At 40.8% G+C, this 72,089-nt stretch overlaps 3 protein-coding genes across 3 annotated transcripts in view; 1 reads left to right on the forward strand and 2 right to left on the reverse strand.

Moving 5' to 3' along the window:
- Positions 1–1,363: 1,363 nt before the first annotated feature.
- Positions 1,364–44,579, forward strand: itgb1a (integrin, beta 1a). The gene is made up of 16 exons (XM_017704347.2): positions 1,364–1,655; positions 22,744–22,810; positions 23,188–23,273; positions 26,539–26,758; positions 26,928–27,098; positions 30,839–31,077; positions 31,648–31,803; positions 31,923–32,018; positions 32,574–32,663; positions 32,797–32,937; positions 33,444–33,646; positions 34,727–34,965; positions 35,949–36,171; positions 36,330–36,556; positions 37,092–37,258; positions 41,502–44,579. The coding sequence occupies exons 2-16, from the start codon at positions 22,744–22,746 to the stop codon at positions 41,565–41,567; spliced, it is 2,391 nt and encodes a 796-aa protein (XP_017559836.1). The 5' UTR covers positions 1,364–1,655; the 3' UTR covers positions 41,568–44,579.
- Positions 44,580–56,572: 11,993 nt separating this feature from the next.
- On the reverse strand, positions 56,573–68,474 carry cdk13 (cyclin-dependent kinase 13). Its single transcript, XM_017704335.2, has 14 exons — positions 66,503–68,474; positions 64,369–64,911; positions 62,372–62,539; positions 62,045–62,184; positions 61,033–61,203; positions 60,303–60,492; positions 60,045–60,101; positions 59,803–59,904; positions 59,613–59,690; positions 59,334–59,450; positions 58,992–59,123; positions 58,698–58,894; positions 57,906–58,424; positions 56,573–57,779 (listed from the first exon to the last, which is right to left on the reverse strand). The coding sequence occupies exons 1-14, from the start codon at positions 67,633–67,635 to the stop codon at positions 57,052–57,054; spliced, it is 4,275 nt and encodes a 1,424-aa protein (XP_017559824.1). The 5' UTR covers positions 67,636–68,474; the 3' UTR covers positions 56,573–57,051.
- A 2,343-nt stretch (positions 68,475–70,817) lies between these two features.
- The window catches only part of ralaa (v-ral simian leukemia viral oncogene homolog Aa (ras related)), a 12,782-nt gene continuing 11,510 nt past the window's right edge, over positions 70,818–72,089 (reverse strand). Inside the window, exon 5 of the mRNA XM_017704322.2 lies at positions 70,818–72,089. This exon is cut by the window's right edge and continues 2,175 nt beyond it. The gene's annotated coding sequence lies outside the window, so the exon portion shown is untranslated.

Here is a 72,089-nt window from a genome sequence, read left to right on the forward strand (position 1 = left end):
GTTAAGTAATATAGTTGCCTTCTCCTGTAAAGTTTTATTATTATTTTTTATTGAGATGACGATTGTGAATTTTAGTTTTTTCAGGTTGGAAAAATGACGTGTTTTTATCAACTTCAGCAGTTTAGTTGAGATAATTACCAAATGAAGTCACCACTCTGTGCTTTGTTATTATGCTTTATTCTCTTAATCTTTATTACTATAGTAAAAGAGTTGATGTTATTATTACCAATGTATTCATTAAAAAAAACATAGTTGCTGTTTCTATTACAGCTTCAATTATAATAAAAAACACTGTGATACTACTGCTATTATTATAATGTGTTTATTACTGTAGTTATGATATCAACATAGGTATTATCAATGTCTCCATTAAAAATAGCTTGTTTCTGATTCTATTACTACTTTTCACATAATAAGGGAAAAGTTTGCACACATAATAAGAGATATAAGGCAACTTATGCAAAATAGGAATTCAATCACTGCTGTAGATCCTATACATGATTATTATATATGTCTTGGGACAGTTTAACCTTTTATGCATTGGTTAACTTTGATGAAGCTCTATAATTTCTAAATAAAATGGTTAGCAAAATTATATTTGTTCCAGAGAAAAACACTTTTAGTGCAATATCAAAAAGACAGTGGGCTGTTTCTGAGAAGAAAGCCTGGATTAGATTTCCAGTCTGAGAGTTCTGTGCAGTGCAATAAGGAAACGACACAGTCTTCAACTCTTTTCCTCATGGTGGTGTCAGTGAGCTTGTGGTCACTGACAGGACCATGAACTCAAAAGTGCAAGACAGTTTGGATGTAAATTTGCAAAGAAACCATAACAGTCGGAAATACAACAGCTGCCTTTTGAAAGAATGCTTTGCCAAAAAGAAAATAACAGTCTTGGGATGATTTGTTTGACCCCTTAAATGGCCAGGGCCCACCAGCAAACCCATTACCTTTCTATAACCTAAGAATAGCTCGTCCAGTTTGCAGTGAAGTCTCTGGGGTTACTGAGTAAGCCTCAGCATGTAATGAGGGGCATTATACAAATCTTCTGGGAGGGTTTTACACTAGATTTCAGAACATTGCTGTGAGGATTTAACTGGTTTCAGCCACAAGAGCTTGAGGTGAAGTCAGATGATGTCTGTAGAAGCGCTTTCTGGACTTTTTCACTTTTTTCTATTATACTGTATATATATATATATATATATATATATATATATATATATATATATATATATATATATATATATATATATATATTTCGGATAAGTGTGAGATGTCCGGTAGAGGACGCTCTCTCTCCCTCCCTCTCTCTCTCTCTCTCTCTCTCTCTCTCTCTCTCTCCCCCTCTCCCTCCCTCTCTCCCCCCCTCTCCCTCACTCACTCACTCACACATTTCTCCTCAGTCCGCTCTGCTGCTAAGCTCTCGTGTGAAGTTGGGGACGGACCTCAGTAAAAGGTGTTTTTCTGGACTATTAAACAGACGGTGGGCAGAAGTAGGATGGAGTGAGCGGCTCTGCTGCGAGGGGTCGGTGAGAGGAGAGGAATCGTCTGGGCAGAGAGCCGCTGGCGAGGCTGGAAGAAAAGAGAAGAGAGGAGAGGAGAAAAGGAGGTCCTCACAGCCACAGACGTTACAAACAGTACAAAGAAGCGCTTTAAAGGTAACGAGTTCCTCTCCTTTTCCGCCGGGAGAGCAGTTTTCTCTCTCTCTCCGTCTGTGTTTGTCTCTCTTTACTGTGGTTGTGAGACGCGTTTTCAGTCCTCTGCCCGAGTAAAGGCCACCTTTCATGGTTCTAGCCGTTTTTTTTCCCAGGGCTGTGGGGGACGCGAATAGCACGTTAGCACGAAAAGTTGCAAGCGTTTATTGCGGTTAAAGTTCTGCTTTTAGCCGAGGGTTTGAATAACGGGCCTTGCCGGGTGGGGATATGAAAAGAAGAGAGAAACCACGTCCAGATTACGAGCTTCAGAGTCTGACTCAGTAAAAATAGTACCTTCGTGCCATTTCAATACATTAGTATTCTCGACAAGCTGCTATAATATGTCACGGGTAACAACTTGGTGTTCTCTATTTAGCCTGTTCCTCTGTTACAACACGGTTTTATATTTAGGTTTGGGTGCTTCACTTTTTCCTCTTGCTTTTCAGGGTGTGTTTTAAACAGGGGAGCACAGAAATGGAAAATCTGGGCTGATGCTGGTGTCCAGTGCTTTTCATGGTGCTGATTCACAAGCAATGGTAAAATGTGGAAATCAGGACTAGATCTATATGGATTAGAATTGGAATGTTTACAGAGGCTAAAAGCGGTAAACTACATCAAATAAGGACATTTGCCCACCGTCGCCCAAATGTTCTACACTCTTTAAAACGAAAAAGTTTTTAAGTCAAGAAAGTGGTTCTAGATAGAACCATGAACACTTCAGGAAGCCTTTGCATGATTTAAGACTTCTTTGCACTGTGAAGGGTTCTTCAGATTGAGGGGGATTGTGTTGAAGATGGTTCTGTGTAGAACCTTTTTGAAAAGGGTTCCATGTAGAAGCAAAAAGGGTTCCACTTTGTTACAAGCCAAAGAACCTTTTCTTGGTACTGTATAGAACGCTTTTTTGCTAAGAATGTACTCTTTTGGAATACAACAGAAATGTGCCATCAAATCTAGGTTAGAGTTATTGGTAACACTTTATTTGGATAGTCCACTTTAGATGCTTTGCAGATGCTTCATTTACTTTCAAATTACATTCAACAAAATATCTACAAAATTGACCATCATTTTCTTTAAACCTGACAAAAATCCTAACCTTAACATCAACCCAGAAGCTAAACCCAACCCTCACATTGGTCCTAACCCTAACCCTGGTCCAAATCCTGAGTTTCCTCAGATAGGTTGTTAACAGTTTGAACATCTGTGGATGATCTATAGAGACCGAATTATTGGTCAAAATCTAATGTCAGTGGCAATTACAGGTTTTTTTCACAACGCATCATACGTATCACGATATCTTGTTTTTCAGAAGTTTAATCAGTTGGGACAGATGACAAAAGAACCAGTGGTGCCACATTTAAATAATACAGTCAAAACCTATGAGTACAGTGACTTAACATTTCACAAACTGCACAGCACTAAATTTAAACAAGTCTAATATGCTCTCCTTATAATGAAACATTAGTGCCAGTGTTCTTTAAATACTGCCAGTGTCTATAATATGCTCCAAAAAGCATGTTGTGAAATAATTGATCACAATACAGTAAAATATTGTCAGACTGTCCACCCTAACGCAGATACATTTTCTCTGCACAGTTATCTGCTGGTACTGATGTAGAGTAAAGGTGTGCTATTGAAGGATGGCTGAAGTTTGTGCATTTGCTGAAGGAGTCTTGTGTTTTGGTCCCTTCTGAGAGCCTTGTTTTCATCTAGACAGGCAAAAGTAGGAAGCACAAAATCAGCATCAACCTGTTTGATGTCCTCTTACCTCAGTGTAAGGACAAGTGCATCAGTGATTTTCAACCCCTTTAACTCCAAAACAAATGTGCTGCACTATGGATCCAGGCTGACCATTAGCAGGCACCCTAGGGCTTTTACCCAGATAGATCTCATTCCCCTGGTAAAGGACTAACTGGTGAAACTGCAGTAATCTCCATGCTGGTCTTGAGTCAAATATATACAGTCATATGCAAAAGTTTAGGCACTTGTGGTCAAATAAGATGTTTTGTTGATTTTCTAAGTGAAAAAAATCAACACGTTCTCTAAAGAGAACACACTTCTGCACATTTTAATACACAGTTCCTGTTCACGTGCTGAATTTAGCATGTATATTTTATGTTTTATTCTGTTTTTAAAATATAAAATTCAGCAAATAAATAGAAATTCTGCACTAAAATTTGTAGAAAAGTGCCATGTTTAAGTGTGTTCTTGTAGAGGGTGTTTTATCTTATTTTACTTAGAAAACCAACTAAATATGTCATATGAGCAGTGGTGCCCAAACTTTTGCACACAAACTGCTTCAAGTAAAACATTTTACAGTGAGCAGACTCTGGGAAAACTTTGTAAGCTCCTGATTACTGTCCATCTTTTTACTGTGTATAAGACAGTTAAGACATTTCAAGCATTTCAACCTTTAAAAAGCCTCTCACCCTCAGCTTCTACATTTAGTTACACAAATTTCCATTTCAGCTTTATGTTTATGCATGAAGAGACACTTAGTGTCACTTGTTACTGTAACAACATGAAGCTTGTTTCTCATGATGCCAGTACACATGCCTCGAACATACGCAAATATTCTGAAAGTCAATTTGATCAGATTCACATACTTACATGGTAATTATTCTTCCATTTAGGCTATTAAAAAAGTGAACACTGCTTAGGAATATAATTCAGTTAGATAACTGTATTTTGATATTTATATCTTTTTTTTATTTATACTGGTCAATCTATTAGTCAGATTGCTGAAGGATTATTAGACTACATGTAAAACTAGCCATTGGAATGGAAAGCCCTCTACATGACATTGGCCCAAGGACTCCAGTGACAGACGTTTAATTGATTAGATCGGGAAAAGCGGCCGTGATCAGGCCCTATTTTAGTCTGGAGAAGGTTGTCTGGCCATCCTGGTCATGTCCTTCATAGCAGCAGAGGGACATTCTTGTAATCTTGTAGTGACAGTAAACACAGAACAGAGAGTGGGGGAGGAGTAGAGGCAATGCCAGCATGGATGGAGAGATGGAGCATCCATCCAACACATCTTTTAATCATAGATATGGGTGTAGCACCTCCGAGATAAGCATAATTACACAGAGTTGTTTGTGCATGTGTTTGTTTTCAGACTTTTTTTTAGGACAAAAATGAAAAATGAAAACAAACAGTGTTGAAGGGGTGCGGTTGTTACTGAACTTTGTAGGTTTTTTCTTAAGCTACATGTTTGCTTGGTTAAACTTTAAAGAGTAGAAGGTTAGAGTTCGGTTTAGTTCATGTATGTTATGTATTGTCACTGTCAGAGCAAAACCTTGTATGTGCAAATACAATATGTCCGGGTAGCTTTTCACGAGAAACAAAAAAAACTACTTTTTAGCACATTAAAGTTCATTTAATGAGATTTTATTGCAAGTAATTTGTGTTATCATTTTTATTAGACCATGTATCATGAAATTGTAATACAGCGTAAAGAACAGCTGGTGTTTTCAAATTTATTTTTCAAATATTATTTTGTTATTTGTAAATGTTATTTGTGTGTGTGTGTGTGTGTGTGTTTGAGTGTTTGACAACTGACTGATTGCAGTCTCTAAAACCAGGGCAGCAGCAGCTGCACAGACTCCTGTCATTTTAATGATGACACCTTACACACATGTGCTGTTTCTGGAGAGTTTGTTTGTGTGTGTGTGTGTGGGTGTGTGTGTGTGTGTGTGTATCCTATTTGTGTTTGTCTATTGTCTGTCACCCAGCTGTGTTTAAAGTTACTGATGTTGAGAGGAGTGTTTCGGTTCTGAAGAAGCATAGCATCAGCATGGGTTTCATCACAATTAAGCACCATGGAAAATTCGCACATCCTTGGCTGATTTTATTGTTGTGTTGTTTTTTTTTTAATGTTATTTTAATGTAAAAAAAAAGGCACATTCGTCAAACTACATTTATTTTTCTCTGTATGGTGATCAACCTGCTAAACTTTAATGGCCTGTATGTAGCCCCATGTTTCACTTCCTCACTCTTCACTTTTGCACTCTCATGGGAAGGAGGAGGAGCTCCTCCAGAATGAAATGATAAAAAATGCCCGGTGTCCGTGTGCTGCTGCGAGAAACCCTGTAAAGCCTGAAATGACAATTTGAAGTCAGAGGTGTCAGGTTGGATTTCACGAGAGCATCTTTAAATCTTAACATCACACACAGAGTCAAAAGGATGTTTAGGTCTTGACTGCAAAATCAGTATCATATTGATGATGACAATAGTGGATAATTTGTCTGTATTACGAAGTGTTTCCATAGCTTTAGGATGAGCTTCTAACAGTAACCTAAGACTGCTCAAACACTCTACTAACCTACAGGAAGAACTGCACAGCTAACATCACATAATATGAGTGAGCGCTGTTTCAGGGTATCGTATGGCTTTTACAGGACTGAAATTGTGCAAATTGGCTGGTAAATATGACTTAATTATAATAATTGATATGTTTCATATAAGCTCTTTGGTGAAAAAAAGAGGGTAAAACATCCAAATGTTGCAGAAAGTGTTTTAATCCACTGCATCAGAATATCTGTTCATGTTTATCATTCTGTTTTAAAACCTTTCGAATGTTTCAGCTGACCCTGGCACCCAACATTTTCTACTTGAAAAAAAATCTTGAAAACATTTTTGTGGGTTTGGTTTGTTTTTCTGCCTTCTTGCTTGAACTGTGGGGAACATTCTTATACTATGCTGTTGTAAACCACATTGTATGGAGTGTCTGAAAATGTCCTCTAAGATGGTCATTGTGTCTTTTTTTCCTAGTAGTTTTGTGTATAAAACAAATCTGAGGATTCTGATCTTTTGGTTGATCTATGAGAACATATCAGAGTACTACAAGCGGGAACAGCGTGTCCAGTTAAACATCCTAATACGCCATAGGTCTGTTATGTGAATATTTTTGGAAGACTTTGATTTGGTAAAATGTTCCAATGTAGGGGTTGGCGATATGGCAAAAATATCATGTCATCAAACTTTGACACCGAAATGTTCACTGTTTTTTGCCACGCAGATACTCTGCACTAATAGTTGCTGCATTTAAAACCAGCCATCAAAAACTCTGCACTAAATACAGTCAAAACTCTGCACTAAATACAGTCAAAACTCTGCACTAAATACAGTCAAAACTCTGCACTAAATACAGTCAAAACGTCAAAACTCTGCACTAAATACAGTCAAAACTCTGCACTAAATACAGTCAAAACTCTGCACTAAATACAGTCAAAACTCTGCACTAAATACAGTCAAAACGTCAAAACTCTGCACTAAATACAGTCAAAACTCTGCACTAAATACAGTCAAAACGTCAAAACTCTGCACTAAATACAGTCAAAACTCTGCACTAAATACAGTCAAAACGTCAAAACTCTGCACTAAATACAGTCAAAACTCTGCACTAAATACAGTCAAAACTCTGCACTAAATACAGTCAAAACTCTGAACTAAATACAGTCAAAACTCTGCGCTAAATACAGTCAAAACTCTGAACTAAATACAGTCAAAACTCTGCACTAAATACAGTCAAAACGTCAAAAACTGCACTAAATACAGTCAAAACTCTGCACTAAATACAGTCAAAACTGCACTAAATACAGTCAAAACTCTGAACTAAATACAGTCAAAACTCTGCGCTAAATACAGTCAAAACTCTGCACTAAATACAGTCAAAAACTCTGCACTAAATACAGTCAAAACTCTGCGCTAAATACAGTCAAAACTCTGCACTAAATACAGTCAAAAACTCTGCACTAAATACAGTCAAAACTCTGCACTAAATACAGTCAAAACTCTGCACTAAATACAGTCAAAACTCTGCGCTAAATACAGTCAAAACTCTGCACTAAATACAGTCAAAACTCTGCGCTAAATACAGTCAAAACTCTGAACTAAATACAGTCAAACAGAATTAACTCTTCTTCTTTAAGCACTGACAGTATCCAGTTATGGTCAGAAAAGCATATTGTTTACGATGATAATGAGAAAATAGTCATATTGCCCATTTCTTGTTCAATGTATTCATATTTTTTGTAGTACTTGCCAGTCTATACAGTATTTACATTCAGAAGCTCTAAGAGATTTTTAATGCTAGAGCTGTATGGAACATGTGACATGATAATGATAACACCTTGTACTAATGTTGTACTGACTCAAACAGTCAATATTCTTTCTTTTTATATTTGAAAAAGGTTTGCATGATAATTAATATATTAGGTGCAGTGTGCGTAAGAGTTTAATACTATAAAGAGAGGTAATTGATTCATTTACGTAGCCGTGTCAGAACTAAATCAGAAAGGACAATTATGTAAACATTTCGTTTATTCCATGTATATATTTTACATTGTTTTGCAGATTCTCTGGTACATAAATGTAATATTAGGAGTCCAGCCCAAGGACCCCCAAAGGTATAGCAGGGTGAATTCCTATGGGTATAGCAGTGATATTTCTGCCTGAATGAGTAATCAAACCTCCGCTCTTTTGTATGTGGGGTGATGGTGTTTTCCAGCATGCATCATTTCAGTGAACTGATCAGCACTAGTGACCTCATGTGCACAAGCTAAAAATGGAGCACTAAATTATTGGTTCTAATTTTCAGCTGTAATTCCAAGATTAGGCTGGGTTGTTACTGGATTAAAAATGCACAGTGCAAGTAATCATCAGTTTTGTATGAAGTAGTTAGTAGTAAGTGGAAGTGTTATCTTGTGCTTTTGCGTACAGGCATGTCATTTGTGGTAGCACCATTGTTACCCTCATGTGCCTCTACACATGTAGCAGAACTTCCCGTTTTTGGCTGGCCAAATACGTTTGTCAGCAAGATTAAGCAGTTCTTCTTGTTGGTCATGTTTAGACTTTCTTACAGTCCCAACTCTAATCCTAACTTCAGACATTCTTGAACAAGCTTTTGCTATTCTAGCAGTTTATGGAAAAGAACCTCAGTCTGTGTTCACAATATGGTCTATGTTCACAAAGGCCAGGAAGACGTCACACACTAAATTAGCTTGAAATGTGTTTGTAATGGCCTGGCATGTGGTCAGTGCAGTGTTGTCGGGTTTCTCTGGTATTTGAAATGACCCTCTCATCTAAATTCCATGCATGAAATGGTCTTTTGAGGATTATAACAATGCAGTGTTTGTTGCTTAAAATGGTCTGCTGGAGTTGGATTTCAGATGAGCCATAAAACATGGCTCATCATTTCGATATGCGGGTGATAACGTACTTAGCATACCTTAAATAGCAGTGTAAATGTTGCCACCCTGTTTTAATGAAGACTTAACGCTCAGCTGAGTGTCCTCTGGCCCAACAGGAGACATCTGAAAGCTATTATAATAGCAGGCAGGTTTGTGCATTACGTCTGCACACAACCGGCTAAAGGGTGTTTTTAAATGTCTCTACACGACCATCAGCAAGATGTTCAGAGCCAAGTTTCCACAAAACCGACCCAGCCCTAAAAGACTAAATTACAAATGCAAGCTTGAGTGAATACAGCCTTCTTTAATTGCCATTTCTCACAGGTCTAGAGAGCGCAGGTTAAGCACTGGGGGTTACATCCTTTCATTGCTGTGTGTTTTATTTACTAGAGCTGTACAATTTACCGTTTGTTAATCCTCATGATAATGATCTTTGTGAAATTAATATAGTAGAAATATGCAGTATGTAAATAAGGCTTCTAATAAATTACAGGTTTTTCATTATATGCTGGATGGATCCTTACTGACCTCAGACATTCAAAATGAGTTTCTTGAAATATTTGAATGAAGAGCTTAAAATATTTGCCAAAACCAATAAGACCCAAATGCTCATATTTGGCTTGGCCTAAAAATATGTGTGAGGTTCAGATTTCACATTCAGGTTATCACAACACAGGATGGACGAAGACACGGGAAATAAACCATGGCATTATAGAAAGTTTATCCAAACTAAAAACACTGAGATAAAAGACTAATACACTGTATCTATTAAACCATATTATTTTTATTTTATGTATGCCTTGTCTAATTTACAGCTGTTATTTCCGTTCTGCAATAAATTGATGCTATCAGGTTTTATTCAGCATTTTGCGCTCTATTCTAGTATTTTGAACTCTGGTCAGTTTTGGGCTCAAAACTTGATGATGTTGGATCAGAATTGGACAAAAATTTCTTGGGCTGCCTTTGGGTTAGGACCAAAATTTCAGGTCCAGTTAAAGCTTTAGTTTCTGTGGCTGGTTCGATGAATCAAGGCCTTTGCGTAATCCAACAGGAATGATTTCTTATACTTGTTTTACATTTGTAAGAAAAGTGATACAGTTTGTCCAGTTACATGTTAGTAATTCAGTATTAGTTGGATACATAGTTTTATTTTATACCAAGAGGACAGTAAAAAGAAGAGTAAGGCCTACGTTCCTATGCTGACAGATGAAGAGGTTCTTCTGCAGTTACTCTTTTAATCTGGTACTTTAATACTTCTCAAGTAATTTTTTAGAGGAATACTTTTAGTATTACTTTAATATCACTTAGTGTTACTCTTAGTTGAGTGTGGCTTTAGTCTATTCTGCCTACCTCTGTTGGCTATCTGTTCAAACTCTTTGAAGGATCAAAGTCAGCTTTAATTTGAGGGTATTCTCGCCCTATCAGGTTAGATTAGAAATTAGAGGACATTTGACCATTTGAACCTCAGCAGAACAACCAGCTTCTTTGATGTGAGCAGTCTAAAGATATGAAGGCCTTCTATTTGACTTAAAGCATTTAGCACACTTGCAAGCAGAGGCCAGGTCAGCCCAGGTTCATTCCTGTCCACCTTCCCTCGGCCGGGTCATAGTTTAAACCCTTCATAAATAATTACAAACCACAAAGTGTTTACAACGTAGTTAGCCAGATTTGCCTGCCATTTTACATCCATGGTTGATATCTATACACCCTGTTTCCTCCCGCAGACTGATTGATCTCTGTCAGGGGAATCTATCTATGCCCCCCCCCCCACACCTCCTCTTATATGAATCGGTACACTAGCGTAATGAAAGGCGTAGATGGACATGTTGAAGTGCCTCGTGATCCCAGATCGTAAATCATGGAGATTGCCCCAGCAGCATATTCAGTAAAAGAGATGGTGCTGATTTGTTCTGGCGGCAATGCTGATCCTTTTACAGCCACCTGGATAGAATCTATTGAACGCTGCCGAATCAAAAGTGTTACACATCTTCTCACCTTAATTGTACAAATAGCCAGCCACTGTGGTTAGATGTATCTGCTTTGTTGATTTTAGCTTGAAAAGGTAGACTATGTCTCATTTTTAATGTTCTGACCCTCAGCAAAAGCTTTTGGCCATGTGCCAGGCTGTGTGCAGCTATCCTCTGTGATGAGGCCAGTTTCCAGCAAAGCCAGTGAAAGAAAGCCAACTCAGCAATCGCACGGCTGGCGAGACCCAGTGAGGATTACACAGCCCTCGCTGAACTTCACATGAGTTCAACTCACATTTTTGTGGAATCGATTTGTTCATGATTAACCCCTTAGAAACCAAGAGGGATTCCTGATGTTTTACTGTATTATTTAAATGCCATCAATTGCATAGTTACAAAAACAATTGCATTTACATTCCACTTACATTTTGTATTGACAGATTCAAGTCTGTACTTTTTGTATTTGTTTTAATGGCTAGAAATGATCAAAACAAGACTGTTTGCAACAACAACCATTTAACAGATTCACATCATAATAAAGTCCTCTAGAGAAGGTGCAATACCACTTTTTCTTTTTGATACTAATTTTAAAACCTTGAGTATTGGCTCACACTGATCTGATTTTTTTTTTCCTTGAAAGCCACTAAGCTAAGTACTTAAACATCTGAATGTCTTGCTGAAACCGCTAAAACATTCTACTACTCTAAACACAGCAAACAGCACCACAGCACACAGTGTGAGGTGCTGTTTCACAACAGATTTGTTGCAGGATTAGATGACATTATTTCTTTTTTGCCCTCTGATATCCAATCTAGCATTTTCTAGTTTATTCAGAGGGTTTCTCTTTTGTCATCTTATCATGTCTGTTCATTTAGATGAAGCCTATTAGAATAAAGTGAAAGGGGAGAGTAAGGGAGGTATTATGTGCCTCATCACTCAATCTAAAATGACTGGGCTTTTCCTGAAGTTGTTATAAATTCTAGACATTGTGATTTTTAGACTTTATTTTATTAGAATGCTGGTATGGTAGGAACTGATATGTAGTTCAAGAGTCAAAAGCGCATTACATACTTTCAAGAATTTTTTTATGATACGTGTTGGTGGAGGTGGGCTTTACCCATATGAAAATATGAGTGCTATATTATGATTAATACCACCTTTATAAGAAATATAAAAATGTGTTTTCAATTACAATTAAACTTTTTTTTTCTTTTCAAAACTCAAGTCCAAAATTGTTCCAAATGTCTGCACAGTATTTTGGAATAAAAGCCTTTGTTTAGAGCTCTCTGAAGTCAATGCCTTTTTTATCATATTAAATATTAGTGTTGAGCCCAGATGCAATATATCGATCCTCACAATAGAATTTACACTTGTCCGATTTTCTCCACTTATTTCAATAAGCGACAAGCTCTAACAGTGTTTAAATGTTCTGGTTCATCTCTGAATTGCTTAATACCAGTTTCATACTGCAGCTGGGGTGTTCATAGCTGTGAATGAAATGCAGATCCTGACATTTCTGGATGGACGTCAACTAGGTGAAATTGTTCCGACATTTTCCTTCATTGTTTGCAAGTGTAGTACATATTGTAAGTGGTCCACTGAGTTATTGATGCTGTCGGAGTTAAATCATAACAGCAAATAAATCAAGGTTTGTCACTTTTAATCACTACAACAGAGGCTGACCATTGGAAACAGCTCAACAGGCTTTAGGTGTTGCTGCTGATTTGGCATCTCTGTGCTCAGAGCTTAGTCTTTACTGCTTATGGAGGTGTGGTAAGAGACTAAGCGACCAAAGCAGAAATAAACAGTATTGATCGCACACTAATTAATGGTTGTGGGCTTAAGTAAAAGTGCAGCTTTAATTGAAGTGTAGTCAATGGTCCTGTAAAAGTTGACGCACACAAAATAGCAGTTTAATGTTTTGGATATTTTCCGAAGAAAGATTGTTGAGAAAGAGAGCATTGTTGAAGTATGTTAAGCTTTAAATGGTGTGCTTTTTCACTGTGTTTGAACCTACAGATAGACTTTCAGAGTACTTATCAGAGTACCACATATGTAAATTAGTCCTCTATATCTGTGGGTCCTCTTAGCTCTTCAGTGCCCAGGTCTTTGTAGTATATGCCTTTTGTCTGTCATAAGCAAATGAGAAACAGATTTGGGAAAGAGCAACAGACAGAGGGAGGACGTGTGGGAGAGTTAAAGAGAGAGGGGGTTGGTGTAGTTTGAGACTCTGTGGGCAGATTGTTCAGCTTGGACCTGGACCTCATTACACGCCTCCCACTTTAACCCCCTGGTTAAAGTGGGTATTATGTCATGGTTGTGTTTGGCCCGTTCTTCAGGGCAGAGGATGAACAGGGTATTTGTGTGAGTGTCCTGATTCCCCTTTCCCAGTCTTAGAATGAGAGAGAGAGAGACAGAGAGAGAGAGGAGTAGAGGAGTTAGCTGTGTGAGTGAGGTTGGTGTTGAAAAGCAGGGTTTTCCATGCTCCAGAATGGAGGGGTGGAATAGGGGTGGGATTTCAGTGTCCTCCTTTGAAGGGCTGCTCTTTCCTGTTTCTCTCATTTTTTCAATTTTAGCCTTTTCTTACTGTACTGTTTTGGGTGTCTTTAGTTTGGGCATGGAGCCTCGTTGCCTTATTCTGTAAGGTTCTGTCCAAGTTTATGTCAATAGAATTGGATGCAGGCCTTCTCTGCTGAGTAAGGCAAACCTTACTTCAACAAAAGCTTTTCTGCATTTTGTTTCAGGGTTCCTGGAGTTCATACACTGAAAAAATGATGCTTTGAATTGACTAAAGTGTGTCACGTGGTTGCACATGAATAAAATGGATTATATGAACACAGTAATTGCCAGAACTGAAGCTTAAAGACTGCAGGACAGACTGTTGAGCTAGTCTTTGTTTACACTGACCTCCTGTTAGTCATTTTATGACACTCCCCTACACAACATAACTCCGCCTCCATCTCAGTCTGCTCAGCTAAGAAAGCATGCCGGTATCCAGTTAGCGACCTATACCACAAGATAAAGGTCTGCACTCCCACGCATTCCTGTTGGACCCATGGGACCCGCCACAGCATCTTGCAGCGCAGACAAATTTTCAGTGTTGTGTGCAGGAGCGGGCGGGTAACTAGCCCACTACAGGCCGAAGCGGGATGAAGCACGCATGAAGAGAAATCCCTCAAATTAATGAATAGCCTAAATAAAGTAGAACAATCACTAAATCATGTATATAAATAATATAAAATGACAACAGTTAAACAACTGAAATGAATGAAATCAAAGAGTTGCGAAGTAACCAATCATGTGAGCAACACACAAATTCTTGTAGCCTACAGATATGGAAGAGCCTTCAGTCCAGTAGCCACAGCTGTTGAGCCAAACAGAATACGAGAAATCAACTGTTCTGTGGTCTAATTCCTGCTTTGTGTTTACAAGAAATGAATTGTGTTTGGTGAAGTTGCTTCACGGTGAGCCACAATGACCTTGGCTACTGTGTCATTTCAGCAGCGAATAATGTATTTGTGAATAGACTATGAGAGATATTGAATGTCCAATCACCCTGACGGAACAGAAGGGAGCAGGCCAAAGCGTTTTAATTGCGTGTGGAAGCAGGACAAACAATTCCAGTTTTCTATGGGAGGGGGGTGAAATCTTGTGGGAGTGGGACTGAAAAAACAGTCCTGCACAGAGCTCTTCTACCAGGTTTTAGTACTGTGGGGAATGAAAACATGTTGTGCTGCCAAAAACTTAAAAAGAAACATGCTAAAGCAAGAAAAAACATTGGAAATGCTTTTTTCAGAGATGGAAGTTCCTTTTTTTCTGGACAGGTATGTAAACATGAAACGAAACGAGTTGAACAGTATGAATGGCCCACTATACATAATGAATCATGTAGATACACTGATCAGACATAACATTATGACCACCTCCTTGCTTATTGTCCATTTTATCAGCTCCACTTACTAAATAGCTGCACTTTATAGTTCTACAATTACAGACTGTAGTCCATCTGTTTCTCTGCATACTTTGTTACCACCTTTTACCCTGTTTTTCAGTGGTCAGGACCCTCATCTTTGGGTGGTGGATCATTCTCAGCACTGCAGTAACACTAACATGGTGGTGGTGTGTTAGTGTGTGTTGTGCTGGTACGAGTGGATCAGACACAGCAGTGCTGCTGGAGTTTTTAAACACTGTGTTCACTCACTGTCCACTCTATTAGACACTCCTACCTTGGTCAGTCCATCTTGTAGATGTAAAGTCAGAGATGAAAGCTAATGTGCTGCTGCACAGTTTGTGTTGGTCATCCTCTAGTCCTTCATCAGTGCTCACAGGACGCTGTTGGCTGGATATATTTGGTCGGTAGACTATTCTCAGTCCAGCAATGACACTGAGGTGAACAGGGTAAAAGGGGGCTAACAAAATATGCAGAGAAACAGATTGACCACTGTTTGTAACTGTAGAACTACAAAGTGCACCTATATAGTAAGTGGAGTTGATAAAATGGACAATGAGCATAGAAACAAGGAGGTGGGTATAATGTTATGTCTGATCATTGTAAATCTGCATCACTCAGAAAGCTTGGTAAAGTATTGCTTTGGACATCATAGAGATGTATGTAATACTAATCAGCTGCATCCAAATCTACAGATAACAGAATTTTTTTTCTGCTGCAGATCTTTGCGGATAGAGTTGAAAAATGTTCAGTTTCACCAGAAATGCTTTGCTCCTCGTGGGCCACATTTCATAAGGAAACCAACCAAAAAAGAGGGCAGGCTAAAGTTGAACTGGACATTGTTTTCACTGAGGTTTGCTAAAAACCATTGAAAATAGATGAGGAGTACCCCTCACTACCATAGCTTTACTTCAGTGTAGAAATACAGTCATGGTTCCGGTGTTTAAGGCACTTGCTAAGGTTGCTAAAATTCACTTGGGGTTACTGGGAGCAACCTTGCCTGGTGGACCTTTTTTCCTGTCTTTCTCTTCCAAAATGATGCACAGTAAGTGTTAGTTTCTTGAGTCTATCCATTTAGTGTGGTGTCTCATGTGGTCTAACCCCCAGCACTTCCCCTAAAGAAAGGTCTCAACACTTCTTCTGCTTTGCAAAACTTGTCACAGACCATTTCCTTGTAGTTTAGAAAGCTTCTTTGCAGAATATGCTCCATCGTCTGAATGCAGCCTATGGCAGTATCCTCAATTAATAACTGTTCTCATCGCTAGAAAGTGAAGTCATGACAGTGCTTGGTAATGCTGGCAGGGCAGACTATAAACAAACTCCACTGGTCAGCATCGACACTATGGGTGCGTTTGTGTTGATGAGTGGGAATGGGATGCAGATCCAAAGAGTAAAAAAGTTGGACTCATGCACCTGTAAAACAAAGCAGTTCTCTTGATGTAACACATTTCCTTGTGTGCAGTAAAATCATGAACCCTTTTTTTCTGTGTAGACTGGCTCTGTTTTATGAATCAATAGTGCTAATGTTGTTGCATGCTAAGATGTTCTGGTAATTGTTCAACCAATAAAGAAGATAAGAAGAAGCTTAACAAACTAAAGTGTCTGTTATGCTCTTCAGTACAATTTTGTGTGACTTTTCCTTTCTTTCGTAAATCCCCCAGTCTCAAAGACTCCATGTGCATCTTGTACCATGCTGTTACGCTGAGAGGTAGCTGGCCATGTTGTTCTCAGAGGAGAATTTCCACCGCATTCCTCTCTCCAGCTGTTAAACTGCACCGAAACAGAAACAGACGTTTCTCTCTCTTTTTTCCTGAAGTTGACTTACTGGTGTTTTAGAGTCATGGTTGAGTCTCGTAGCTTATAGTCCAGGTTTGGCTTTCATTTGAGCTGGTCATGATTAGCTGCTGTTTACTTGGCCTCATTCAGTTGGAAGACGTACTGTACATTTTCTTTCAGGCCCAAATGGGTCATTTGTAGAGCTTGAGCATCACACACAAATGTTTCGAAACAGTTCAGTTAACTTATCGCTTTGCCCTCCTGACCACTTACACAAGTTAGGTCATTTTCCGCTAGTTTTGGAGCAGTGCTGATATGACAGTACGTGATTTACACAGGCTGTGTTCTCAGTATGGGATAGGAATAGCACCAGAGTGATGTCAGAAAGTAACCTCAAAGAGGATATGGCCACACAGGCATGATCTAATCTGGTCCTTCTCCCCGACAGGCTGTCTGCCACTGTGTGTAACAGGCACAGAGCAATACATCAACTTAACACTCAACACAGACCTGCACACAGAATGTGAATCTCCTGCACTTTAGACTTCACTGGTACAAGGACTGATCATTACCTGTAAAAATAAATATGGCCACGTGAAATGAAATATGTTAGAAGGTGAGCTTAGAAACAGCAGGCTTATTATTCAGCACAGATGTTTTATTTATACATATTGCCTTTTATTTAATTATTTAGTTCAAATGTGCACATCAGTTGCACATGAATAAAATACATCAACATACTTTTTGGCAAAAGTAAGTAAAATGAAAGAGAGTAATTGTGTCGATGTAGTATGTTTGTTTCATGTGGAACCAGTGCACACGTTTGAATCAAGTACATACAAATCTGCTTATTTTTTTCCAATGTAAAGTTATGTTACATAGTCATGAAAGTCTGGAATCGAAATCTGGACCAACATGCTGGTTTAAGAGGTCAGCAAACTATATTTTCAGTGTGGTTTTAACCCATAAAATTTGATGTCTATTACATTCATTTTGCCTTACCAGTCAAGTATGATTGCATAGTTACATTTTTAATTACAACACAATTATTTTGATTCTCGTTCTGTATCTCTCATTCTGACAGATTCAAGTCTGCACTTCTTGCTTTTTTTCATTTGTGTCATAGTTGAGAAAAACAAACAAAAATACAAAAAAAAGTTCTTTTCTTTAATAGAACGAGGCTCTACTGGGGGCGTAAAAATACTGTAATGAATATTGTAATAATTTGTATCAAAGTCGGGCTACAACAACTAAACATTATTGATAACACTCATAAAAAAACTGTTAGCAGCACATCACTTATTTTGGTACTTGGCTTGATGACATTTGCTCTTTTCATTTATATCACACTGAAAGAAGGAGATACAGACTGCATGACCCAAAAAATTCTATGAGAACACATTTTTAGTATTTTTCTCGGGGTTGTAGTTTCACATCCACATGAAAACAGAGCTTTAGGTCACTGAGTTTTTTATTTGAACTATTTTCAGTAGTGGAATTAGAGTGGGCGATAGAGCAAAAGTGGAATTCAAGATAATTCAAGAAGTTTTTACCATTCACCATATGTTACGCAATTTTTTTGGGCAAGCTGGAAAAGACAAAAGTACACACATTAAACCTGCAGAGTTTTTATGTGCTTACATTACATTACATTACATTTAGCAGACGCTTTTATCCAAAGCGACTTACAAATAATGTGGTACATAGAACAAACATAGTCAGGCCTTAAAGGAGGCCAAAGGGTAATAGCGGGGGTAGAGAAGGGAACGAGGGCAAGAAGGAGATGAGGTTGGTAGTGGTTAGATAGACGTGCTGACGATATACTGCGATGTACTCAGCATATTGTGACATATTCATCATGATAGTGATATGTGCCATATGGCCTCTTCCTAATTTGAATATGGACTGATCAGAATGAAACATTAATATACATTTGAAAACCTGCAATCAGTCATGTTGTTTTTCATCTTTAGGAGAGAAGTACAGAAAGCCAGCCTTTCCTGAACTGCCATGTACAGTTTGTTTGTGTTGTACAGGAAGGAGTAATGCAGAAATGCTGTCGCTGTGCTCTTGATAGAAGCCCTTTTGAGAAAATATGAACAAGATGAATAAAGTGTTGTTGTCAGAGAGGAGGATGCTGTCTAATCTGCAGGCCATTATGGACAATGGCTCCCACCCACTCTACGACACAGTGATGAGACACAGGAGCTCATTCAGTGCAAGACTCATTCTACCGAAATGACCACAGAGTGCCACAGGAGGTCATTCTTACGTGTGGCCATCAAACTCTATAACTCCTCCCTCAGTGTGTCATTCACAAAGTGTAGTTCATCTGTACAAAACTCAATACTTAACAGTGCTGTTCATATGTGTAATAATAATAATTGCGTACAGTAACTCAGAGGTACAATTTGAACTGCTTTATACTAGATGTTTCATATTTATTATCACAGTCACCGCCACTTTACTGTATTCATAAGGACTTAAATCTCGTGTACATGTTGCTTATCTTTGTTTTAAATTATTAAAGTGTTTATTCTTTTACATAAATGGTTGCAACTGTAACAACTGCAATTTCCCCCTGGGATCAATAAAGGGTTCTGATTCTGATTATAAAGAAATAAATAGTCCTTGCATTTTTCATTTGTATTTTCAAATGTGCTATGAAACATTATTGATGTACTTCATCTGCAGACTTTTATTCTGCAACTAGCTGATTAATCAGAGTCATAATGGAGCAGGGGGCGGCACAGTGGCGTGGTGGGTAGCGCTGTCGCCTTACAGCGAGGAGGGCCTGGGTTCGATTCCCCGGCCGGGCGGCCAGGGTCCTCTCTGTGTGGAGTCTGCATGCTCTCCCCGTGTCTGCATGGGTTTCCACCGGGTTCTCCGGTTTCCTCCGACAGTCCAAAGACATGCAGTCAGGCCAATTGGACATGCTACATTGCCCCTAGGTGTGAGTGTGTGAGTGACTGTCTGTCTGCCCTGCGATGGACTGGCGACCTGTCCAGGGTATATCCTGCCTTCCGCCCGAAGACTGCTGGGATAGGCTCCAGCATCCCCCCGCGACCCTGACGGAGAAGCGGCTTAGAAAATGGATGGATGGATGGATGGATGGATGGATAATGGAGCAGTTAATAAATTATGAAAATAGTCATTTTGCTGCTTTATCTCATATCATATAGTATTGTATCATACCATGTTATACTGTATCATGACTAGTATGGGAGCTTGGCTAGTGTGTTAGATTGGGGCTGACATATTAACCTGAGTCTGGAGCATTAGATCAGGACACTTTAAATCACTTTAGTTTCAAATATAATCATTTTTTCAAGTATGATTGAATGCTCTAGTAAACTGAAAATGAAAACATTAACACATTTTCAGCCACTCCTTGTTACTGCTGTACTTAAAAAATGTATCAAATTGAGACATCAATATATCATCTCAAATCAAACAATGAATTCATGTTGTCGGACGAAAACCTTGTATCTCCATTTATGTCATTTTTCAGTTTTTTACATAATTTGAAAATTCCTATTGCTCTTTACATTGTACATGAATTTCTTGATCAATGGACCAAATGAACCGGCCCAAATCACCTGGGAAAATGTCTGGTTCCATTGACTTACATTAAAAGTAAAGTAGGTTTTTTCCTTCTCCTGTAAAGTTACCATTTTGGAAATACAAGGTTTTCTTCCAACAACAATTATATATTATTTACATTAAATCGAATATAATTATAATATCTCTTCTTCTATGTATAAACATAAATGTATGGTTTTGGTTGGAACGTTAGAATCTACACTTATTTCATAGAGCCACGTTTCTGTTAGTGAAGTACAGTTGTGTTTCCTATAGGTTTGAAGCAAAAGCCTCATTCTGTGGCGGCTGTGTTAAAAACAGTAACTCTCTTGTGTCTGATTACGGTGCGTAATAGGGTGGAATTCCTCTAAAGCTGCCTCACCTCTACTCATTGAGTCTTAATGTGAACCACATGCATTGTGCTGAGTAAAGGAGGCGTGTGTTCTCAGTTTGACCCAGCACAGCCCTCTCACACTCGGGGTTCCTGTGTTGCCAGCCAAGCTCTAGCTGCCATTTTTGCCCTGCCTGTGCTTTCAGACATACCGTGTAATTTTGAGGTACCACAAGCCTACCAGCGTTTAGCCACTGTCCTTTTGTCATTTTAATGTGGTCCTCTCCTCCCATTGTGTGGTGTGCATTTATAGCAGGCATTCATTGCTACATTGGCAGTCGTTTCAGTTGAATGTGTTGTGAAATGTTATGTTGATGGCATGTGAAATGCATCTCTCACGATACAGAACTTGAATGCGAGGTTCAATAGATGTAAATGCTTGATTTCGCTCTCCTACAGTTTTAAGTAATGGTAACATTCAGTTTCATGCAGATATAAAAGGTGAACGAAAAACACAAGACCTAGACTTCTATCCAGGGCTATGCATCATCCTGTGGTGCTGCATCTTAAAACTGATATGATGAGCATGAGCATAATATTCCAAGTGACTTGTAGGCCTGAGTTCTCGCCAAGGAATCGATAATGCTTTACCTGGAAGAAGAGCCGTTTGTGTATTGAACTGTCAGGCAGCCTGAATATCCGAGTCCTCTGAGGGATGGCTGGCAGTTGTATTTTTGTGTTGGGGGAGGGGAATAACAGAGGATATAAACGGTAAACAGATGTCTCTGACCCAAGTGGACCTGAATTATTTATGGCAGTGGGACGTGTTCAGATGTCCTGCTACGTGGGGTTGATTTTGTTGTAATAAATGAAATACTGTGATTTTGAGCTGTAGCTTATAGAGAACATTGAGCAGTGCTTAAATTCACTTATCAGTGTTTCAAAAGTAGAGACTTTGGACGGACACACCTTTTAAAATCCCAAATGTGTTAAATCCTAAGGCTTATTATTCAGTAATAACTTGATCTTGGCCATTTAATGGGCAAAATAGGGCTGTTGTGATTATCTCCTCTTCATGAATTTGCAGTGTTTCTGTGTTAATTGTGCGAAGGTAATGCACACTTCACATTTTGTTACTGGAGAATTTCACCAAAAACAAAACAAAAAAATCTTGCTGTTATTTATTTATTTGTGTATTTATTTATTTTTACATAGTTTGAAAAGACCTGCTCCCCTTAACAATATGTGAATGTTGACTTACTAACTTTTATGATAAGTTAAGAATGTGTTTTCTTTCTCCTGTAAAGTTACCGTCCTGAAGGTAAAACTCCAACAGTGACGATATTTTTATGAAGTCTTTTTAAAAGCTTCATTGAAGAATCTCTGTAAGCCTCTCTAAGGTACTTCAATAGACTGTAAGTTGTGTCTGTTTTTATTGCCTGGCCTTTTAAAAAATACCCATTTACTTGATTGATTTTCAGTAGATGAATTACAAATGTAGTTACTTCCCTACTTTAAACTTCTATGATGTTCAGTAATTGCTATTAATCTGTAAATAATAACAATGTAATTACTGTTCTTAATTTGTCAAATTAATTTGCAAAGAAAAGAAATTCAGCCATTCTTGTGACACCGCTGTGCTAAAGGAAAGTGACTATTTCTGGCAGAGGAAAGAGGAAGCTACTAGGAAACTGCCTGACAACCAGTGACTGCTGGATACTCTTTGGCCCGGAATGCTATGTGAGAAACGGCAGAAGTGAAATTAGCCACTCCGGTTCCTCTGCACCGCAGGGACTCAGAATAGAAAAGCGCTGCTGCTTGGCGGAAGTTTAAGACCTCTGCTTATATCCATACATCACAGGGCTCATAGATGACCTGGAAACAGTCTGTCATTTGGGGTGCCAAAGCTATTTGAGTGCTCTCTCTACGAGCTTGAAGAGTTTCATTCCAAAACGCAGTGTGTTCATTTGTGACAAGTTGACTTGTATTGGAAAACACTTTTTCATTCCTCTAATGAAGCTAATATTAATCATAATATGGCATTAATATTTTGTATGTGTACAGCCCTCTTCCACTAATATAAATCATGGTTTATAATGCATTTTGCCACTAAACCCTACAAATACTGAGCAGGTTATAAATCAGTGCTAGGTATTGTGCATTTTTGCTACTTTAGTGTGAATATTGGAGCTAAGCTTGATGCTTTTTATAATGTTTTATTTTTATAAGGTTTTCTTCTTTGTCTCTCCAATTGCAGATGGAACTTAAACTACTTTTCCTATCAACATTGTTAGGAGTTTTATGCTACAGCAGCGCTCAGCCAGGTAAGATGATCTCTTTCATTTTGCATTTCAACATTAATTTGAAGTTATGAACTCTGGAGAGCTTTTTCCTGAAGTCGTGCTGTCTCATCTAATTCAGCCTAGTTCTGTCAAAATGAGTAAATTGTAATTTAATATAATCATTTCATATCTGCAAAGCGAGTCCATCTTTCAGTGTAATGCTCTGATGTCATTATGCAGAAGTAACTCCACCTAAGATGAATTGGAGCGTAATACGGAATGGAAAACAGTCCATCTCTGGCTCCAATTACTGATGACCATAGAGTTTCAAATGAAATGACGCGAGAGAGGCAGCTCTGATTGCCAACTTGTTTTTTTTGTCTTGCATGATGAGTTTCTGTTGCTTCTCTTGTCCACAGAGGGGAATGAGTGCATCAAGGCTAATGCGGAATCCTGCGGGGACTGCATACAAGTGGGGGCTAAGTGTGGATGGTGCACAGACACAGTGAGTAGAGACAGCCATCAGTTTATTTGAGTCTTTCTGTTTTTGTTATCGTGAAAAAGGAGACAAACAAAAGGTCAGTTGGGAGTAACGTTCAATACACAGGCCACATGTTCAATAATTTGTTCTTTTTATCTTTTGAAACTGGAACTATTGTGATTTTGAGCTACAACACTGTGCAAAAGCAGAGGTGTTATAAATGAGAAAGCTCATAACTCTTGACATATAAAGAAAAAGTCTTACGCTTTAGTGATAAGAGCCGGTCTTGCAGGTTACCCCGAGGGGAACTACATTGTGGTGCTAGCAGGAAAAGCCCCCCTTGTTATGGAATTCTGCATAATCACATTAGCCAGAACAACTTGTAAATCACATTTTTGTGTTATTTGAGCCAAGTGCTACAAATTATTTATGTAGAAGGAGAAGAGGTAGACCTCAGAGAAGGTTTATGGATGTAGTTAAGGTGGACATGGAGATGGTTGGTGTGAAAGTAGAGGAGGCAATGGATAGGGCAAGATGGAGGTTGATGATCCGCTGTGGCGACCCCTAAAGGGAGCAGCCAAAAGAAGAAGAAGAAGCTACAAACTATTTATGAAGTTTTTGTCAGATGTTTTATCAACTGTAAGTAGACGCTTTGTTTTGAATTTTTTGGTCTCTCCCCATTTAGGGAGCGAGGAGTCTGGTCTTGTAATAGCTGGATATAACTTTCTGGCACTGTTGCAAAAACAACCACCAAGTAAACAGACTTTCCTGTACAGACTTTGGCCAAACTCAGAGGCCAGTATTTACTTATTTGATATCTAGTCAGAACAGTCATTACGTTATTTGTTTTTCAGGAATTTTTTGAGACGATTAGATAGAAGATTATCCACTCCCACAATGAAAGGGGAGTCAAAGAAAAACGAGTGGAAAAATCAGGAGTTGAAAAACTGGAGCTCAAAATATGTAGAGAAAAAAGGACTCCGAACAATTGTGCAGGAAGTGTCAGACCACCAAAACTCTCACCATCAGTACAATCAGCTGAGAAAAAAGCTCCACTCTTGCTTCATATTTGTGAAGCTCCACAAATGTTTGTCTGTCTTTCCACTGTGAGAAGACAGCTCAACACTATGAGTATGAAAGGATGTGTGTCTGTCAAGAGCTTACTGATGTCACGATTGGCCCCTCCCAGTCCTGTCCATGTGCTTTTTGTTATTGTGCATTTGTTTTTGTTAAGTCCAGCCCCCTTGTTGTCTGACTCCACCCCTGATTGTTACCACCTATTTTCCACCTGACCATCATTTGCCCTCCTGAATTTAAGCCCTGTGTTTTCCTTAGTCTAGTGCTGGTCTTTGTTTGATGTTTGTTTGATGTTTGAATTGTTTGTAAGCCTGTTCTGATGTGTTGTTTGTATAGATTGGATTTCTGTGTGCTTTGTCATGTCTGTCCCTCCTGCTTTTCGTATTGGCTACCTGAACCTGAATTGTCATGACCATGACCCTGGATTTGCACATAATAAAAGTCGCTTATCTCAGCATATGCGTCTGCCTCCTCGCTCCCCAACGTTACAACCGAGAAAAAGAAATAGACAAAAAAAAGAAAAAACTAAAGTAGAAAATTTGCAAATCAAACAATGAAGCTGCTGGTGTTTTCAGAACACTGGACTGAAAACTGTGTATAAATATATGTCTTCAATTAGTCACATTAATTTGTAGTACATGAAAAAAGCGAAAAAACACATAGAAGTCATTCATGCAGCCTACTTGTGATATTTGTGTTTCCACCACTTGTGTGTTGAATTTGGATTACTGTTTCTTTTTGCCAAATATTAATCACATATCTACACCCTCTCATAAAATCACTCCCATCCTGCTTCAAGCTCTCAGTAAACACACCAAAAAGAATGTAAGAATGTGAATTTCATATGCAGCTCAGGTGCCATATTAGGACATTTTTAATTATGGGGGGAAAAAGTACACAATTGTACCAAAATTGGAGTGAATCAGCCATTTTTGGTGTCTAAATGTTTGCACAGTTGTTAAGCAATCTAAAGTGACTTATGGACGTACAGACAAAGTTCAGGCTTCATAATGGCGCCTACTTCTGTTTTTAGTTATGCAACATGCCTTGATCCATTTTTCTATTTTGTCTATTTATGATTACTTAACACAGCCCCAATGCAGACTAAAGATGGAACTTTCCATGTCTTGACATTTGCACAAATAACAAATATCATAAATGTATCTGCTTTGACTACATTCCTCCATTCTTGAGGTGTTAGGTGCTGTGGAATGTCCCAGCAGCCCTTTCCAGTTCTGTGTGGTTTAGTGTGGGATTGAGAAACCCAAGCGCAGCTACTCCTGTTCCATTAATCTGCAACACTCCATATAAATTCTGCTCAATGCTGTTGAGTCAACTAACCGCTTTACCAGATGTAATGAGTCAGATTCTGACATGAGATATGCAGCAATGCTATTACAAACCTGAGGGCAGATATACTGGTAAAGTACTGCACATGAGGAAGTTCACTGGTTGTGATACTCAAAACATCGCCTATAAATTTGGGCAACATGAACTACACAATAATACTAATAATAATGATAACAATAATAATAACAATAACAATAATAATAACAATAATTGTTATTATTATTATTATTACTAGCAGCTTTTCAAGTTGTCATATACTATTTTTTATATTTTACTTTTTTCTTCATGTTTATGTACCAGAATTGTACCTCTTTTCTCCCTTTAAATCTCCTTTTATTTCTTTCAACTTTAACAGGTTTTGCTACTGTGCTTTTAAGAGTTAAATACATAAATAGCCTTGCTTCTGACTGGCTGCCCTATATTTAGCCTTATCTAAAGAGCAGTCTGGGCGAAAACACTCCTTAAAATATCAATATGAATAGGCAATGCTAAACTAGTATAGTCTTATTTAGCAGGTCACATACAAATGTGTTGGTTTTGGTGACATCACAAAAACAATGAATTTGAAAGGAGCCACTTTTGAGCTTAGTTTCCACATATGATTTACAGGAGGACGAGTGAATTGTATATTTGGAAACTGTGTGTTACCATACTACATCAAATGTTGAGATACAAACTCATAAGTCAGTATATCAATATACAGAGCATCATCAAATAAGATGATGCTGATAATAATAGAATGGCCACAAAATTATTATGTGCTGTTTAAAAAACTGTGACAATTAGTGTCTTGTTTCTGCTTGCTGCTCAGTCTGTTGCATGAGGCCCAACTCATCTTCCTTGTAATGTCCTCATCTTGCAGAAGTTCCTGAAGCAAGGTGAACCCACATCAGCCCGCTGTGATGACATGGAGTCTCTACGGAAGAGAGGATGTGTGGCAGCCAAGATCGAGAACCCTCGAGGTAGTCAGAAGACTCTCAGAAACAAACCTGTCACCAACCGCAAGAAAGGAGGAGAGAAACTCAAACCTGAGGATATCACCCAGATCCAGCCACAGAAACTTTCACTCAGCCTCAGATCTGGTACAGTTAAAACATGTGTTTGAAATCTGAGTTAGGTGTTACAGCATAAATTTGAAATCCTGCAACTGAATCCCATTTAAATGATGCAGTGCTAAAGCTGATCAGGTTAGTAAATGTAAGCCTGAAAAAAGATTTGTAAATGAATAACATTATATTTCTATTCCTGCAGGAGAACCACAGACGATAGACCTTAAGTTCAAAAGAGCAGAGGACTATCCTATAGACCTGTACTACCTTATGGACCTGTCCTACTCCATGAAAGACGATCTGGAAAATGTCAAGAACTTGGGTACCAGCCTGATGCTGGAGATGTCCAAGATCACCTCTGACTTCAGAATTGGTGGGTTGTCCGATGCATCGATCTAACTTCTTTTCCTTGACACTAATTCCAACTCTGAACTTGGTTTGGTGAATTGGTTTTGGCCAATAATGAACAGTAGTTTAGTATCAGCAATATGTTAAGGCGTGCCAAAATACAGTGCATCTGGAAAGTATTCACAGCGCTTCACTTTTTCCACATTTTGTTTTGTTACAGCCTTATTCCAAATTGAATTAAATTAATCTTTTTCCTCTAAATTCTACACAAAATACCCCATTGTGACCATGTGAAAAACGTTTTCTCGAGAGTTTTGAAAATTTATTAAAATTAAAAAACAAAGAAATCATATTTACATAAGTATTCACAGCCTTTGCCATGAAGCTCAAAATTGAGCTCAGGTGCATCCTGTTTCCACTGATCATCCTTGAGATGTTTCTACAGCTTAAATGGAGTCCACCTGTGGTTGATTGGACATGATTTGGAAAGGCACACACCTGTCTATATAAGGTCCCACAGTTGACTGCATGTCAGAGCGCAAACACCAAGCATGAAGTCAAAGGAATTGTCTGTAGACCTCCGAGACAAAATTGTCTCGAGGCACAAATCTGGGGAAGGATACAGAAAAATTACTGCTGCGTTGAAGGTCCCAATGAGCACAGTGGCCTCCATCATTCGTAAATGGAAGAAGTTCGGAACCACCAGGACTCTTCCTAGAGCTGGCCGGCCGTCTAAATTGAGCGATCGGGGGAGAAGGGCCTTGGTCAGGGAGGTGACCAAGAACCCAATGATCACTCTGTCAGAGCTCCAGCGTTCCTCCGTGGAGAGAGGAGAACCTTGCAGAAGGACAACCATCTCTGCAGCAATCCACCAATCAGGCCTGTATGGCAGAGTGGCCAGGCGAAAGCCACTCCTTAGTAAAAGGCACAAGGCAGCCCGTCTGGAATTTGCAAAAAGGCACCTGAAGGACTCTCAGACCATGAGAAACAAAATTCTCTGGTCTGATGAGACAAAGATTGAACTCTTTGGTGTGAATGCCAGGCGTCATGTTTGGAGGAAACCAGGCACTGCTCATCACGAGGCCAATACCATCCCTACAGTCAAGCATGGTGGTGGCAGCATCATGCTATGGGGATGTTTCTCAGCAGCAGGAACTGGCAGACTAGTCAGGATAGAGGGAAAGATGAATGCCGCAATGTACAGAGACATCCTGGATAAAAACCTGCTCCAGAGCGCTCTTGACCTCAGACTGGGGCGACGGTTCATTTTTCAGCAGGACAACGATCCGAAGCACACAGCCAAGATCTCAAAGCAGTGGCTTCAGGACCACTCTGTGAATGTCCTGGAGTGGCCCAGCCAGAGCCCAGACTTGAATCCGATTGAACATCTCTGGAGAGATCTGAAAATGGCTGTGCACAGACGTCTCCCATCCAACCTGATGGAGCTTCAGAGGTACTGCAAAGAAGAATGGGCAAAACTGCCTAAAGATAGGTGTGCCAAGCTTGTGGCATCATATTCAAAAAGACTTGAGGCTGTAGTTGCTGCCAAAGGTGGTTCTACAAAGTATTAAGCAAAGGCTGTGAATACTTATGTAAATATGATTTCTTTGTTTTTTAATTTTAATAAATTTTCAAAACTCTCGAGAAAACGTTTTTCACATGGTCACAATGGGGTATTTTGTGTAGAATTTAGAGGAAAAAGATTAATTTAATTCAATTTGGAATAAGGCTGTAACAAAACAAAATGTGGAAAAAGTGAAGCGCTGTGAATACTTTCCGGATGCACTGTATTGCATCTTCTGCACACTGCCTCATTAAACATGCCAGATTCAGCTCTTGAGCTAATGAGTAAGGCCTTAATGAACTGAATTCAGAGCATTAGAAGAGGGTGAACGCTAGTCTCCTCAGCACTTTGCCCCGAAGGTCCCCAGTTTGACATGCCTGTGTTAAGACAGTCATGTTTCATAGTAACAAAGTAATATCACAAACAGTAAGTCAGTAGAGTTGGGCGATATGGCCAAAGATGTTATCACGATAAAAAATTTATATCAGTCGATATCGATACGTCACGATAAATGTCAGATCATTATTTCCTGCAAGTTTGAAGGGAGATTTTTGCTCCTGAGTGGTCAGTTGCTGTTTTAAGCTACCCTTTATGGTCAGAACATGACAAACACTCACCAAACAGTGGAACATTTCACAAATCTATCATGGGACAGTGGGAGAAAGTTTCTGGTTGGCTGTTTTTACCATCTGGAAAAGCAAGGCCACAGGTTTTGTAATAGTCATAATTTAAGAAAGATCATTTTTAGAGTCCTCTTTTTAGGTATGTTTAAACTGAAATCAGCACTTTTTTGTCTTGTTTGATCTACAGTAACATCAATTCGCCGTGCTATGCGAGTGACAAAGGACTGCTTCAAATTGTCCAGCTGCTAAAAACAGCTGGCCTGGGAAGCTAGTGTTTTCTCACTCTCCAATGCCTCACAGCTTCCTCAGATTACTTTTGTTCAAATCAGGGATGTAACTTGCATGAATGCACTTCTTTCTTTCACCTTCTTTACTTGGGAATTCACTAGTACTTAAATATGATTGTTCAAGCACTGTAACACACAGCTGTAGTTGTGAGGAGCAGTTGTGATTTATTGGAGCTAAAGCTTGTTAGGATGGTAAGATAAAAGTGAGTTCACTTGTTAAAAAAAATACAGTTACGCCACTTATCCCGTCACTCACACTTGGTCACAGGAGGACAGATCGCCGATCACTCCACTCAAACAGGGAATGCATAACTCCATATTTCAAATGTTGCTAAAGTATATTATTGACTCATTTTACTCATCGCCCCCCTCCTGGAAGTGTGCCCTCTTATGTTGACAGCAGAGCAGTGTCACTTTTCTGCAGTTTCTGTTGGCTGTCGCTAGAAAGTAGAAATGTTCTATACAGCCCTATAAGTTAGGCATAATATTTTCTGTTGTCAGATGTTCTGATCCTAACCCTAAGCAATGATCTTAGAAAAGGTTTTTTTTAATTGCAACTGCAAGCAAAACTATTACACTGTGCATATTGATCATGATGCAAATAGATATAAATATACAGCAGAGGCTAATGCTCTAAATGGAGCGACATTCATTTCAGACTGGGCAATTTTTGTATTATTATATTTTAGAGTGTTTATAAAACAATGACTATTGATTTGTCATGGCTGACCAATACCTAATCCTTTCAATTTCATTCAACCTATACTGTCTAGGATTGGTGCATCACTAATTGTTTTCGCTTCCAAGTGCTTTTGGTGTGATTTCTACTTCGTATGAATGAAAAATAAACATTGAAAAGTTTTGATCACATGGATTTCTGTAGCAATAAGAGGAATATGTCATGTAATGCACTTATGTCAAGGTTTCTTCTACAACTCATTTAGGACTCAGGTTGTCTCTCAGATACAGAGATTTTTCCAGATTCTCTGAATCTTTTAATGACATTATGCACTGTGGACAATGAAATGAAATTTCTTTGCTATTGTACATTGAAAAATGTTATTACTGAATTGTTGCACTATTTGTCTGCACAGTCTTCCACAGAGTGGTGAACCCCTTCCCATCTTTACATCTGAAAGACTACGGCTTTTTAAATTCAGGCTTGCTACTGACCTGTTGCAAAAAAGCAATTAGTAATTCTACTAATTTAAAGATTTTGCTGAGTATGTATGTGCCAGATATTTACCATTTAAAGCTCTTGAATTCAACCATGTGTTCATTTGTATGTCAGGTTTTGGCTCCTTTGTGGAGAAGACGGTCATGCCCTATATCAGCACTACTCCTGCTAAGCTGTTGAACCCCTGCACTGGAGACCAGAACTGCACGAGCCCCTTCAGCTACAAGAACGTGCTGAAGCTCACTAGCAACGGGCAGCGGTTCAACACTCTGGTGGGTCAGCAGCAGATCTCTGGCAACCTGGACTCTCCAGAAGGGGGGTTTGATGCCATCATGCAAGTGGCCGTCTGCGGGGTGAGTGAGGAGAGCTCAACTCGTAACATAGAATTTGAGTTATTATTGTCATTTTGGGATTAGATTACAAGACATACATTTACATTTGATTTTCAACAGTATTTAAAGTTTATTTCAATATCAATAACTGTCGATGGCAAAAGCATGACAAAAATGTAAAGGATGTTTTTTTAACAAAAGAGTACATAAAACAATAACTTTTCAACAAATCCAAATCATAAACTTTCTGTCTACTTACACACACACAAATGTGGTATCACTTGAAAGTTCACAGTCATTTGTGATGCACATTCGTCTTTGAAGAACTTTGAGCTGCATTAAATGTACAAATAAAGCTTGTAGGATTTCTCAGCTCAGTTCCTACAGAAATAACTTAAAGCACAATTAGGAAAATGGGGTGTTTTCCCAAAGAGGAGAATGTATTTGGTCTCTCTGTAAGAATTTGTTGAATAGAAAGGTTGTGTAGTGGTGTAGCAGTCAAAGTTTATTTTCTTTGGCTGTGTGTCTTTCTTACTTCCTCCCTCTCTCTCTCTCTCTCTCTCTCTCTCTCTTTCTGGGTGTGTTTTTCAGGAACATATTGGCTGGAGAAATGTCACTCGATTACTGGTGTTTTCTACGGATGCTGGTTTCCACTTTGCTGGAGATGGAAAACTGGGTGGAATTGTCCTTCCTAATGATGGAAAATGCCACCTGGAGAACGACATGTACACCATGAGCCACCATTATGTATGTAAAGCATGAACTGATCACCTGTTTTCAGCACATCACTTTTACAAGTTCAAATGAGTGTTTGTTTACTCGAGACTTAGGTTTGTTTTTTTTTTTTGTGTGTGTGTGTTTGACAGGACTACCCCTCCATTGCCCATCTGGTGCAAAAACTGAGTGACAATAACATCCAGACCATCTTTGCTGTTACAGAGGAATTTCAGCCTGTTTATAAAGTAGGTTTTCACAAAGAACTGTTTATTTTTTATCTGCATTCAACATTTCTTTCATGTTCGCTATGGAGTTTGCTTTTCCTCCAAGTGGAAATCTTTTTCTCCATCAAGTTGGGAAAAATCTCAGCCTTTTGAAGTCTATGAAAATATCCTGTTGGCCAGGAGCCTGTGTTCTCAGTTTGAGCAGAACATAATCAAAGCTCTGTAGCATTCTCTTCTCCTGTCTCTCGTGGTAGAATTGAACAAATCTCTCATAATAAACACTGTGATATTGTGCATATCACCCATTTGAATCTCAAGGCAGAATGGAATTCTCATTGAGGTCATCGCTCTGAATTTGGAAAGCTGTAACACTGAAAATAATTTCTAGCTCCAGACTTGGCCTTCTTCACATTCCAAAATCACCGTTTAGAATTTCTGGCTGGAACGTAAATGGGTCTGTTATAAAACAAACCCGCTTTTAGTCTGTTCTAGTCTGCAATGTTTTATATTTGTCTGTGCTCTGTGGCTTACACCCAAACGCATTTTTCTGTGTTCTTTTTTTTCCTTCTTCCACAGGAATTGAAAAACCTCATTCCAAAATCTGCAGTGGGAACACTGTCTGCGAACTCCAGCAATGTGATAAATCTTATCATTGATGCCTACAATGTGAGCATATCAGCTTTCATTACAGTTCTGAATTATTCTTTAATTATTCACATTTAAAGTATTAAAACTTTAAAGGAACTCTCTGTCTTTCTCTCGCTTTCATTCTTTCTCTCAATCTATATCTCTATTTCAGTCTCTATCCTCAGAGGTCATTTTGGAGAACAGTAAGCTGCCCGAAGGAGTGACCATCACATACCAGTCCCACTGTAAAAATGGAGTTGTCAGTGTTGGAGAGGACGGACGTAAATGCTCCAACATTTCCATAGGAGATGAGGTAAGACTCTGATAGAGCATTAAACACGTTTTCAGAAATGATCAAATCAGTTTTTGAGATACTGGATTTTACTGTTCTACATTAGCTCCCATGTTTGGATTGTAAAACAGATCATTCTGGCTCTAAAATCTGATTGGTTGAGCTATGTTCAAAGCTACTTCAAAATATAAATACAGATTTAAATTCTGTATTAATGCACCAGTTAATGCAGTTCACTTCTCACTCTTTGCCTAACAACTTCCCCTGACTGTGCTAAAATGACTTAACATATGACATCAAGGTTTATTGCTTTACTACACTGACGGTGTAGATTGTGGGTTGGGAGCTGTGACGGTAATGTAATTTACAAATGTGTAATGTGTGTTGCAGAAACGTGAAGATACTTTTGTTCATTTATGTGAATTGTTTTCCTTGTTATTGAGCCTAAATAATTGACATTAATTGAAAAGCAAAAGACTAAAGCATGCTAATTGTTCTCACTGCATTTCCATCTTTTCTGGCACCAGGTCTACTTCAGCATAAACATCACTGCTCTGGGCTGCCCCAAACAAGGCAAGACCGAAACTTTAAAGATCAGACCACTGGGCTTCACTGAGGAGGTGGAGATCAGACTGAGCTTCATCTGTGACTGTGAGTGCCAGAAGGAAGGCATTGTCAGGAAGGACCTCTGCCATAATGGCAATGGCACGTTCGAGTGTGGAGCCTGCAGGTAACCTTCAGCTAACATTCAGTCTTTCGCTCTATTATGTATAATTACTGTCATATCAGAACCTCATCAGAGTACATTCTTGTTACATTACATTAACATTAACAAGGTATGCATAATAATTTGTAGACAATTCAACATTTTCACCTGAAATCAAGGGTATTAATAGGGTGTTTGTGGCCCATTTGCTGCAGTAACAGCCTCTACTCTTCTGTGAAGGCTTTACACTAGATGATGGAATAATGATGGATAATTTGATTTCATCCAGCCACAGGAGCATTAGTGAGGTACAGATGTTAGATCTTACAGCTTACCTAAGTGTTTTAGGCTCAAAGCAAAAACAACCTTATTTCAATTTCTATGGTTCCCCAGCTGACGAAGAGCAGAAGACATATGAGTTTGTGCATTTAGGAGGTATAAAGGAGTGTAATTGTCATACAAAGGGGAAGTAACATTACACTGAAGGCAGTATGTCCCAGCCACTTTCAGTGGAACAGTTTCCATGTCCCCGAACAGAAACCGTTGGCATTTAACAGAGCAAGTGCTTGGCGGTGAGAAAATGGTTGTGGAAAACATCTACAGTAGTGCTACGGACAGTGCTGATGCTGCATACCCCCCTGCCGGCATGTGTGTGTGTGTGTTGATCTAAATATGTTCTTGTTAGTAAGCTGTTTTAAGCTCTCCAGCTATCATGGATATTTATTACTCTGTAGACATTAGCTGACGAAGGAATTCTTTCACTTAGAATTCATATCCTTTATTAGTTTTGACCCCAACATTGATGTGTGTTGGTTTAACAATTCTGGACACATCCTTGAACTGCAGTCTTGATAACTATGACAAAAAAGGTTTTCAGCTCAATTCAATAAAACTTTATTTATCTCTGAAGGGTACTTGATGCTGCTAAATCTGTGTTAATACATGCATATGTACCAGGCTGTAGAGTTTGCTTTTTAGCCATTTAAATAATGATTTTAAAAAAGAAACTTTACTATTTCTATCACCAGTATACCATTTTAAGTACAGTAGCCTTTAGTATTTGCACAGTGCGGAAGTTGTATTCTTCTCTTTTCTTCCTCTCAGGTGCAATAAGGGTCGTATTGGCCGAGAGTGTGAGTGTAGGAAGGACGAGGTGTCTAGTGAGGACTTGGATAGAAACTGTCGCAAGGACAATGGCACAGACCTCTGCAGCAACAACGGAGAGTGTGTGTGCGGAAAGTGTGAGTGTAAGAAGAGGGACAACCCTGAGGAGTACTACAGCGGCAAGTACTGCGAGTGTGACAACTTCAACTGCGACCGCTCCAACAACAAGCTCTGTGGAGGTACTAAACATTCTCTGACGTCTGACTGGGGCTGTGTTGTTGCTTGCGCAGTGATGGAACTTACAGTTCTGTTACAGACTTTTGTACATTACATATTCTTTTGCTTTACCATTTCATCCTGTAATTTAAACTGAAGTGAATGACGAACAAGAGCTGAGACATTTTTTCCTCGTGTTTTTTTCTGAGAATGAAGTTGTTTTTCAGACACCATGGTGTAATAATGTCTTAAAATGAACAGTACACCATAGAGACCGCTTTTTGTACCGACATGAGTGTGTTTAACCCAGATCTCATAAACGATAGCTACAGCAAAATATATCACATCACCTGACATTTAAAACTACAGTTATGTTTCCTGCCTTCCTATTCTTTACCTTGCACATCTGAGCTAAGGTCAGGGTAAATCATATAGGGTAAACTCAGCTTTGGGAATAGGACGGATTAAAAGAATCATAGGTCCCACTTCGTATTAAGCGTTTTTACATCTACATGCAGCCTGTATGAGTTTAGCCCACTGATTGATGTTGAAGTGACTGAGTGTTGTTACTGCAGACAGTCTGTAGGAGAAATATTAGAGCAGATGTGGGAAGGAATGCTTCAAAAGAGTTGTGTTCCTGGCTGACAGGAAGCACATGTATCACTGCAGCCTTCTAAAAGACTTTAGACCATGAGGATTTCAGACTGGGCTTAACAGTTTCTTCTTTACATATCAGCTTGGACTGCTTTTTGAAAGAGGCAACATACAGAGCAATCAGTCAGAGCAAAGGCCAGTTCCATATGTCAGTCTTAAAAGCACAACAATAAAACTATTCTAAGAGATAAACAGAGGTTAATAAATGGCAATGGAAAAATTAACTATGACTGCTTTTGGTGTATAAAACCATTAATACATCGTCGACTTTGTGGAAACAAATAAAACAATATCAAGGAGCAGCATATTGTCACTGTACCTCATCTCCTTCCCTGTTTCTCTCTTTGTCCAGGCCACGGCCGCTGTGAATGCAGAGTGTGCATCTGTGATGCCAACTACACAGGAAGTGCATGTGACTGCTCTTTAGACACCTCCACCTGTCTGGCCTCCAATAATCAGATCTGTAATGGCAGAGGCCTTTGTGAGTGCGGTACCTGCAGGTGCACCGACCCCAAATTCCAAGGACCCACCTGTGAGATCTGCCCCACCTGCCCTGGGGTCTGCACTGAACACAAGTAAGCATGCTTGACCATTTAGGTAAACATGAAGAAGAAGGTTTAATCATTTTAAGAATATTTATGCTGTTGACCATAGATTCTCCACTCATACAGCACAGAATACCATGCGAGTTCATTTCAGTCATGTGGGTAACGTGCAGTTTGTCTTCTCACAGAGCATGCGTCCAGTGCCGAGCTTTCGGTACAGGAGAGAAGAAGGACACTTGTGAGCAAGACTGCAACTACTTCACTCTAGTCAAGGTGAAAGACAGGGACAAGCTGCCCCAGCCAGTGCAGGCCTTCCCTCTCATGCACTGCAAGGAGAGAGATGCCAATGACTGCTGGTTCTACTACACCTACGCCGTCAACAACTACACAGAGGTCCATGTCGTGGAGACTTTAGGTAAATTCAGAAAGAAAAAGATTGACATACGCTACTATACATTATAGTCATTTCTCATGTTAAAGAACTGGAAAAATAGATTAGATTTTTAGATTTTGTTCAATATTTTTAAGTTTTTATTATTACAAGAGGTTAATAAAGGAATAATATACTCTGTGTATGTGTGTATGTATGTGATTATTATTAGTGTTTATTTGTTGAATTTAGCATAAAACAGTGACCTGTGTAAAAGTTATGGCATATTATATTTTATGTTTTATTTTTCTCCAGTATGTCTAGACTAGGCACACAAATTGTGCAGCAAAATTAGCAGAAAAATGCCTTATTTCAGTTCCCTGTAAAGAATGCTTATTTTCACTTAGATAATCAACAAAACATGTCATTTGACTGGAGGTGTTTAAACTTTTGCATCCCATCTTGGTAAATAAGTCACCTAATATTACAAACAGGCATGTCCAATGGGTTACAAACATGTAAGACACTCAGAGAACTACAGGAGATAATAAACATATTTTCCCATACTCCTGTATCCCAGAATGCCCGGCTGGTCCTGACATCATCCCCATTGTGGCGGGAGTGGTTGCTGGAATTGTGCTGATTGGTCTGGCCCTGCTGTTAATCTGGAAGCTGCTCATGATCATTCATGACCGCCGCGAGTTTGCTAAGTTTGAGAAAGAGAAAATGAACGCCAAATGGGACACGGTAAGATAATTCTTCATCCGTCAGTTTTCACACAAGATTTATGGAATGGAGTTGGAGTTTTTTAAGAGTTAGGTCATAAGGCTTGATACAGTGTATTACATCCAGGATGTATCTTCTAGAGACAGAATTGGGCACTGTTGCTACAGCCAAAAGCAGGCTAAGACAGTGACAGATGCCCTTTTGTTCCTCCACCATGATCTTTAAACCCATCCAGATGTCATTTGGTTCATTGAGATTTTATTCATAGGCATAGTATTCAAGCGAGTGGGTGTAAGGATTAGATGAAGGATTCTAGCAGCTGTAGAGCAGCAGAGAGACATTTTAGATTTGAGGCTTTCTCCTAGGTGTGGTCTGTTTAGGCTGGTCTGGCAAGCTGGGTGCCTCAGTGCTGCCCTCTGTGGTTCAGAAATGAAAGGTTGCACATTAAAGAGTCCCACATTAAAGACACATTGGAGCAATGAAAAACTAAGCAGTCACAAAATAAATGAAAAGCCAGAATTTCAGGCTTGGACTATGATTGGATGAAACAGGCCAAGTTATGATACTTATAAGTTATGGCTTTTTTCACAGATAAACGTTCATGAGCTTTTGAGCTCTCGAATACAGACATCTACTTTCAGCATGTAGGATCCTCATATGAAGCTGGGTCATTCGGGCTGGGCGTTGAAGCTCAGCCCTCTCATTAATGTCCTGATGTCAGCTACAGATAACCCACACTATGAGTGTCTGTGATTAAAAACATCTTCGAAGTCTCTGTTCAGCTAGTGATGAATGTTGGAGCAAGTGCTCTGGGTTCCATCACCTTGTAAACCAGCTATGACCTTATTGGAACAATTATGGACATTATACATTGTGTTTGTATCACATATCATGAGGGCTGTCACTGCTGATTATATAAGTGATTTAGTCTGTCGATTAATGCGACGATTGAGTCTAAACAGAAGCCAAACAATAAAAATGGACTAAACAGTAACAAACCATGCACAGCCTATTAAATTTATAAAAAGTTAAACAAGGATAATGACTTGATAAATAATATAATAATAAAAATTTAGTGTGGGAAAATGTATATTAGTAGGTGTGTCCATTTAGCTCTGTTTCTTAGTCACAGAGAGCAGTAGGAGAATTTAAAACCTGTATTTTCATGCAAACTGTTAACCAATCATTTCTAATTTATTGAGAGGATTCAGTGTACATCACAGAAGGTCATTATATGAAATTGTTATGAATGTTACCTGATACATTGTTTTACAGTAGTTTTGAGTGAGCATGCAATTTTTTTAGGATGAGGACAAGTACATATTTTTAAAAACCTGCCAATACCAATACCGATACATATCTACTTAGAATTAAGTAGCTGTTAGTGTAAATGAGTACAATGTATATTAACAGACAAATCCTTAAAATCTAGCTGATATTTAATGAAGCAGTGGGTTTTGTTCCACATCAGAAAATCACTTCTGTACAGCTGTAAGTAAAGTATGTTTCATAGTTTTGGTCCCTGCTCCTCATCTATCTTTCATAAAGAGTCTCTTTAGCACAGTGATCGCAGGAAACCAATGAAATGCAAAGAGCTCACATTTTAAGTTTTACATTTTGTTGGAGTACTTTTGGTTGGTTGAGCTATAGGTGGAGGTTCCCTAAACCCAGGTATACATAGTGCAGCAAATGTAAAGCAGTTTTAGAAATCTGGTCTTCGGTGACTCATACTGAACGTTGGAGTGGACTATCATGTATAGACAATGCCTACATTTTTTATGTTCACAATGTATGAAAATGAAAACACTTAGTCTGATTGACATGCTTTGTGAAACCCCTACAAACAGCGTTGACAAGAGAAACTGGGCTACAGCAGCTTTTGGCACTAACTTGTTGGCACTGAAACGAAAACCAGGGACAGGTACTGAGTAAGATTATATGTGTGTTATATGTCTTTCTACAGCCATATAAACACAGCATGTTTATACCTCACAGCTCTATACAGGTAAACAGAGTAAGAGTAAAGGCATATACAGAGTTTGGTAGGAAATAGTTTTTTAAGATTAAGTGACCCTTATTAATCCCACAACAGGGACATTTCACCTCTGCATTCGACCCATTCGTGCAGTGAAACACCACATACAGACTAGTGAAGGCACGCACACTAGGGGGCAGTGAGCACACTTGCCTGGTGTGGTGAGAAGCCTTATCCGCACTGACCAGGGAGCAGTTGGGGGTTAGGTGCCTTGCTCAAGTGCACCTCAGTCAAACCGTCGGCTCAGGGGATCAAACCGGCACTGCGCCCGGGGAGCAGTTGAGGGTTAGGTGCAAACCGGTGTTCTTCCGATCGCAAGGCTGGTTCCCTAACCTCCAGCCCATGATTGTCTTTGTTTTGCTTACCTGTGTCCACCCATATTGGGGAAGTGGTTGTGTTTGTGTGTGTTCAAAAACAGGCCAAAATCACCCAGCACAGCAGAGTCTAATTCACTGTCAGACTGAGTCATTTATTCATTAGTGCGTCAATGAACAGTCAGCTTGTGTAACATGGTATCAGTTGGTGTGGGATGTTGGTATATTTTATGAGTATGAGTAAATAAGTGCAGTATAGGCCCAATACCAGTACCAGTGTAGATGCATCTCTAGTTTTGAGAATTTTTTAAGGTATATGTGACTTGCTATGTGTCCCTGCAGTGTACCATTTCACATTCACATCACTCTGAAAAACAGCCACTGGATTATGCAGAAATGGAGAATTCCCCTTTTTGTGATAAATTTCAAACATTTAGTAGCCGTTTTCTTTTTTCTGTTAATCTTCCTTCTTTTTTCTCTCTCTTCATTATCATTGTCCTTTCTTTGTATTATGTTTCATGTTTCCATCACTTCCTCTTTCAACTTTTCTTCAGCTTCTTTCTGTGCCTGTTTTTTCCCTTCTTAGCAAGAGAATCCAATTTACAAGAGTCCTATTAATAAGTTCCAGAATCCAAACTATGGACGTAAAACTGCTGCTCTTTAAGTGTGTATTCCTTCCCACTCGCCTCTGCATGCTCTTTTTGCCCTGTGTGAAGATGTGTGTGTGGTTCTTTTTTTCTTTTTTTTTAAGTATTATGTAACACTAATTCATAGTTTTTCTTTTGGAGGTAAGTATGCAATTGTAGGGAAACAAAACCTACAACTAAAACACATGTTCAGTGTGGTTCACTTTAGATTCCACTTTATCCCCATAAACTTTATTTTGAATGCTATTTTGAAATAGTATACACAGTACTGTGCAAAAGTCAGAGACCACCCTTAATTGTAATCCAGATAGATTTTTGATTTTCTGAACCATTTAGAGCAGGTTTGAAACACGATCCCAATCTGATTATTATTACAGATGCATGTAAGTCTCGATGCTCTGGCAACACAAATCGAATTTTAAAGTATTTTGCATCACTCACAATGCTGCAAATTACGACGTCAAATCCAGAGTGACATAAGTGTTGGGTTTCAAGAAGAGCGCCAAAGATTCAGGCTTATGCCAGAGAATTTTGAAGAGTTTGGAGGGTGAGGTGATGCCCATCCTTCTCTCCTGCATCTGCATTTGAGATCAGCATCACCAGTGTACCTTCATAGGTACTGACACCCACGTCGTCCCCACAGTGACCCAAGCAGATAGGTGAGCGATGTCTGAACACACATTTGATCTGATTACTTGCAAATGCCAGTGCAAGCAGTCTTCTCAAAAGATCTGATTTCAGATCAAATCCATTTTGTCTGAAGTCTGAACACAGCCTTACATACTGATTTGCTTAGATAGGTAGGAAATGCAACTAACTTCTGAGACTGAACTTAAGTGTTAAAAGTAAAAAAGTCTCCCAAAAAGAATGGAAGCTGAATAAAGGTAAAGGGTGGATTCAACAAATACTAAATGATGCTATCTCTCATTGTTGAAGATCCTGTGTAATCTTCTGTTAAATGAAGAACTTTGACTTAATGGCTGTTTTGACTAGAAATAAATGAAGGGTGGTCTCTGACCTTTTCACAAATAGGTTGCCAAATAGTTCATTAAATTGCGTGTGTTTGTGGTTTTATCCGTTATATATCCCACTGAAGCATGCAGTAATGCACTGGTGTTCTAATTGCCTGATTACTGTAATTACTGTAATTCATGCATTAAAAAAATGAGTATGAGCTTTAGCTTTTTTGTGCAAACTAACACTTTCACAAATAAACAACAAAGCTGTCCTGTTTGTCTCTTTCATCTAATTGTGTCTTCTCTTTACAGGGGGAAAATCCAATCTACAAGAGTGCTGTTACAACTGTGGTCAATCCCAAATATGAAGGCAAATAATGGATGCGTCCAATGTGTTCATAACAATGTTCTTAATTTGACTTTGAAATATTATGTCCTTCCATTTAAACCTTTCATTTTATTTTGTAGAAATGTGCATTTTATATTGTAGCACTGCATTAGGACACAACAATTATGTGCCTCCTATCAACTCATTGCAAAAATGTGTACAGTTTGTATAGACTTTTTATTTGCATCTGTATTTTTTGAGTACTGTTATATCCTTTCTTTTACACAGGACAGACATTTATGCCTTTCACAATGATGCAGTGAACATTTTGTTTAATGTTGCGAGGCAAAAGACACTCATAAAGTGGCACATGAAGTATCACACAGCGTTTTATGAAGACGGCTAATGATTATCTGCTTTGGTCATTCTGCATTTCTGTGCAGACGGCTGTATAAATCCTGATTTGTCATTGTTCTGCATTAGACTGGGTGTATGAATATGACACTGATACGTAACATGCCATTAATGATCTGAATATAACATCTCATTAATGACGACACAGCTGACAATCAGGGAACCGCTTATTCTTATTGTTATCTTATTATAAGCCAATGAATTCATAGATACATGCGTCCATGAATCACAGGTGTCCTACAACGCTATCAAACATTTTTATTTTAGAACTTAAGCTACAGCAGCTTCACCAGTTCTACTGGAAATATTGATTCATAATGGCACATTTGTCCTGTGGTCATTCTTTTCCCTTTGTTCTGTACTTTGAATAGTTCATTTTGAGCAATTATGCAATTATCTGGTTATCTAATCACTGAGAGAGTGACCTCACTCACAGCATGTCTTCATATCATTAGTGGCCATAAAAAGCCGCTAATAACATGTACTGATCGTCCTTCATAGGAAATCCTACACTCATATTCATTACTGTGAGCCCCAAACTGGCTAATTGTACATACATATACACACCCACACAGTCATGGCCAAAAGTGTTGGCATCCCTGAAATTTGTATTTCTCCCAGAAAATTATTGCCATTACACGTTTTGTTATACGTGTTTATTTTCTTTGTGTGTATTGGAACAACACAAAAAAAACTGAAAAAAAAGCCAAAATTTATACATACAAAACTCCAAAAATGGGCTGGACAAAATTATTGGCACCTAAACTTAATATTTGGTTGCACAACTGAAATCACTCGCTTCCTATAACTATCAACAAGCTTCTTGCACCTCTCAACTGGAATTTTGGACCACTCTTTTGCAAACTGCTCCAGGTCTCTCATATTTGAAGGGTGCCTTCTCCCAACAGCAATTTTAAGATCTCTCCACAGGTGTTCAGTGGGATTTAGATCCAGACTCATTGGTGGCCACTTCAGAACTCTCCAGTGCTTTGTTTCCATCCATTTCTGGGTGCTTTTTGAAGTATGTTTGGGGTCATTGTCCTGCTGGAAGACCCACGACCTAGGACGCAAAGCCAGCTTTCTGACACTGGGCCCTACGTTGTGACCAAAAATCCTTCGGTAATCTTCAGATTTCATGATGCCTTGCACACAGTCAAGGCACCCAGTGCCAGAGGCAGCAAAAATACCCCAAAACATCTTTGAACCTCCACCATATTTGACTGTAGATACTGTGTTGTTTTCTTTGTAGGCCTCATTCCATTTTCAGTAAACAGCAGAATGATGTGCTTTACCAAAAAGCGCTGTCTTGGTCTAATCTGTCCACAAGACATTTTCCCAGAAGGATTTTGGCTTACTCACGTACATTTTGGCAAACTGCAGTCTAGCTTTGTTATGTCTCTGTGTCAGCAGTGGGGTCCTCCTGGGTCTCCTGCCATAGCGTTTCGTTTCATTCAAATTGAATTAACTTGACGGATAGTTTGCGGTGACACTGATGCACCCTGTGCCTGCAGGACAGCTTGAATTTCTTTGGAACTTGATTGGGCTGCTTATCCACCATCCGGACTATCTTGTGTTGCAACTTTGTATAAATTTTTTTTCTTCTGTCCATGTCCAGGGAGCTTAGCTACAGTGCCATGGGTTGTAAACTTCTTGATTATGTTGCGCACTGTGGACAAAGGAACATCAAGATCTCTGGAGATGGACTTGTAACCTTGAGATTGTTGATATTTTTCCACAATTTTGGTTCTCAAGTCCTCAGACAGTTCTCCTCTTTCTGTTCTCCATACTTAGTGTGGCAGACACAGACACACAATGCAAAGACTGAGTCAACTTCTCTCCCTTTTATCTGGTTTCAGGTGTGATTTTTATATTGCCCACATCTGTTACTTGCCACAGGTCAGTTTAAACGAGCATCACATGCTTGAAACAGAGTTGTTTACCCACAATTTTGAAAAGGTGCCAATAATGTCCAGCCCATTTTCGGAGTTTTGTGTGAAATTATGTCAAATTTGCCTTTTTTCTCTGCTTTTTAGTGTTGTTCCAATACACACAAAGGAAATAAACATGTGTATAAGAAAATGTGTAACTGCAATAATCTTCTGGGAGAAATACTACAAATCAAAAGATTTCAATTTAAAAAAATACTATAAAAATTTCAGGGCTGCCAACACTTCCGCCCATATATATATAATATTTGACAGAATATGTTGTATATGCTGTGAGGTCATACATAGTCAGATGGACTGTAAAAAGACCTATGCATTTAAAGGTAGACGTTAGCTGAGCGGCAAATTGGTTTGAAACCACTGGTGCCATTTTTTGTAACAAAATGATTGGATTTGTGGAAAATAATTTCATGGTACGATCATGTAGTTTAACTTTCTATCATTCTGATATTTAATGGTTCAATTTTAAAGTACCAACATAATGTACACAATTAATGGTGTAAAATAATTAAGAACTGTTTGTGCGAGATCTAGCAAGACAACTAGAAAATACTGATGTTTGGAGAGACAGTATTACAGTACCGGAGATGCATCAAATGCTAGCTTGACGAGCCCTTTATTTTCAAGTGCCTTTTCAACATGTGCACTGTTGCCATGCTGTTTTGAATTTATTTATTAAAACGAAAAGTCAAATGACAAAAATGCCTTCCTTTCTTTCCACTACTGTAATATTTTGGCAGGATGTAAAGTGGATGGAACACATGGGGGTTTCCCAAAAACCACATCACTTCCCCTACAGTTCTTGTGAACAAAGATTACATGGCCATAAGACAGGATTTTTACAGAAATATGATAGTTTGATTTCTTTGGCCAAGTAAGTCATCACTTATCAGGAATTTGTCTGGGCAATAGTTCACATCGACACAAGAGAGCAGATACCACATTTTCGTTAAATACCACGTCTGCTAAGCTTTTTTTAATGAAGTCCTTCATTTAAGATAACCATCAAAAAGTAGATGCTCATATCATTCATGCATGGCTTTTTACAGGCAGTGTTGGATCAGTGATGTATCTAATCCATCCATCCATTATCTTCCGCTTGTCCGGGGTTCAGGTAGCGGGGGCAGCATCCTAAGCAATGAAGCCCAGACCTCCCTTTCCCCAGCCACTTCCACCAGCTCTCCAAGGGGGATTCCGAGGCGCTCCCAGGCCAGCTGGGCGAAATAGTCGCGCCAGCGTGTCCTGGGTCTTCCCCGGGGTCTCCTCCCAGGTGGACTCACCTGTGACACCTCCCGAGGGAGGCGTCCAGGAGGCATCCTAACCAGATGCCCGAACCACCTCAGCTGGCTCCTCTCGACGTGAAGAAGCAGCAGCTCTACTCCGAGTCCCTCCCGGATGACTGAACTTCTCACCCTATCTCTAAGGGAGAGTCCAGACACCCTGCGGAGGAAACTCATTTCGGCCGCTTGTATTCGCGATCTTATTCTTTCGGTCATTACCCAAAGCTCATGACCATAGGTGAGGGTGGGAACGTAGATCGACCGGTAAATCGAGAGCCTTGCCTTATGGCTCAGCTCTTTCTTTACCACAACAGACCGGTAAAGAGCCCGCATCACTGCTGACCCAGCACCAATCCGCCTGTCAATCTCCCGCTCCCTTGTACCATCACTCGTGAACAAGACCCCGAGATACTTGAACTCCTCCACTTGAGGCAAGAGCCTATCCCCGACCCAGAGAGGGCTCTCCACCCTTTTCCGCCTGAGAACCATGGTCTCGGATTTAGAGGTACTGATTCTCATCCCAGCCGCTTCACACTCGGCTGCAAACCGATCCAGCGAAAGCTGAAGTTCGCGGCCTGATGTCCCCAATAGGACCACATCATCTGCAAACAGCAGTGATGTGACCCTGAGGTCACCAAACCGGACACCCTCCATCCCTTGACTGCGCCTAGAATAGAATTGGTGACAAAGGGCAGCCCTGGCGGAGTCCAACTCTCACTGGGAACGAGTCTGACTTACTGCCGGCTATGCGAACCAAACTCCAGCTTTGTTTGTACAGGGCCTGAATGGCTCGTAGCAAAGAGCCATGTACCCCGTACTCCCGAAGCACCTCCCACAGAATACCCCGGGGAACACAGTCGAATGCCTTCTCCAGATCCACAAAGCACATGTGGACTGGTTGGGCAAACTCCCATGAACCCTCCAGAATCCTGGAGAGGGTGAAGAGTTGGTCCAGTGTTCCACGACCAGGGCGGAACCCGCACTGTTCCTCCTGGATCCGAGGTTCGACTATAAGCCGGACTCTCTTCTCCAGTACCCCTGCATAGACCTTGCCAGGGAGGCTGAGGAGTGTGATTCCCCTGTAGTTGGAACACACCCTCCGGTCCCCTTTTTTAAAAAGAGGCACCACCACCCCAGTCTGCCAATCCAGTGGCACCGCCCCCGATGTCCACGCAATGTTGAAAAGGCGTGTCAGCCAAGACAGCCCCACAACATCCAGAGCCTTGAGGAACTCAGGGCAGATCTCATCCACCCCTGGAGCCTTGCCACCAAGGAGCTTCTTAACTACCTTAGCGACTTCGGCCTCAGTAATGGACAAGCCTATTCCCATGTCCCCAGACTCAGCCTCCTCACTGGAGAACGTGTCGGTGGGATTGAGAAGGTCCTCAAAGTATTCCTTCCACCGCCCAATGACGTCTTCAGTCGAAGTCAGCAGCACACCATCTCCACTATATACAGTGCTAGTGGCACACTGCTTTCCCCTTCTGAGTCGCCTGATGGTTTGCCAGAATCTTTTCGGAGCCGACTTAAAGTCAGTTTCCAAGGCCTCACCAAACTCCTCCCATACACAGGTTTTTGCCTTGGCAACAACTGAAGCCGCAGATCGCTTGGCCTGTCGATACCTGCCAGCTGCCTCTGGTGTCCCACAGGCCAACCATGCCCGGTAGGACTCCTTCTTCAGCTTGACAGCATCTCTCACCTGGGGTGTCCACCACCGGGTTCGAGGATTACCGCCCCGACAGGCACCAACTACCTTACGGCCACAGCTACAGTCAGCCGCTTCAGCAATGGAGGAACGGAACATGGCCCATTCTGAGTCAATGTCCCCCACCTCCCCCGATATCTGGTCAAAGTTCTGACGGAGGTGTGAGTTGAAGATCAATCTGACAGGTTCTTCTGCTAGACGTTCCCAGCAAACCCTCACTATGCGTTTGGGCTTGCCTGGTCTGACCGGCATCTTCCCCCACCACCTGATCCAACTCACCACCAGGTGGTGATCAGTTGACAGCTCAGCTCCTCTCTTTACCCGAGTGTCCAAAACACATGGCCGCAAGTCCGTTGACACGACTACAAAGTCAATCATTGAACTGCGGCCTAGGGTGTCCTGGTGCCATGTGCACTTATGGACATCCTTGTGTTCAAACATGGTGTTCGTTATGGACAAACTGTGGTTTGCGCAGAAGTCCAAAAACTGAACACCACTCGGGTTCAGATCAGAGAGGCCATTCCTCCCAATCACACCCCTCCAGGTCTCACTGTCATTGCCCACGTGAGCGTTGAAGTCCCCCAGTAGGACAATAGAGTCTCCAGGAGGAGCACTTTCAAGCACCCTTCCCAAGGACTCTAAGAAGGCTGGGTACTCTGAACTGCTGTTCGGTGCATAAGCACAGACAACAGTCAGGACCCGTTCCCCAACCCGAAGGCGTAGGGAAGCTACCCTCTCGTCCACCGGAGAAAACCCCAACATACAGGCACCGAGTCGAGGGGCTATGAGAAAGCCCACACCTGCCCGCCGCCTCTCACCATGGGCAACTCCAGAAAATAATAAAGTCCAGCCCCTCTCAAGGAGATTGGACCCAGAGCCCAAGCTGTGTGTTGAGGTGAGCCCGACTATATCTAGCCGGTATCTCTCAACCTCGTGCACCAACTCAGGCTCCTTCCCCGCCAGTGAGGTAACGTTCCAAGTTCCAAAAGCCAGTTTCAGCAACCGAGGATCAGAATGCCAAGGCCCACGCCTTCGGACACTGCCCGATCCACAACGCACCGAACCCCTACTACTGCCCCTCCCATTGGTGGTGGGTCGATGGGAGGGGTGATGTATCTAATATGCATAGTAAAGATTTAACAGTATATAGATTTCTGTAACCTGTGAAGAACTGTGAAAGTCAGTAATGAAAGCTGAATTTGACTATCAGCGACAGGTACTTTGTAAATGTGTGCTTATGCATTGCTACACTACGCATCTAGGAGTGTCCAGATCCCCCTTCTAATTTGTGAATTTGCCTACAGCCTGTTAATATTATGCTTTGGTAATGAGGCTAATCCTGACAAGTTCATTCAAGTTTTTTTTTCTCTCTGGAGGGACAAATGAGAACCCCAGTCAGTGTCCTGTTATTACACTTTGCATCAGGCAGGCTTAACAAAGAGGCATGAGGAGCACTCTCTGCATTTTCTGTCTGAGTGGAGCTGAAGAATCAGTCGAACATTCCTCTTGAGTATTATAACATTATCAAACTGAACTTGATTTCTGATGCTGGACTGCTGCCTTGGCTTCCTAGCGCTTATGTCTTCATCATCGTCACATGATAAGTGTCCTCCAATTCCAATACCTAATAGCTTTATGGAAGAGTCTTTTTTTTCCCTTGAGAGATTAAAGCATCCTTTTACACCTTCCTACCCTGACTAGTGGCAGAATTTAAAGACTATGCCCTTGATCTCCACACTGCTGTCTTCCATCTTTTCTTCCATGTTTCTTGGCGTTCCCTCTTTATCAGAATAATTTGGGCCCTGACAGCTCTGTATATATATATATATATATATATATATATATATATATATATATATATATATATATATATAGACAGCACCCAGTGTATATTATGTAGAAAGGTGTTCACAAGAAATTACATGTCCTGTGATCTCCTGGATAAATTTAAGGACCTATTGCTGACAAAGATGTTCAACTGCATGTAAGTCCGCACGCACACACACACACACACACACACACATAAAATCTCCATAGAAAAGCATTGTTAATAGGATGGGATGCTCTGAAGCATTCCAGGACCATACATGAGCCTTGTTCATCATTGGCAGACTATTAATGTATTAAAGAAATGTTTTGGGCCAAAACCTGGCCAGAAACCTATAGTAAAGAGAACTATAGGGGCAGGGACACTTAAAGAGAACACCAATTTTTACATTAGATAGCTTACATATCATGTAAGCCATGATCAACTTTTGTTTGCTTTTCACAAGGGGAGCTGGGTGCAGGAGGCAGGGAAGCAACACTTTTCACAGGTCAAAGAAACTTACAAACACCAGAACATCAGAAAATAGAAAATGTGATCATATTAGTCCAGTGCTATCATCACTTAATTGGCTGCCTATTAAATTCCGTATTGATTATAAAATCCTTTTATTGACTTATAAAGCCCTGCATGGTCTTGCTCCCGAGTACTTACAAGACCTTGTTTCTCATTATGAGCCATCACGACCACTCAGATCACAGAGTGCTAGCTTATTAATAGTCCCCAGAATTCAGAAGGTTTCAGCTGGGGGAAGAGCTTTTTCTTATAAAGCCCCCAAACTCTGGAATGATCTTCCAGAAACTGTTCGGGACTCAGACACAGTCTCAATCTTTAAGACTAGGCTGAAAACTCACTTGTTCAGTTTAGCTTTTGGTAGCTAATGTTCCCCCTTAGATAAAGGCAGCAGACCCAGGGGTCCATGGACACAGGGAATTACAGTAAACTGAGACGCTGGTGCTGTCGTCCTGCTGCTCGCATGCGGTCACTCAGGATTGTGGACGGTGGAGCGGAGGGATGCCGAACTGTTTCAGAGTGCTGCTGTGTCTGTGTCCTTCTGGTTCTCTCCTTTTAGTTAAGCTGTCATAGTCAGATCTGCCGGAGTCGTTAGCCACACTCTGTAAATGTTTACATTCCCTGTTTATGTACAAACGGATAGAATAAAACTAATCCCATTTACCTGCTTTCTTTCCGAGTATACAATCACCCATATGTCCGGCTGGACACTGAAGGACGACCTCCTGCTACCCACTTCAGACCAGCTGCCCACGCCCCAGCTGCCACCACCTGCCTTGGACGAGCTGCCCACCCTACGCTGATGTTCTCATAGACTCCTAGCTATTCCTAATACCAATATTACTGCTATTAATATTAGTAATATAATCACTTGTAGGTAGTTTGACCAGAGAAGGATGGGTCCCCCCTGGTGAGCCTGGTTCCTCCCAAGGTTTCTTCCTCAGTTCTGAGGGAGTTTTTCCTTGCCACTGTTGCCCCTGGCTTGCCCACGGGGGGGAGGACATTATTAGAGTCCTGTTAAAACTTTGTCTTTTCCGAAATTCTGTAAAGCTGCTGTGTGACAACATTTGTTGTAAAAAGCGATATACAAATACATTTGATTTGATTTTATCAGAAATAATTCTAACAAAAAAAACAGGCAAAAACTACACAGTGTAGAAAAGTACTACTGACAAAATCAGTGTTCTCCTTAAGTAATCTTGGACCAAGAGCTCTTCAGTGGAATGATATAAATTTCCATTTACCAAAAGACTTCTTCTTAACAATTATGAAGAAATTTCAAAAAAGCTTTAATTGCAACCTTAACCCAAAACCTAAACCTAACCCACAGCCGAGTCCTAATCAGAATCCTGGTTCAAATCCTAACCTTAATCTTAACCGCCACCCAAAACCTAAACATGGTCCAAATGCTCACCATAATACTCCAAATAAAGTGAGACCTTTCACGCAGTTGCAGCAGATTAAATACTCTCTTAATGAGAATGAATGAAGATGCTCTGTGCTCTGACTCACTAGTTCCCTCTTTTGGTTAGTGATGTAAATTTCAGGATTAAAGACTAAAATTCACTTTTCTGAAGTGGTGATGCCTCACCATGCATCCTTTGAGGTTAATTATAGACTTGCTTGGATCAAACAACTGGAATGCTAAGTGTTTGTGTAGTGCAAGAACTTCTACACAGACCTACTTAGAGATACTATGACCGGAGAGGACAGCAGGAACAGTTATCCAGTGGGTGTCAAAGAAGCTGGCAGGTAGAAACCTGCATCATCTAGCAGTTTTATATCCTTGAAAACACTGTATAAGGAGTTTAAGGAGTCACAACTGGTTGCAATAAAGTAGTGTAACTATGTACTACATTAATTTATCAATATCAGAGTTTCCATGTATTTATTTTATGAATGCGCTTAGTTTCTTTCATTGTGTTGTGACTCCAAAATATTATGACTTACTGCAAAGGGAAAGTTTCATGTGTGGTGTGTGTTTTATTATTTTATTTAATTTTTATTTTATGAATTTTATTTAATGAATTACTTTAATTATTAAAATATATTTTTGCTGAACTTGAAAGTAAAAATCAAGACCCATCAATTAGGCAAGAGACCATTTCTAATTCCCATCCAGGATGCTGCTTGAAAGTTTGTAAGCCCTTTGTCATTTCATGAATTTCTACAGAAATTTGACCTAAAAATATGAACAGGTCAACTTGTATGCATAACAACAGATAAAAGAACCCAATTTATTGAACTAAGCAATCTAACATGAACTGTCTTTGTTGGCAAAAGTATGTGAACTACTGCTTCCAAGAACTGGTGTGACCCCTTCAACCAACAGGCTCCTATAACTCTTCATCCATATATATATATAAAGTTGGAGGAATCTTGGCTCATTTCTCCTTAAAGAACTTCTTCAGCTCTGTTATGTTGGTGGGCTTTCGTGCGCAAACATCACACTTTAGGTTCTGCCTCAACACTTCTGTTGGATTAAGGTTTGGACTTTGACTAGGCCATTCCAAAATACTTCTGCTTTAACCATTCTTTGTAGACTTAAAGGTGTTTTTAGGGTTGTTGTCTTTCTCCAGGACTCTTCTGTTGAGGTTCAGTTCATGGATGGATCTCCTAACATTCTCCTGTAGAATTTCTTGATACTATCCAGAATTCATAGGTCCATTAAATGATGACAAGCTGTCGTGGTCCAATATCAGCAAAACAGCCCCAAACAGATTAGGTTTTGCCAAATATAACATTGTTTCTTTAAGCCAAAAAGATACATTTTTACTTTATTACTATTATTTATTTTATTGTTTTAATAGTCTTCTGGCTCAGCCAGGGGATCTTTAGGAAACTTAAGACAGGCAAAAATGTTCTTCCTGTAGTGGCTTTCTCCATGTTATCGTTGCATACTTACAGTGCTCTCCACAAATATTGGCACCCCTGGTATACGAGCTATACAAGCTGTAAAAAAACAATAATTTGAGCAAAAGATCAGAATAATAAACATATCTAACCTTTTTTGAAGTATAGTCACTGGGAAAAAAAATCTTTTCAGGAAATATTTTTTTTTCTTCACCACTTCATTGCCACTACTTCATTTGATACATTGTGCAGCCTTACTTTGGAAAGATACCTCAGAACTGATTTCTCCTATAACCCCTCCTCCTCTGGTTGACACTGGATAAAAAAAGTAACGCAAGAGCAAAATGAACAGAGGATAAGATTTTAGCGTTATTATAAAATTAAAAAATTACATTAAAATACAGAGAAAAACAGGTGCAGCAATGGTTATAATTAAGTAGTTTGAGTCTGTGCAGCAGCATGAGAAAGATCAGTTCATGCAGGTCAGGTGTGCACAGTGTTCCAAAAGCACTGGGTTTTTCCCTGCACCAAGAAGCCAAGGCAACAGTCCAGCATCAGAAATCAAGTTCAACTCGATATAAAACTCCACAGGACTGCTAGACAGATGCCTAAAGCAAGTTTCCTCAGGTCCGTGACTCAAAGCCAAGCAGAATATGCCTCTTCATAAAGCCCGCCAGATGCTGAGCATCAGAACTGAAGAATACATTGACAGGGTTTCTCAGTCCTGTCCCAGAAAGAAGTAATGAACTTGTCAGGATTACTAAAGGTTAATAAATATCGGCAGACTGTAGGCGTAAAACTCTTTAATCCTGTGCTGGATGGCAAACTGACATTCCTAAGCACCAAGCATTCCAGAGGAATTCCAAGTAGAGCAGCCCCACTGAAATAAACCCTGTACAATGAGGACAGAAAGGGACAGACGACAGATGTTTTGGTGCAGTTTTCCTGTAGTATTCCCTGCCAAAGTGCTACACTCTCTCTTCAACCTGCACCACATTAAATGACACACAATGACTGGCATGATTTCACTATGATTTCAAGGCACGAGAAAGAAGAGCTTGTTAAAAAGCTGTTAACGGATCAGGTGCTTTAGAGCAGGACATACATTAAAGTGCGCCTGACAGGAGGTGGACCAAGGAGATGAACCAATAGTACACCTGGACTAAATACACTTAAAGTTCCTACATGGTTCTGGGGAAAAACTGTAACCGTTTAATACCAAGTTATGTGGAGGTTCATCAAAGTCTAAAAAGCCTCACACTTGCAAAGAACCACTGTAAAGAACCACTCATTGAAAGGTTGTAAGGGAACCAAAAGTGGTTCTTCTATGTCACTGCTTCAAAGAACCTTTCTGGCAACTTTAAGTGTACCTTCTGTGATGGTGAGTCAATTCCTGACCAGACCTTCAGCTGAACACAGGCATGGATCGCGGTCTTGCGAGGCCCCACCACCTGCTAAAACACCTTGTTCATACATACAGCAAATACAGAAATACTAAAAGCAATAGAATTTAAAAAGATTTATTCATTTGTGCACTTTCAAGGGCAGCTTCTTAATCTAATTCTTAAATCAGCAGTTGATCGTCACAAGTACTTGAGCCACCCTGGGTCCTGTGGGTCCAAGGGCCCTGGGCACAGGCCTGGTCAGTAATCCATCCCTGGATAAACAGATTAGCCAGTTCTGGTTGTGTTCTTTGCTTCTCAATTTAAAAAACCCTTTAAGGTTAGTGGATTTGTATGTATTAATTAATGATTTGATAACCATGTTACACTTACACTAGCACCGTTTAGCTTGTGTTAACATTTTTAGCCTGATGGCTAAATAGCCAACTAGCAAGCTACTCCTTCCATGACTACATATACAACTAGTACACATCATAAGAACATCATTTTCCTGATGTATCATTACCTTATCACCCGGTGCCTGGCATAGATGAGGTTGAACTAGCCTCCAGGGGGCTAAATGTGAAAAGTAAGGTCCATCGTGCTGATCCTGGGACATGCCTTATTGGGGAAATCAGGGGCTGTCTTTCCCTTCCTCTCAAGCAGGAGGTCCACATGGTGGGATAATTAAGAAATCTGTGCAAAGCCCAAAGATACAGGCTCTCCAAACCAACTGTTGCATCAATTACAACCGCTGTTCATCATATTGCCATCCCTGAGTGGTGCCCTACTTCACAATGGTGATTAGAAAGGTGTGGTTTAGACATGGAATTGCTTAAATAGCACAAAAGCCATTGACCTACCAATGCTTCACTCAGGCACAGACTAAAACGGCCAAGAAAGAATGCTAAAAAGTGCTTGAGACCTCAAAGGTGTTGACATCTGACAGGCATCAGCACAAGTGTTTTTTAAAGACAGGGTCAGAACCTCTTAGCAAACTCTCTGGAAAGGTTTGACCATACTGTTATAAAGATTGTGTCTCCTGCCCCATGAGTGGGTAGTTAATACAGAGGCTAATGCTGGCCTGCAACTGCTCACAAGGAAGGAAAGTGGAATGTGAGACTTAACATTACCTTTCTCAAGCCTAAAACCTCTCCAGATCCAGAAAATTACAAAAGGTTTGTACATGGAAAAAATCTGTTATTGCTTGTAATTTAGTCTGATACTTTAAACTATATGATAATTGTGTCCAAGACCAGAATTATCTCAACAAGATGTATGGTGCGGAATTTTCAACACTTCAGTATACCATTCCTTCACATCATGTAATAAATGTAAATTGTGCAAAGAATGTACAAAAGAAAAATATTCTCTTGGTGTATTATTATAAATAATTAAAATGTCAAGAGGATGCCTTATTACCTGCTACCTCCACAGGTGTATGAGTGAGAGGTCCATGCTGATTCTGAAACATGCATCTTTGGCAATATCAGAAGACACATTTCCCATCCTCTTGAATAAGTGGTTTGTTTGATGTTGTCCAGTATATGGTCCACTGGGTGAGGTTCCTACAGAAGCTGCATACAAGTACACAAGTCCAAGTATGAGCTCTCCAAAGCAACCTTTAGATCAATGACGACCACGGTTTATAATGATGCAATCTCCAGGGGATGCCCACCTTTATAGTGGTGATCATAAAACGTGGCTTAGATTTTGAAATGCTTGAAAACTTCCACCATATTGACGTACCACAAATGTTTCTTTATGGCTAACAGAAAAAATCCTGCAAGCATTCCTTGCATTCTCACATGTTCTTTAACTTTAGCAACACTAGACTAGGTCTAGGAGACTAGGTCAGGAGAGGTCTGATCACATTGTAATAACGTGCCAAAACACCAAATTCATCACTCTCCTCCTAAAGTGAGCCTGCAACTGCTCGCAACAAGAAAACAGGGGAGATGAGATTAACACTCTTTCTCAGGCTAGGAATGTTTACAAAACCTGAATATCAAAGTTTTGGACATGGCAAAAGTTAATGGTTGTAATTAAGGTTAATACATTAAACTGAAGTTATACTTTAACAACACTTTATTTAAAGGGTCCTCAAACTAACATCAGTTAGAAATGTGTTACCTCTTCCTTTTAACAGCACCTCGTAAACAGAATGAGTATGAAGAAACTTTTCCTGCTCTACCATGAATGACAGAAAACAACCTAACTGAGCCTGAACAAACTGAAGCAGGTGGGTATTTCTCAAAGCAGAATTTCTCAGTTAGCCAGCTAGTTTGAGCAGAGAGCTGAGGATTACCCAAGTGGAATGTCACAATACCTTTAAGGCATGCAGGGAAAACTCGCATCTCCCTGTGTGCAGTGCAAAAACAAGGAGTGGAAAAAGCCAATGAATGCCTCTGTGACGCTATGTGGAGAACGGAAGTCATCAGCTCATTATCTACCTACTAGAGAAATCTAGGCCAGTGACCCCAACATCCTTGACCATGAAGGGCTTGATGATGAGCTGAATTAGAGCAAGGAAAACACTGCACAGTGCAGACATACTACAGGATTGGAACACGGTGGTGAAATCTAAATTCTCACAAATTGTACAAGTAATTCAAAGAGTGAGGCTGTTGAGAAGCAATTCCACGAGTGGTTAAGATTTGTGAGAATATGCTGGCATTACACTCTTATCAGACCTCCTGAAAGAGTGTTATAATTGTTGACATTCTGGAGGTTTACATGAGCAACACAAAGATATACATTGTTGGCATTTCTTTAATAAACATTTGCCAAAAAAAAAACTTTAGTAAAAAAAAAAAAAAAAAAAAAAAAAAAAAAAAACTGCAGTTCCTTTCCTTTTTGAAACTGGATTAAACGTCTTTTGTTTTAGTCTCATTTTACCATGGCTATAGACAACGGCTGGTGGAACTGGTGAGAAAATACAGCTTTGTTCCATTCAGTTGTTCAGCAGACACACCAATTTGAAGGAGGCTAGTCACTCAAGTGCTGCCAATCTTTCTGGAGTCCTTTTTATAAAAGCCCCTCCAGTGAAAAACTGACTGAGCCCACCAAAGTTGAGTCATTTAGAAAAAAAATTAAGAAGAGCGAGAGGAAAAAAAACTACATTACTGGTCATCCCATCTTGTGCAGATACAGCACACCATTCATTTCATACCTTTTGTTTCTGCCTACTTTATTCAGTAGTGCAAAATGTTGTAATACTAGTCTGTCCTTATGTAATTAAAGGAGACACTAAGGTACAGAGAATAAAAACACTTACCGTGGATGGTAAATGCACACTCAAAAAGGTACAATTTAATTTAAAAGACAGCAGTAGGATAGATTACCAAATCAAAGAGAGGGGGTAAATTATTAAAAATGTCTGAGAGGAAAACCCTTTCCCCTCAACTCATCCCTCCAGTCATAACTCTAGCCACATTCTTCCACTGGAGTGCCCCCCTCCCGTGTATCCATCACTAGAATTATTACAAATTAAGTGTGCCTCTGTAGTGCACTCAGTGCTGGCCTAAGAGGCAGCAATTGCATCTGTCTTTCAGAGTCTTCCTTTTCTGAGGCATGAGTCTGTTACTACTTTATACCTCCTCGGCTTAGACGCCTGTCAGTAAGGGAGACCCCTACCCCTTAGTGCTGCAGTGTTCAAATGGGGGACATACCCAAGTGGGAGGGGTGGGGCCCCAGGCTGGGAGGGTGAGCTCCAGGCTTGGCCTGGAGGAGGTGGAGGTATGGAAGGGGGTGGTGGTCCTCCATCCTTTTGGCCAATAGCAGGGTTGTAGAGATGTATGCTGGTGGGATGGGAGGTGCCCTCCACAGGTATAGGGCTATGATTGTATTCAAAGCGATGGTCCTTGTCTCCACTAAAAACCATACTGCTACTGCCTCCCCCAGAACCCCCACCAGTACTTCCAACACCTGCCGGTCCTCCGTGAGCAAAGGGCTCTGAGGGAACAGAGGCTGAGGCAGGCACACTCGCGCTGCCACTGAAAGCCTCCCTCAGGGCATGGGAAGTCATTCCTGCTCCCATCATATGGCTGAGGTAGCTGTCTCCAAACCCTGTGGAGGGAAAGGGTGGGGGAGGTGGTCGGGTATAGTCCGCCCCATACCCAGGTCCCTCTGCACCTCTTGGTGGGGGTGGATAATCAGGCTCAGGTGGTCGTGGTACATCTCCTGCTCCTGTGGAGGAGGAGAGACTTTGCTTGGTTTCAGGGGCTTGTCGGTAGTCCAGGTCTGCACATGGAGGGGGCTCTGGAGGCTCGGGGGGCCTCTGGTCAGGAGGCAAGATGGACAGCGGCTCCAGAGCTCTGGAAGATAGCCCACTCCCGTCTGTAACTGAAAGACAGAAGTGTCAAGTTGTGAATTTCAGAAAAATGGGAATGCTAAACTATTATTTCATCAGCATGGAAGAAGCTTATATTTTGCTAAAATGTGAAGTTCCTTTAAAGGAGGAAGGGTTACCTGGTGAAACAGGGCTGGGCTGTTTAATCTCTGCAGAGAGTAGGGAAGCAGTCGCCCCTCCAAGCACTGCAGAAACGGTTCCATCTGATCCTTCAGGCCCAAGGACTTCTGCGCTCTGCTGAACCTTGAGAAGCTGAGCAAGCAGCATAGTGACAGCGGTTTGCGTGACTGTAGCCGTGGCCTCTCCATCAGGCTTGCCCTGCTGCTGAGGGGTTGGAGGTGATGGAGGCTTGGGTATGGGTGGGGTTCGAGGTGCACCACCCACCATCAGAGGAGGCTGGGGGGGTTTCGGGGCCTTAGACTGGGAGATGGGAGGGACAGAAGGTTCTGGAGGCCTGTCTAGTTCTACAGGCCCAGGGAGCAGAGCCTTGGTAAGCTGTTGTAGAGTTTCTGGGTTCATCTTGAGGCCCATGGCCTGGGACAGCTGTGCAGACCCAGCCGGGGCACTCTTGGACTGGAGCAGGTTCAGAAGCACAGCCAACTGCTCCTGGGTCAGCTGCGAGTTTGGACCTTTTGGGTCTAAGACAAAACGAGAGATTTGTAAGGCATACCCTTAAATCACACATGGCTGCGACTGAATATATTTGCTAGGCAAGGTAAAACAAGCAGACTGGGTTCAAAGCACTGAGACCTGAACAAAATTCACAATGGACACAGTATATGTTACACATCCTCTGAGCACTCCCACAGGAATTACAACACCTTTATAGAAAGAGTATGATTGAAAAGATATGAACTGAGGCTACTAGTGTTCGTCACTGAGCTGTTTGGAAGATGGGTCATTGTGCTTACCCAGCATGACAGCAGCGGCAGCACTGGCACCTTTGTGTCCCACAGCAGCAGGGAAACCCTGAGGCGTGTTACTGCGGCTGTCGTCCAGCCCCAGCTCTTTCCGTGGGGCTTTAGGAACAGCCAGTTCCTCTGGCATCTGCTTCTGCCTCCGACGCTTTTTACTCCACAACTCATGACAATCCTGCCAAAGAGGGAGACTGGGGAAAAGAAAGTGTATATGAGAAAGAGCAAGAGAGACATACAATGTGTAGAACACAACTTCTTCAGAGAGAGTAAACTAGATGGCACTCATACTCTGGTGGGGGCATCTTAGCTGGGTCGACATCTTTCAGGAAGTCGCTGTTGAGAGCTTGTTCTGCTGTACAACGCTTGCTGGGGTCCAGAGCCAGCATGTGGTCAAACAGGTCTAGTGCTGTCGGAGGAATACTAAACAAAGGAGGAATGAAAACCTCTTAGCAGTGGAAGACAAAACATCACTATACACTCTTTGAGCTAATCTAGGCACAAGCTGGAACAGTCAAAATCAGTTAGCAGTCTATGCACAATAATGGCATGATCCATATCCACCAAACCAGTGTGCTTTTCTTAAAACTTGTAAAGGTTGTAACATCACATGTACTATTGGCGGTTACTTACAAAGCAAACTCTTCACGTAGCCTGCGCCTGTACTGTTTCTTTGGTTTCATGGTGTTGAAGTACGGCAGTTTGATTACATCTGGCCAAACAGCAGGACAAGGGCTGCCACAGATACGACTGAAGGGAATTCAGATCAGAGACTAGGTGTCAGTTTATTAGACTGCAGCATTCATGCAAATACTGGACAAATGCATCTGAAACTGCTTTTTCTGTTTTGGTTGAGAAAAAAGATGATGAGATAAGAATGGAAATAGAAATAGATGATGATTACTAGTTTACCTAATCAACTCCAACTGAGCCAGCTCCTGGTTGGCCTGAAAAATTGGTTTCTTAGTGAAGAGTTCACCAAGAATGCACCTAAAAACAAACAAAAGCAGAGTTACAGGACATTCAATTTACCTCAAGCAAAGACACTATCCAGACAGGTGTAATCTCCATTTAAATGTCAGGCTCATAGTGAGCATCTTACCCGCAGCTCCACACATCAATGGCAGGTGTGTACCGTTCTTCTCCAAGCAGCAGCTCCGGTGGACGGTACCACAGAGTGATCACTTTATTGGTGTAGGGTCGGCTAGAGGACAGTCACAATTATACGTATTGTAATTACAACAGTTAATTACACTGCGTGATTCTGGAAAACGTATTAATACGGGGTCTTAAAACGTTTCATACAAAGTCAATTCAAGGCTATTAATAAGTTACAGTGCTCACCTTTCCTCCGAGTTGTAGAGTCTAGCCAAACCAAAATCTGCCAGCTTTATCTGGCCCCTAATGAAGAGAAAATATTCAGAAACTTGACATATTCTAATTCATAGGCGGCAGGACTGTATAGCCCAGCATAAGTCTAGATAAGGCAGTTTTGTTAAAACACAAAACACATGCTTCATTTTCACTAATTAAGCTACAAAAATGTACTTTGCTGTTCTGGTTATTACGTCAAACATATTAGAGCATTTGAAATACACTGACTTGTTATTGAGCAGAATGTTAGAGCACTTTATGTCTCTGTGCAGGAAGTTCTTCTTGTGGCAGTAATCCAGGCCCTCCAGCAACTGCCTCATGAAGGATTTGATGTGACTCTCATTGAAATGGACCAGGCCAGATTCCAAAAGCCCCATCAGGTCGTGGTCCATGTACTCAAATACCAAATAAAATGCCCCTGCCAAACAGGATTCAAAAATCAACATTTGGCTTACAATGTTCCTTAAAACTGTAAAGCACCAGTCAGCTGAAAATAACTTGAGTTTGCAGTGATTTTTTCAGACATGTGCAGAGCACTTTACAATTCAGCATTTCAGCTTCTTCTGTAACATACAGATCCAATCTTTTCTATCTGCCATTCACTCAAGGGCAGAGAAAACTACGCACATTTGGAGAAGGGTGCTCATGGCACAATTTTAGATACATGACCTAACAGACACCCTCTGCTGACTACCTTCAACAGGCACAGAGCAACTAAGCCTTCCTATGAAAGGGAAACACTTCCATGCACATCCAGACATGAGTGGCTGTGCCTAAACTGTGTTTAGTACGTAATACTCAGACCTATGCCTTTTTGGTGCAGATGTTTTACACTGAGGTAAATGAGCAACAAAGAGAGACAACTGGGGACACCACGCTGTACCAAAAAGACAGAATTACCTTCAGATTTCAAGGTAATGCCTCCTACTGATACCTCAGTGAACTGCTCAACACCTACCTTTATCATTCTTGAAGTCCAGGGCATCTTCTTTGTCCGTGACAATCTCCTTCATATTAATAATGCTCTTGTGATTGAGCTGCCGCAGGATCTTGATCTCCCTGATAGCTGTGATGGGGAATCCTTCTTTCTCATTGTCTAATCTGACTTTCTTCAGGGCCACCATCTCAGCTGAACAAGAGACAGGAGAAAGTTTAAAGTTTCAAAAACTAACTAATTCTAACTAACTGTGCATTAGGCTACATTCACGTTACCAGGTTGAAGTGGCACAAATCAGATTTTTTCCCCTAATTTTCCCTAATGCAAATCTGATCTGTTCATATCTGACCTGAGCCACTTTCATATGCGGTCCCAGATCGGATACGATTCGTGGCCATGCGCCCTTAATGTGAACGTTCAGATCGGAATTCATGCGCTTTTTTCCACTGCATGACCACCATCATTCAGCGCTACCATGGCAGCAGCACCGAACAGTTAAATGGTGGAAAAGCAACACATCTCACCCTTTTCACCTTCATCTTGCTGTAATAATGGACAGCTGAGAGCTGTTCAGTGTTAATCATCTTCGCAGCGAAGGCTCAGTCTGCTTAATGATAGATTTAAATTACTTACCTAAATGAGTGTGAACTATCATATCAGAGAGATTGGATTTGAGCAAAAAATCGGATTTGAACAATGAGGCTTGTAATGTGAACATAGCCTTAGTTACTTGAGGGGTGCTGCTTGAGTGGAATGAAATCAGAATCCTTTATTGATCCCAGAGGGAAATTGCAGACACCTGCAATCTGCAGACACACCAGCCTTTTGCAGATAAGATAGGTGACCACTGCTCTAAGCCACAGAGCCACAGGGAACATAATACTGAACTGTTTAAGACAAAGGCAATGCTAGCGGCAATGAGTATGAGGCTAGGAAAACAGAGTAAACACTCTGCCAACATTCCTAACAAAAGCAACATTTATAAAGTTTGTAGTAGTGTGTATATTGTGCAAAGAGCTTTTCGCAAACTTACCAGTGTCCTTATCCTTAGCTTTGTACACCTGTCCATAGGTACCTTCCCCAGTGATCCCAATGATTTCAAACTTGTCAACGCATCTCTTGCCCCAGTCTATCTCTGTCTCCTTAATCTCTCCAAAGCGTGGCCCACATATTCTGCCAAACCAGTATGGCAAAATATTAATATGATTCTACATTTAGGACTTAAAATCTGCAATATTATCATCAGAAATGATTTGTAAAACCTACAACTACACACACACAAACATAACACAAGCATTTACTACCGATATTAAGACAGTAAGTATGCGTGTGTATATCTGTGGAAACTGTGGTAACATACTTCGGTCTCCTGCGTAAAGTGGCGGTCTTTTTCTCCTCTGGAGGACTATGAGGTGACCCAAGAGTACTGCCCAAAGGTTCAGGAGGGAGAGGAAGGTCAGTGAGCAGGTGGCGAGTTTTCTTTTCTGGTTTCTTCTTCCCTGAGTGTGTTGATAAGGATTCCTTCAAGCTACAAATAGAGGAAAAGGTCACCGACATAAATAGTTACATTTTTGGGTTCCCTTCCCTCAGAGCAACAAAAATGTGCACAGCTCAGTCAGGATGTTTATCAAGCATAAATTAATTAATGGCTCAATTAATTATCCACCACAACATGCATGTATGCATATCTTTCTAAATTATAGCAATTCAAAGTTCTCAAAGACTTATTCACAGATACGCGCTCAGTTTATATTTAAAGATGTTATAAAACCTTGTGAGAGGTTTTTACAATGCTGGTTTCATTTGTTTTAAGAAAGCATTGTGGCTTAATGTGGCTGAGTGTAAGTAAGGGTGAGCAATACTTTAATCATGATGGATTGCACCACAATGCACTTTTGACTACATCAGTATTTCTAAAACAGTGATCAACTGCATTTACCACAGAAACTCTTCAGACCAATTAAAGAGAACCTGTAAAAAAAAAAACCCACCACCACCAATACTGGGCGCACGCCAAAGTACGTTGTTCAGAAACTGCTTAATTAAATCGCGTGACTAAATTTACACAGTATAGTTACATGACTCTTAATTTGATAACCGAGGTGGTGATCATGGCACCATGCTCTGCAATCATCATCCAGTCATCTAACATGTATCTGGACATATGTTGTGTCTATCAAAGTTTCAGACAATGTGTTCTCACAGAAACACACTCACATAACTGCCTACAGTTACTCAGAAACATGTCCAATCAGAAATGTACATTTTCTCTTGAGAATGTAAGACTATGAACAAAAGCTATTCATTCTCTCACTGCAGGCATACAATCGAACAGTGCTGGCATTATGCCTCCTGAGCTAGCTAACGTTATCTCTGAAACCTTGACAAGGAGATAATTCTGAAAATATATCCACAAATCTAAGTATTATTCCAGTTTACATTAGGGCTGCATTTGTCGGTCAGGTACTACTGTTTGGTAACGGCACCTTCAGCTGGAACATTAAAAATAACTGCTTATACAAAAATACCAACCAGGTTATTAACATACCATGTTATTTCAACCATTATTAGATTTCTGTGACACCCATGATACATTTCAAAAACACTTCTTTTCTTATCTGTTAGCTTTACATTGGTAGGGCTGGTAAAGTAAAATGGCAGCATTTAATGAAATATAGCGTCATCTGTTGTTTGCTTTGCGTGATGCTAATGTGAGTTTCAACAGCAAGTATTAGTCACTTAGTGACTCAGCAAGAGGCTGATCAGCTCAGTGGTCTAACAAAAATCACTGCACTCATTTTTCCATAGGCTTTTTGTAAGTGGCATTTCCGGTATATTTTGTTCATTTTAACTTGTTCGCTAGTCTCACATTATTGATCCTGTAATGACATTATCTTAAACTTCTGGTGCTTGATGGCTGCTAACAAGAGGTATTACTACCTCTAAAATCCACCACCAAATTCCTATAGTCTGTGCTTTTTTAAAGGCCAGAGTACACTCAATAAAACAAGCAAAACAAGGTTGCTGGCAAAACAAAGTAACCCAACATTTTTTGTGCTTTTCATCCATGCTAACTTGCATCATTACCATGGACTAACTACAGACTTATTCGTCGAACAATGACGACAAGTGGACCATCACCCCCTACTTTGTGCTCTGCTTTCATGAGGTGCTGGACTGGTTCACATTCAGTTTATTCCCACCCTTATGAGTCCACGTTTCTAACCACACTTATTCCCAAATTTCTCATGCTATCCCCAGATGTTCTCGTTACAACATTACATCTAACCCACAAAACCACCTGTTCACTAACATACTGTGGTGTGGGAATGTGTTCACTGATGGTGATGTACAGACCTATCAGCTCCATCAATGTGGTCTAGGAGGATGGGGGGCAGAGGCAAGGATGACACGGAGGCTGTTGCTCTCTCCTTCTCCTTCCCCTGAAAGGACTGGCCTTTCCTCTTGTCCTCTTTTATCTTGCCCTCTTTGCCAGGCAGAGGAGCCTCTGAGCTGCTCTTGGCTGGCCGGTCGACAGGGGACTGAGGCTGGCTGGACACTGGGGTTCTAGGACCTCTCTCCGACACTGGTGGCGGGGAAGGGGGTCGAGTCTTCTTAACTGCATGGTTGGTGATGGGGCTGGGCTGAGGGGCAATGGAGGAAGAAGATGAGCCTTTGGTAGGTGTGGAGGCATTGCTGGAGCTTTTGATGCGAGCAGCCTCTGCAGCCTTGGCTTTCTTCTGCTTGCTGAGCTCAGCAGCCAGACTGCTCTTGAAGGTGAGCGTGCTGGGGGAGAGGCTGGATGGTCGGCTGCGTGAGCGAGAGTGGCGGTGGCGACTCCGGGAGCGCGAGTGACGCGAAGACGTGTACGGACTACGGCTCCGTGACTTCCCTGGGCGCCTGGTCAAAAGACAGAAATTTAGATTTAATTCATTGCCAAATAATTTAGCAACTCCTTATCAAGTTAACAAGTATCTGTAATACATTCAAACTTCAATAAAAGAGGATATTTTCTATTAAATGACAGCTCAAAAAGATTCTGCAAGACAACGCAGCATGATAATAAGTGTAAAGAACAGACTGTACAAAGTTTAAACTAAATGGCAGTGTGACCCTGTAATCCATATCTCCACATAGTGCTCAAGGGTGTGCAACATAATACTGTCGGTGTAGGAACAAAATCTCCATTTTTGTTGTTTAATAATAATAATAAAAAAAAAAACAGCTGCCTTAGTCCACCAGAAATGTTGGAAAATCACTGAAATGAATTAAACAAAATTAACTTTTATTAACAGCTATCGATGTTTGTCCTTCTCCTGTAAAGTTACCACTTTGGTATAATGAACTTAAAGAACACTGATTAACTGAATGTTTCATGACCAAATGAGCATAATTAATCCTGTTTAATTTTATTTAGTGCAGTACAGTATGTAAAAGGTTACATAATCATTGTACTCTATTTTTTTTAATTGTATTTTTCCAGTCCAACTGACGCATCCAGCTTACTGTACAGTGAGGTCACTGTTGCAGACCTACTGATGACACCCATGACATCAACTTTAAAATTTAAATGGACATTAAATTATCTATGGTTAGCCATGAAAATCTTAAACTATTTTAGTTTAAAGGACATGCAGGCTTATAGCTGTGACTGACTGACTTCCAATTTGTCAGCCTATTGAGACATGTAGTGTATGTTGACCAGGTATTTAAGTACTGTAATATTATATTTTTGCCATGCTGTCAAAGCAGGTCATCAGGGACCCCAAGACGATCCACGTTTTTCCTCCAATACATCTCGCAAAACATATGAATAGAGCAAAAAATTTGACTGTCTGGGGGTCACTGTGGACTGGTGTGAGAACCACTGCCACAAAGCCCCTCTCGTTCCGCCACGTGTATCGCTACACATTACAGCGAGACTCAAACAGGTCAGAGCTTATTAAAAAGCAGTTCACGTTGCGCGCAGGTACTTTAGTTACCGGTTTATGCAACGCAAACGTATTTCAGAGACTGTAGTGTGACTTGCAAGGCAGTACCGACTGTGTCTGGGAAACAATACTACATCTCCCACACTTCTCTGGTTTACATTAAGATGGCCTCAACAAGAGTCGTCATCCCAGCCACCACGATATCCCTGTAACGTCCTTCAAGGCAACCTGAAGGGGTTTTCCCACTCAGTCTAAAAGTGCTACCTTAATAACAGCTTAAAGTAACGCGGGTTCATCTCCCCTCAGAGTTAGCAAACACCATTAGGGTGGTTCAACAAACCACTTATGGTGAGTTACGCCAAAAGGTGGGACACTGAATCTACTATGACCACTTTCGTCTTAATACACGCCAACGCAATGAACAATGCTAGAACTGACTACAAGTGTGTACTGACTGAAAACTCACAGTGAGCCCCTACAAAACCAGTGTGGCTTATAGTTCCCCACGTGCAACGTTAACTATCAAAGTACGTGCTGTGTAGACGAGAGTTTAGTGTTACCTTAACTCTGGGCTCGGACTCATAGACTTGCGATAAGGACTCCGTGACCTCCTCCGCCCGTACGGACTGGAGGCACTCTCCCACTGCTCGTAGGCCGGGCTGGGGCGCCCGTAGCTCGGGGAGCGGCGCCACGCGTAGGGGCTAGCCGGCGAACGCTTCCTCTTGGCGGCCGAGTGCGAGACGGGCGACTTGGAGACCCCGTATGCGCCGTACAACTCCGTGTCGCGGCCGTAGTAGGTCGCGTTAGGCGACTGCCTCTTGCTCCCGTAACTGGGGCTTCGCCTCGATATGAGCTGGTTGTAGGTGGGAGACTGATATCCGCCCCCGTACGAGTAGGAAGCTCCGTAAGGGCTCTCGGCTTTGAAGCCCGGGCTCCTCCTGTAGGCCCGCAGCTCCTCACGCTCATCCCTGTACGCCTGGGGGGTTTCCCTGTACGCGGACGGCGGCTCCTTCTTGTCCGACTTGCTCCTGCTCTTGCGCCGCTTGGAGTCACGCTTCTCCGCCGATGACTTTCGACCGTTACTGTCGTGGTTCCTCAGCCCGTCACGGGCGGCTTTGGCGCCACTCACGCCGCGTGCTTTGGCCGACGGGTCTCTCTCGCGGCTGGTGCGCTCCTTCTTTTTGCCCTCCCGTTCTCCCCCGCCAACTCTGCCCCTCTCGACCGAAGCGCCTTGCTCGTCCCGCTTCGCCTGACGCGATGCCTCGGCTTCTCTCCGCGACCTCCGCTCCCTGTCTGGCGAAGAAGCGCCAGTGAAGTTCGCCCCGCTGCTTTCCTGGAGCTCGGCTTCGCTTAGCCGGTCCGCCCTGGGCGACGGGCTCCCAGAGAAGCGTTCGGACTGAGAGCTCACATCGTCGTACTCTACCAGTCCGTGAAGCTCGTCACCGTCCCTGTCTAATAACCCCCGCCTCTCGTTGTCCGCGCTCTCCGTCGCGGGCCACTGCTCACGCTCCCTGCCGCGCTTGTGCCTCTTTCGCCGGCGGGATGAAGACGCCGAGCGCCGCTTGTCTCGGTGCCGCTCCCGCTGACTCGAGTTAGCCGACGCGCTCGCCGCCTTGCTGCGCCTCTCCTGTCGCCGCTGGCTCAGGGGGCTCCTGCCTCCCCGGCCGTCGTGGGATATCTCCGGGTTAGGCATTTAAAAGGGGACGTAAGAGCAGGAGGAGGATGAGGTGGTGGACGTGCGCCTGTACTGACTGCCCGGTTCCCCGGTAAACAAAGCAAAACATTTGAAGCGAACTCGGCTGGCAGCTACACGCAGCTAGCTAGCTAGAGCTGCTAGCCGAAGGTAGTCCTGGTTCCTCCCGGCGACGACTCTAGCCTCGTCCCAGCCGCACGAAACCCACCGCATCGGCGCTCTGCGAACAAATATCCGTCGAAATGAGTCCTTTAAGTGGACAAAAACGCTAAATCCGAAGCTCGGAGGTGCCGGCTCATCCTAATCCGGACAGCCCGCTAGCCACAGCCGCTAACTTTAGCAGGCGACTGTCGCGACGAGGGGCTGCTTCTCCTCCAAACCGCCTGCCATGGTCCGGTATTCCCCCTTTTTTCTTAAACGAGGTCTGCGTTCAGTAACTGGAGAGGCTCATCATAATCAGCCGTCCTTGAAGAGTAAATAAAGAGAGATCTGTTACAGTCTCCGGGCTGGAAAAAACTTCTGGACGCTTTTTGCCCTCAACACTCACTCTCACTAACGAGGAAGTAGCAGGCAAGCTGCTTGCGTTAGCTTCTCTGCTCTGAGTAGAGTGTGAGTCTTCCTCCGCAGATTCAACACGACAAACAAGAAACAAATATTTGAATCGGGACGAATGATTAGACACAGAGGACGCTGCTGGTCTGTTTTCGCTCTTTGGGAAGCAAGTAGCGTATGCTATTTATTTGGACATTGTTCCCAAAAGAATCGATAAATAATTCAGGCGAAACGTAGCGACCCTCGTGTGTGCGTGTGAGTCCATAGGGCCTGTTGTTGGCTTTCAGTGAAAGGCCTCCCCAGTGGAGATCCAACCGGCACAGTAACCGCTCCACCAGCAGAGGGCGCTCTGAGCGGCGCTCACAGCCACCATGTGACACTAGGGTTTGCAAAAGTAAGGTAAGTAAGGTGAAAGGGGAATTCCTCCGGTTTCTTTATTTAACTTCCACATCATTAAATCGTTAAGATGTAAACAGTCATTCCGAGTGTTTCTCTGGAGAAGCTTGCAAAGGCAGAACTGTTCACAGTGGTGGTGATAGGAACCAGACGTCCGAAGAATTAATGCCGCTTAAAGCTCCCTCTCAGAAAGTTATTACAAGAAACGAACATGTTTCTTAACCCATTCTACATCAAACCACTTTGAATTCAGTTTATATCCCAGCAGTTGGGTTATGCGTAAATGTTTCCTTTAATCCCAGGAAAACCATCAATCATACCAAAATTAAGTCTATATTTGCTTAGAATGTAACTAAGCCAAGTATTATATTTATTTATGTATACAGAAATAATAACACGCGGACCAAAGGAAATTTCAAATGTCTTGCATGGACCTGAATGCGTTAAATACATTAGATCTCCTACCTGGACAGACCTAGTCTTCTCTGCTGGTTTAACTTTACTGGTTTTCTTTACTGCTTGTCCAATGAGGAATTAATCATTTTTGCACCACTGAGTGGATTCATTGACAATTTTTTTTCAAAATTAAAAACCAGAAGAGCATCTTTTAGTGCTCTTCAGTGCCCTCTGGAATGGTAAAAAATCTGGAGTTTAAAAGACATAAAAAGTCTCATGCTGAAAGTGTAAGATAAATAATGAATTGAGGTAAAATACCTGTTTAAAGAAATCAAACATTTTTAAAATCTAAAATCACACGATTATTGCCGCTGCAGTATTAACAAAGATTATGGTTGGGCTCTATAAAACATACAAGGTAGATTACTGCAGGTGCATAAAATATATAGTGTGTGGACAAAACCTTTCCCACTCCATTTTTATGCGCTCCTGAGGTATTGAGATGCTTACAGATGTATTTAACCGCCTCAAAAGCTATCAACACCCTCTGAATTCTAAATGTTACTTACAGATGTTTTTCACATCAGTACTTTTCTGAACACACATTGTTACTCCATCTGTTTTCAATATAAAAAAAAAAAAGTTCTACATAATTTGGGCACAGCAGCTATTCTTTACATACAGTAAAACTTTCCTGATTAATGCTCTAACAGAAATGATCCAAAATAACTTAGAATAAAATCTGTCACTGCTACAGGCAAAATCTGCAGTAGATACATTTAAAGTTATGAATGCTTTTGCTTGCTTGTGTACAGTTACCATTTATGGATCTACAGACAAATAACTTGTTTAACTATATATTATATACACTCAATAACTTGAGTGTTTTACAAACACACAGTGTTAGACACTATATTTCCATTTACATTCTACCTAAAGACACACTTTGAGTATTTGGGAGCTCTTAGTGGTCATCCATTTGTGAAAGTGGTCTTTCATTGGAGTAGACACTTGGGGTGATGACAGGCCAAACACCCTAAATCATCAATCGGCATGTTACAGATAATACACAAATGGTTGTTCTTTAGGTTGTTGTTCTAGCCAGTTCTATTATTCTAGAAAATAATCTCAACTGTAAAGTAAGACGGTGGATCTGATGTGGAGCTATTTATTAGATGCAAAGCACCTCATAGACCTGGCTTGTAACTAACTTCCTCACAGTTAGCAAGGTGAAGATCTTCCATGAGGGGGCACCATTAGCAGTCAGGCAGGAGTAATCAGATGGTGCTTTATATCAGTAACACTGTGTGTCCATGTGTAATTCCATAACTCCTTCATCAGATGTGTGGAGATCGTATGTGAAAATTCTGCCAAGAGGCTACGACTGGGTCACGCTCAGTTCTTCCAGCAAGACTACAACCCAAAACAAACATCTATATCCCCACAAAAATGGGGATTTTCTGCTAGCCCTCCCACAGTCCCTTGTCCACTGACCCAAATCCTATTCAAAACCTGTGGACTAAAGTGAACTGAAGATGAAATTCCACACGTTCTGAAGGGTCTGGAGAGATGATGTATGGAGGAATGATCTCAGATTTTTCAAACTATCTTCCATCTCATCTGTCATTATAAAACCAGATTCAGTGCTGTTATCTTGACAAATGAAAGGTGAACAAAGTATTCAGTAAATAGATTTTGCCTCACTGAAAGGTTACATTTGTTGTGTTTTCAGTGTAAAATCAAGTAAATGCATTATTTCATAACCTTTCCACTTATCTTTACCAAGGGTTCCAACAATATTGGGAGGCACCTTTGAAGAAATTACAGCCTGGAAGATCTGCTTTTGTAGAAAATGGTCATCAATTTAATTTTCTTTTCCAGTGGCTCACACATCACATGTTATACATTTTAAGTACACAGGGGTCTGGTTAATATAACAGCCAATGTCTAATTTATCTGTATCCTGGATTCAAAACAATAAGCCTTTTAAAAAATCCACAATATTTTCAGAAATTCTGCACAATTAAGTCATTGAGGTGTAAATAAAGAAGTCACACAGTGGTTTGATGTGAAATGGTTAATTGTAGAGAAACTTACACAACCTTTCCTCTCTCACATTACAGTGGTGGTGACAGGAACCAGGGGTCACCATGGCACCATCGCAAACAGGCATTTACTATCTAACCTGGTGAAACAGAGATTTAAAAAAAAAAAAAAAAGACTATTTTACCCCACAGCGCCCTGCGTGTACCTTTCCACCATGAATACATAAAGAATAAAAACATATAAAATATTAGGCCAAAATGAAATCATAAAACTATTGGAAAACAATGTCTCAGACATTATGCAATGTATTTGTTACGATTTCATGTAATAACATTGTGTGAGGTAGCTTTTTAAAGGCATTAAACTCTTCAGATGTCTGGTTCCCATCACCACCACTGGGAACAATTCTGATGCGAAGTTTCTCTATAATGGAGCATTTCATATCACATCATTCTGAATGACTCCGTTTACATCTTACTGATTTAATGAGACAGAAAATAAAAGCTGTTTTTATTTTCTTTAAAATAAAGAGACTGGCTGGGTAAAGCCATGATTGAGAGGGATAAGCTATCTTTACAACTTAAACATCTGCAGCAAGGAGAGATAAGGTATGGAAAAAGGAAGAATGAAATTGAATGCAAATGCAATTATTTAAAAATGCAGAGCATCGTGTTTAAACACGCAAGCATCTGACTTCAGGGAGTGTAGTGGTTTTGCCAATGCAACACTGCTGCTACAACTGGGAATGGCAGTTCCTGCCATTCGCTGCCATCCTAACGTAAGGCAGTTCACTCTGTTACATAACAAACACAAAGAAAAGATAAAAAGATGTCTCGGACCACTACAGACAAATTCAGATTAGCTGTATTATATATAACATCGTAATCATCTTTTCATGGACACGTACACTATTCAGACCACGAGTTTTAAACAAACCCCATGTGTGCATTTGCGCGCACACACACACACACACCACACATACGCACACGTGAACAGCAAAGTTTAAGCCATTGTAAATAAGCAAAAATAGCACCATGACAGGATTGGTAAGTAAGCAGGCGAAA

The sequence above is a fragment of the Pygocentrus nattereri genome, chromosome 3 (genome assembly GCF_015220715.1).
Source record: "Pygocentrus nattereri isolate fPygNat1 chromosome 3, fPygNat1.pri, whole genome shotgun sequence".
Lineage (NCBI taxonomy): Eukaryota > Metazoa > Chordata > Actinopteri > Characiformes > Serrasalmidae > Pygocentrus > Pygocentrus nattereri.

Excerpts from the sequence above, each read along its gene's own strand:
- itgb1a (XM_017704347.2), top strand. The coding sequence starts at position 22,744 with ATGGAACTTAAACTACTTTTCCTATCAACATTGTTAGGAGTTTTATGC. Across the intron at positions 31,804-31,922 it reads ACACCATGAGCCACCATTAT|GACTACCCCTCCATTGCCCA; the intron begins GTATGTAAAGCA and ends TGTGTTTGACAG. Across the intron at positions 36,557-37,091 it reads CCATGTCGTGGAGACTTTAG|AATGCCCGGCTGGTCCTGAC; the intron begins GTAAATTCAGAA and ends CCTGTATCCCAG.
- cdk13 (XM_017704335.2), bottom strand. The coding sequence starts at position 67,635 with ATGCCTAACCCGGAGATATCCCACGACGGCCGGGGAGGCAGGAGCCCC. Across the intron at positions 60,493-61,032 it reads GGACTTCAAGAATGATAAAG|GGGCATTTTATTTGGTATTT; the intron begins GTAGGTGTTGAG and ends CCTGTTTGGCAG. Across the intron at positions 59,691-59,802 it reads ATTGATGTGTGGAGCTGCGG|GTGCATTCTTGGTGAACTCT; the intron begins GTAAGATGCTCA and ends GTTTGTTTTTAG.